This window comes from Amblyraja radiata, chromosome 11 (genome assembly GCF_010909765.2).
Source record: "Amblyraja radiata isolate CabotCenter1 chromosome 11, sAmbRad1.1.pri, whole genome shotgun sequence".
NCBI classification, from domain to species: domain Eukaryota; kingdom Metazoa; phylum Chordata; class Chondrichthyes; order Rajiformes; family Rajidae; genus Amblyraja; species Amblyraja radiata.
Window position 1 is genome coordinate 23,634,867 of NC_045966.1, and position 72,089 is coordinate 23,706,955.

At 42.5% G+C, this 72,089-nt stretch overlaps 1 protein-coding gene across 1 annotated transcript; it reads left to right on the forward strand.

The window, feature by feature from the left end:
* Nucleotides 1-19,695: 19,695 nt before the first annotated feature.
* Nucleotides 19,696-31,787, forward strand: thoc3 (THO complex 3). Its single transcript, XM_033029499.1, has 6 exons — nt 19,696-19,916; nt 20,891-21,047; nt 23,720-23,924; nt 27,942-28,103; nt 29,526-29,626; nt 31,370-31,787. Exons 1-6 carry the CDS (start codon nt 19,734-19,736, stop codon nt 31,531-31,533), a joined length of 972 nt encoding a protein of 323 aa, XP_032885390.1. The 5' UTR covers nt 19,696-19,733; the 3' UTR covers nt 31,534-31,787.
* The last annotated feature ends 40,302 nt before the right edge of the window (nt 31,788-72,089 follow it).

The following is a 72,089-nucleotide window of genomic DNA, read 5'->3' on the forward strand; positions in this document are numbered from 1 at the left end:
CAATAGTGCTACGATGTTTCGCCAGCTTACTCGCTGTTGTTCTGTGCTGCAAATGCACCAAGTTTTGTTCCGATCGGCGGTATATTTTAAAAATTATTAAGGTTTAAAAGCCTCTGCTGTCAGTCACCATCCGCAGCCCGCCTCCCTGCTGGTGTCCACCTTCCTGCCGGCGTTGCCCGCCCGCCAGCCGGTGCAGCGTTCCTGCCGGGGATCCCGAGGCCTGAGCCTGGCTTTGAGGGCACCGACGGCTGATCCTCCAGGGCACGCAAGAAGGGAGAGGAGCGGCAACCTCGAGATCCTGGGGAGGTGAGGAGGGAGATTGGGGGGATTGAGGGAGAGGAGGGGGTAGGGAGGGGAGAGGAGTTATGGAGGGAGTGGGTGACTGAGGGTAGGGGAAAGGAGAAGTGAGGGAGGGATTGGGAGAGGGTAGGAGGAGAGGGGAAAGAAGAGGGAGGAGGTGAGGAGGGAGAGTGGGGGAAGAGAGGGAATAGTGGGAGAGGAGGGGAAATGGAGGAAGTATGGAGTGGGATAGTGAGGGAGAGGAGGGCAGTTGGGGAGGTGAGGAGGGATAGAGGGATAGGAGGGGGGGGTAGGGAGGGGAGAGGTTATGGAGGGAGGGAGTGACTGAGGGTAGGGGAAAGGAGAGGGAGGGAGAGGTTGGGGAGGGATTGGGGGAGGGGAGGAGGAGAGGGGAAAGAAGAGAGAAGGTGAAGAGGAGGGGATGGAGTGCTGGGGGGTGAGGGGAAATGAGCCGCACCTGTGCAGTTGGGGGTATGGGTGAGTGATGGAATATTGCGTTACGGGAACGTATTGCGTTGGGGGACTAGGCCTCCCATGCAAATCCATCCAGCCAGTCTCCAATAAGCTCATTTGTCGTACTGTTTATTTCAGGCATTTATAAGCTGGAAAGAACCTGTATGCTATTGCATTAGCTTTGTACATTTGCTCAATCCTTTGTGTGGGAAGGATTCTGAAAAAGGGTCTCGGCCTGAAACGTCGCCCATTCCTTCTCTCCAGAGATGCTGCCTGTCCTGCTGAGTTACTACAGCTTTTCAAGTCTATGCTCAGTCCTTTAGTAACTCCTTACTCTCCAATAATTCGGTCTTCACTGCCTTTGGGATCCCAATAGTCATGTCCTACTTACAAAATTCTTAAGGGGTTGGACAGGCTAGATGCAGGAAGATTGTTCCCGATGTTGGGGAAGTCCAGAACAAGGGGTCACAGTTTAAGGATAAGGGGGAAATATTTTAGGACCGAGATGAGGAAAACATTTTTCACACAGAGAGTGGTGAATCTCTGGAATTCTCTGTCACAGAAGGTAGTTGAGGCCAGTTCATTGGCTATATTTAAGAGGGAGTTAGATGTGGCCCTTGTGGCTAAAGGGATCAGGGGGTATGGAGAGAAGGCAGGTACAGGATACTGAGTTGGATGATCAGCCATGATCATATTGAACGGTGCAGGCTCGAAGGGCCGAATGGCCTACTCCTGCACCTATTTTCTATGTTTCTATGTTTCTATTATTCTCTTGATCTATCCAAATAATCTGAACCAGCTATTAATTTCTCTTCAACTTTAATTCAGACTAGTATGCTGTTCGATCCGGTTAGATCCCTCGAATTTCATTTGGGACTATAAAACCCATAGAATACATAAAAGACATTTGTGTAAATCTAAAGAAAATGGAAGATTAGCACATCCTAATTTCCTTTTCTATTACTGGGTGACTAATATTAAAAGCATAATTTACTGGATGGATGATACATGTCAACAGGCAAATTGGTTAAAAATGGAGAGGGAAGATTGTTTGCCTTCTAATATAGCCGCAATCCTTCTTTCTCCAACACATCTGAATAAATCAACATATGAGCAGAATCCGATAATACACAGATTTGGAAACAGTTGAAATTAAGTCTCAAACTGAGAAATCTCTCTCTCCTTTTACCAATCGCTAACCATCCTTTGTTTAAACCATCTACTTTATATAAGGCGTTTGCACAATGGAAAAATTCAGGAATTAAAACAGTGGGAGATCTCTACGAGAAGGGGATTTTCAAGAACTACAGGAGAAATATCATTTGAAAGCAGGCAATCTTTTTAGATATCTTCAAATCCGAGATTATGTGAAAACATATACACAAGACTATCATTTTATGGGTCCAGATATACTAGACGAGTGTATGAATAGACATGCCGATACAAGCAAGTTAATATCCTACATTTATAATTCTCTTTTAATTGCACATACCCCATCTTCTGAGATGTATAGGCGAGAAGCCTACTATACATACATTACTGTTCTCTCAATGTCAGGCACTCCCTGATACAATTTAAAATACTGCATAGACTTTACTATTCAAAGACCAAATTGAATAAGATCTTCCCAACCGTCTCCCCTATTTGTGATAATGCCACCTCCAAGAAGCGACCATAACCCATTCTTTTGCTTCCTGTATAAAGTTACAAAACTTCTGGAGGGGTATATTTGATAACTTCTCTAAAATACTTAAAATTAAATTGGAACCAGATATAAAACTGATCACATTAGGTATGTCAGAGGCCTGTTCTAAGCTAATGATATTTCAAAGACGTTTCCTTGACTACGGCCTAATAACGCCGAAAAAAACAATACTCAAATTTTGGAAAAAGACAACAGTTCCCACAGTAAAGATGTGGATTACTGATATGTCCGAGACAGTACATTTAAAAAACATTAGGCTTGTCTTGGATGAAAAAGCAGATCAATTTCTTAAAACATGGTCGCCTTTCACTGAATTTCTGCAACAACAGAATGTTTAAACACAAATTTAAAACTGATGCCCGGGATGGGTGAGGGGTGAGGGGGGGGGGGGGGGGGGGGGGGGGGGGGGGAGGTATATCTCCATCTTCTCTTTTCTTATTTCTTTTTCTTTCCTCTTGCACTTCTTTGGTAGTTATGGGGTCTTTTCTTTTCTTTCCTTTATTTTACTTCTTTTTCTTCATTCTTTTCTTTTTCTCTCTTTATTTCCTTTTTTTTGATTTAGATTTCAATGGTAAAAATGAAGCTGTCCAATAATTGTATAACTGTTATGTCGAGTGCCTTATTGCTGTACAATTGCTTCTAATAAAAAAAATTTAAAAAAAAAAGATCCCTCGAATTGTCAGAGCCGAGATATCACAGGGCCGTTGTGAAGAAGGGTGCAATCGTGCAATGGGGGGTTCGGCGGCAGTCAGAATGGGACGACTGCCGTTATAATGTGAGGGGGGGAGGGGAGGGCGAGAGGGAAGCGTGACGAGGAGAGAAGGAGAGAAGAGAGGGGGAGATAGAAAGAGAATGAGGAGGATGGAGAGAGAGAGGAGGAGAGGCCGAAATCGGAGGAGACGACAGAGATAAGGACGGCAAGAGTCTATAGATCTCTATCTCTCTATCTCTCTCTCTCTCTCTCTCTCTCTCTCTCTCTCTCTCTCTCTCTCTCTCTCTCTCCCTTCTCTCTCCCTTCCCTCTCTCCCTCTGTCGCTGCCCTATCTGCCTCTCTCCCTCTCTCTCTGTCTTTGCCCTATTGATAAGGCCGAATGTTGTTAAAATATAAAGAATATTTATTATGGATTCTTTGGCTAGGTTACAATTTATACAAAGCAGGCTTTTCTCCAGTAGATTGATACGGTAAGACAAGCCCACTTGCCCCTGATTGCTGTATATTAAGACAATGACATGTGCTCAAATTACTCTGTGTTGAACTAGCCTAGGCTTGCCTCCGGTTAACGTATATTGAGATAATGACCGATGATGTTGAAATGCATCTACCAATTGATGAGAGAGGATTAATCCCAGTGAGGGGCATTGAGACAATGTCCGATGCCTTTGAGGTGTGCAGTGACAGGTTGCCTTTGATATGCAACTGCCTTGTGTCACATGACAGGAGGCCTTTGTTGCGACTGATGATTGACAAGAGACAAACTCAGACGTATCCTGTAGTAATGTGTATTTACTGTACCTCTGACCATGACTAATGTCTTTGGAATGTGCTTAGGTGACAAAAGAACAGTATAAAATACCATGTAATTCTGAGTTCAGAGAAGTGGAGTAAGAAGAGCCAAGTGTCCATGTTGCTCACTTGACTGGGATTATCCTTGCCACTTCCATCGGCCGATAATTAGTACCAGTTGGTACTGAGACTAACTACCCCTATTCAGTTAAATCCTATCCCTGACCAGCCTCAGATCAATACTGATCCCCAATCACCAGTTAGAGTGAACCAAATTATCAAACAATGTAAATAAACTTATTTGGAACATTGGGATAAAGAAACCAAAAGCCAAAGCAGATTAGAATGTTACCATGCCCTAAAAAGAGATTATAAATTGGCAGACTATCTCTCAACTGTTAGAGACATAAAGCAGAGACAGACCTTCACCACATACAGGTTAAGTGACCACTATTTGGCAGTTGAAAAAGGAAGACAGAAGAGATTCTGGCAACCAAGAGAAAATAGAATATGCGGCCACTGTTTGACAGAAGAGGTTGAAACAGAGGTGCACTTCCTCCTAAAATGCAAAGAATTTGACAAAACAAGGAAAACATATTTTGACAAACTCATTCTGGCAACACCCAATTTAAAAAAAAACTAGATGATATATCAAAACTAAGAATAATCCTTGGTGCAGGAAATACAGCACATCTTGGTGCACAATATGTAACAGCATGCCATAACCTGAGAGACAGTGGATAGTCAACATGCACATATGCACGCACACATCAACTGACACTAAGAAGTTAATATTGAATTGCTAAACTTGCTATTCTGTTATACTGCTTACAGCTGCAAGAACGTGTAGCAATCAATAAAGGGCTAAAGATCTATTGCGAGTATATCTACAGGGACATATCTATCCATGGACTGTATACTTGTATTTATATTTATGCATTTTAAATATGTGTTATGTTTTATACTTTGGCAATATAACAATGTATTTTATTATGCCAATAAAGTTTTTTAAATTGAAAATTGAAATTGAATAGTAAAGTTTTGAATTGGTCTACCAATTGTCTGTTTAATATGTATTTTTTTTTAAAGTCTGCAGAGTTGAGATATTCAGGGTTAGATTGAGAAGTAGCCGGGCTGATAAGCCTCGCGGCTAGATTAGGTAAAAGTAGCCAGGCTGAGAAACCTTGCAGCTAGATTAGGTAGAAGTAGCCGGGCTGAGAAACCTTGTGGCTAGGTTAGGTAGGGCTAGGGTAAGTAGAGGTAGCCGGGCTGAGAGACCTCGCAGTTAGGTTAGGTAGGTCTAGGTTAATTAGAAGTAGCCGGGCTGAGAAACCTCGCGGCTAGGTAGGTGGGGCTAGGTTAGGTAGAAGTAGCCAGGCTGAGAAACCTTGCGGTTAGGTTAGGTAGGGCTAGGTTAGGTAGAAGTTGCTGGGCAGAGAGAAAATCGCGGCTAGGTTAGGTAGGGCTAGGTTAAGTAGAAGTTGCCGGGCAGAGACAAAACGCACGGCTATGGCGAATAATTTGGATAAAAGTGACGAGGGAATGCCCGTACAACACATGTGTAATTTGAATCCTAGGACAATAAAATATCAAGTTATAAGTTGACCAAATGGTTGGGATATGAATATTGGCACATGGAGACAAAGGAAAGGAAATCGACAGTAGAAACTGTTAAAAAAGCAGAAAAGTGCAAAGGATTGGGTCAAAAATTAAGTGAAAAAAAAAGTAAAAAAACAAAAAGAGGGGGGAAAATTGTGCAAAACAAAATAACCCCGGGGGACCCCTTTATCTGACAAGCAACCCTGTTTACAGAAGATGGGGGATAAAGGAACATTTTGCAGGGAAATCAGGACAAAAGGGGATTTCCAGGCTGAAAAGGCATATGAAAAAAAGGAAGGGAGAAAGGGCTGAGGCGGAAGAGGAAGAAAAAAAACAGATATTAAATTCAAGACCGAGAAGAGTTAAACAATGCAGAGCTCCAAGAAGAAATGCAGCAGATAAAATAAAGACAAAAACGCATGTGAATCGAGGCTGTTATGGTAGTTAAACCACAGCCGGCAGTCTGTACTTTTGTTTAAAAGCAAACTTGCATTCGAGGTTTGAATAACTTTTGGCACAGAGCAGCAGAACAGCAACCTTGCCTGTGCTGAAGCGAGACAAAGAATGTGGGTCTTTGTCTGTGGAGATTGAAGAACTTAGTGGGTGTGGCCAGACTTTGAATAACAGAGGTACACAAAAAAGCTGGAGAAACTCAGCGGGTGCAGCAGCATCTATGGAGCGAAGGAAATAGGCAACGTTTCGGGCCGAAACCCTTCTTCAGACCGAAACGTTGCCTATTTCCTTCGCTCCATAGATGCTGCTGCACCCGCTGAGTTTCTCCAGCTTTTTTGTGTACCTTCGATTTTCCAGTATCTGCAGTTCCTTCTTGAACACTTTGAATAACAGAGAGTCTGTTATTCAAACTGTTCAGGCCTATTGCGAGTTTATGTACAGGGACATATCTATCCATGCACTGTATACTTGTATTTATACTTATGCATTTTAAATATGTATGTCATGTTTTATACCAGGGCTGCCAACATTGGGTGAGAGTTGGGAGTGAGAAATTGTGAGATACCAAGGGGGAGTGGGAGGTGGGTGTCCCCCTCCCATTGGAATTGTGCAATATGGTGCATATTGCAGCGAGTCTTTTAACTTTGCACCTGGGCTGGAATGGAACCAATGTCCTTGGGGGAGTGTTTGCTAGTGCTGTCGGGGAGGATTTAAACTAATGTGGCAGGGGGATGGGTGCAAGAGCAGAGAGGCAGAGGGGTGTAAAATGAGGGTAGAAGCAATAGGTAGCAAGGTGAAAAGTAAAAGTGGCAGGCAGACAAATCCAGGGCAAAAATCAAACAGGGCCACTTTTCAACATAATTGTATAAGGGGTAAGAGTGTTGTAAAGACAAGCCTGAAGGCTTTATATCTTAATGCAAGGAGCATTCGTAATAAGATGGATGAGTTGAATGTGCAGATAGTTATTAATGAATATGATATAGTTGGGATCACGGAGACATGGCTCCAGGGTGACCAAGGCTGGGAGCTGAACATCCAGGGATATTCAATATTCAGGAGGGATAGACAGAAAGGAAAAGGAGGTGGGGTAGTGTTGCTGGTTAGAGAGGAGATTAACGCAATAGAAAGGAAGGACATTAGCTTGGAGGATGTGGAATCCAGGTTAGCCGAGAAGTGGTGTTAGGTAAATTGAATGGATTAAAGGCCGATAAATCCCCAGGGCCAGATAAGTTGCATCCCAGGGTACTTAAGGAAGTAGCCGCAGAAATAGTGGATGCATTAGTGATAATTTTTCAAAACTCTTTAAATTCTGGAGTAGTTCCTGAGGACTGGAGGGTAGCTAATGTAACCCCACTTCTTAAAAAGGGAGGGAGAGAGAAAATGGGGAATTACAGAACAGTTAGTCTAACATCGGTGGTGGGGAAAATTCTGGAGTCAGTTAGTAAAGATGGGATAGCAGCGCATTTGGAAAGTGGTGAATTCATTGGACAAGGTCAGCATGGATTTATGAAAGGTAAATCATGTCTGACGAATCTTATAGAATTTTTCGAGGATGTAACTAGTAGAGTGGATAAGGGAGAACCAGTGGATGTGTTATGTCTGGACTTTCAGAAGGCTTTCGACAAGGTCCCACATAAGAGATTAGTATACAAACTTAAAGCACATGGTATTGGGGGTTCAGTATTGATGTGGATAGAGAACTGGCTGGCAGACCGGAAGCAAAGAGTGGGAGTAAACGGGTCCTTTTCACAATGGCAGGCAGTGACCAGTGGGGTACCGCAAGGCTCAGTGCTGGGGCCCCAGCTATTTACAATATATATTAATGATCTGGATGAGGGAATTGAATGCAACATCTCCAAGTTTGCGGATGACACGAAGCTGGGGGGCAGTGTTAGCTATGAGGAGGATGCTAGGAGGCTGCAAGGTGACTTGGATAGGTTGGGTGAGTGGGGAAATGCATGGCAGATGCAGTATAATGTGGATAAATGTGAGGTTATCCACATTGGTGGCAAAAACAGGAAAGTAGACTATTATCTGAATGGTGGCCGATTAGGAAAAGGGGAGATGCAACGAGACCTGGGTGTCATGGTACAGCAGTCATTGAAAGTAGGAATGCAGGTGCAGCAGGCAGTGAAGAAAGCAAATGGTATGTTAGCATTCATAGCAAAAGGATTTGAGTATAAGAGCAGGGAGGTTCTACTGCAGTTGTACAGGGTCTTGGTGAGACCACACCTGGAGTATTGCGTACAGTTTTGGTCTCCTAATCTGAGGAAAGACATTCTTGCCATAGAGGGAGTACAGAGAAGGTTCACCAGTCTGATTCCTGGGATGGCAGGACTTTCATATGAAGAAAGACTGGATAGACTCGGCTTGTACACGCTGGAATTCAGAAGATTGAGGGGGGATCTTATAGAAACTTACAAAATTCTTAAGGGGTTGGACAGACTAGATGCAGGAAGATTATTCCCGATGTTGGGGAAATCCAGAACTAGGGGTCACAGTTTAAGGATAAGAGGGAAGTCTTTTAGGTCCGAGATGAGAAAATCATTTTTTACACAGAGAGTGGTGAATCTGTGGAATTCTCTGCCAAGGAAGGTAGTTGAGGCCAGTTCATTGGCTATATTTAAGAGGGAGTTAGATGTGGCCCTTGTGGCTAAAGGGATCAGGGGGTATGGAGAGAAGGCAGGGATGGGATACTGAGTTGGATGATCAGCCATGATCATTTCGAATGGCGGTGCAGGCTAGAAGGGCCGAATGGCCTACTCCTTCACCTATTTTCTATGTTTCTATGTAACTTACACTTGAATACAATATATATGCTTTAAATTGGATTGGAGCGTTTTTGAAAGGGTGATTACTGTGCGATTACTGATCACTGGCCTTGGGGGTACCCGGTGAGGGAGTGGAGCAACCGAGTGGGGAGAGGGTGTGGAACTTTTTTAAATTTGATGTATTAAAATCATGTTTTAGTGCACTGTAGAAGTATGATTTCAATGTTTTTTGTATGAAGTATTTTTAAGAGGGAACTTTTTAAGGGGTAACTTTATCCACACAAAGGGTGATGGGTGTATGGAACAAGCTGCCAGAGGAGGTAGTTGAGGCAGGGACCATCCCAACATTTAAGAAAAAGTTAGACTGATACATTGATAGGACAGGTTTGGAGGTATGGACCAAAAGCAGGTAGCATAGCTGGGACATGTTGGCGGGTGTGAGCAAGTTGCGCTGAAGGGCCTGTTTTCACACTGTATCACTCTATGACTACATTATACCTCCACCATGCATGAATGCTTCAAAATCAAGTGATCGAGTTTTATTGCCATATACTCAAGCATAGAAACATAGAAAATAGGTGCAGGAATAGGCGTGAGAGTTTGCTTGAGGGCTCAATGCATGAGAGTTGGCAGCCCTGTTTATACTTTGGCAATATAACAATGTTTTTTTATCATGCCAATAAAGTTTTTAAATTGAAAAATTGAAAATTGAATTGAATTGAATTGAATCTGATTGGTCGCCACCTCAGTGGGTGTGGCCGGATTTTGAGTGACAGGGAGTCTGACTAATCACAATCTGAATGAATGTCCAATCACAGCGTACAGGATCCTGACTGACAGGGAATTGGACCATTCCACCGTGTTGCCCGCACATTCCTAACAGATTTATGGTAGGAAAAAAATGCTGGAGAAACTCAGCGTGGGAGTTTTTCAAATTAACTCTCTCACTTCAACAAAAAGACTTTCACAACTTAAAGACTTTATCCCCACACTGAAGACTCAGTCCTCCCACTGAAATTCCCATATGATAGCAATGTTACAACATTTTGAGATTTTAAAAATCAAGTCTGCAATTTATCCCATCAAATAATGTACAAAAATAAGTTTAATATGACACCTAATTCACTTTCATATCTTCAGTATTAAAAAAGTTATGGCCATTTTCATACTCAGAAATTAGCATCTTGTTCCCTATTGATTTTCCATTGACTTAACACAAAGGCTGTGATGAGGACAGTGAAATGGCCATAACTTTATTAAAAATTAAGAGAACTGAAAGAAATTTTCAGTTATTATAGATTGAAGCATTCTGAAACAAATATTAAACAATCTTACTTGGATGACCTGAAATTAAAGCATATAATTAGTTAGTTTCCTAATTGTAGCTAATTTCCAAACTTCAATTGCTAGATCTAAACATCTATCCATTTCTTAAGAAAAGATTAACATTTTTTAATAGCCTAAGTGTCCAAATAACATTCACAAAGAATTCACAATAAAACATGATTTTTAAATCTCATTTACATTAATTTATAGGCCAAATGGAAGGAATTTAGTGTTCAATTGCTGTAAATTAATGGCCATTTAAATCAGCTTTCGAGTGGGATCCTGTGGAACTCTGTGGAACGCGCTGGTTTGGAACGTTCCCATTGCAGTGGATTTGTACCCCATATGCCCAGAAAAATACTGCAGGATTTAATGGGCCCCCAAATTAGCTACTCGCAACATAACATTTTGTATAGAGGGATCTTAAGAAGCGCTTTTTAATGTAAAAAGAAACAACCTACCTTCCGTTGTCCCCTGCATGAGATCCATCCCGTTGTCGGCGGTTGCGGGTTTAGAGGATGATTTTTAACCTACTATAACAATTAAATTAACCAATATAGTTTAAAAATACCTGCAGCAAACGAACCTCACAGCGATTTTTCGTCAGCAACTAAGTAGGTTGAACAACCTCGATTTGAATAGCCTAGAGAAAATCGCGTTTTAAACCCTCCCCCCTTACGTTTTAAACCCGCCCCCCTCGCCAAAATCGCGCACACGGGCAGCGACAGATCTGCAGCGCCGCTGAAGGTAGGTTTTGCAACATACCTACATATGAGTGGTCCGACAGAGCAGTCTCCCTGGGGAATGCCTGAGCTAATAAAACACAGACACAGGCAGCTTGTAAATTCTTTGTAACCAAAGATCCTGGTGAACGGAACGGTCTTGCCAGAAAAAGGGAAGATTTTAGAAATTACAAAGAGACGTCTTTGAAGATGAAATATTATCTACTGCTCTTGTAAAAAAATGTTTTGTGTATGTTGGAAAAGGAATGTGGAATGTGTGAATTGTAGCTTACACTTTGAAGGTATGAGAAAATGTGTGTTTTGGATCGCGACTTAAATGAGAATGAGCAAATGTGTTATTTGTTTTATATCTTTGTAAGAGCGTCGTGTTTTAAGTGAGAGTCATGTGTGCCCCTTTAAGAAACTGCAATTGTTTGGGGGCGGAGCCATACACAGCTATTTTTTTCTATCTTTTGCTTCTGTATTCTTTGTCTATGAGAATTAAACTGTTCATCCTTATTTTCTATTGATTCTTACACAGAGAAGAAATGCAAAAATGCAGTTTGTTTTGTCTTATCAATGTTTCAAGTTCTTTTTTCAACAATTCCAATCTTTTGAGCCGAGTTCAAAAAGAGACTTGGATGCTTTTGGCATCCTGATTGAAGTGTTAATCAGGTGTTAATTTCGGATTGGAAATGCCAATATCACAGAGAAAAAGAAAATGTTGATTTGGGAAAATAGTGATTGGTAGGCAGTTATGCTAAGAATTTGAGGTTGTAAATTTGGAGAAAAAGATTGGAACAATTGGGAATGATTTTTAAATTGTTTTTTTCCCTAATAATCTATTATTTAAAGGGTTTAAGGATATTGGCCAAGTTATGGATTACTTATGTTGAGTTTGAGTTCTTTTGGGAAAGCTTGTTTTTGATGTGATAATAGTGGTTGTCTTTTAAAATGCAAATGAACAGCAGGTGGTTCCTGTCTCCAGAGTTTGTCTCTTAAAATGCAAATGAACAGCCAGGTTTGTGACTCCAGCCAAACAATTGTGTTGAAGCATGTGCTGTGTAAGGGACAAATGAATGTACATGCAATATTGTGTTAATTGATCACGTCAGACCGTGACTTACAAAAGGGGTTTGAGGGAACTCACAATGAGGGGTAAAAGGAAAGAGATAAAGTACCTGGGTAAAGCTCCCCAGACTCAGCGGTCCAGCTTGAAGGGTTCTCCATCCACCGTATGGACCGTACCCTGGCATCTGGGAAAGGGAGAGGAGGGGGCGTCTGCCTCATGGTCAACTCTGCGTGGCAGTCCTGTCCAACTCCTGCTCTCCACACCTCGAACATCTGGCGGTGAAGTGCCGTCCCTTCTACCTCCCAAGAGAATTCACCTCCATTATCCTGACCGCGGTCTACATCCCACCCCAGGCAGACGTCCGTCTGGCACTGGAGGAGCTGCACGCCGTGGTCAACAAACACCAGACGTCTTACCCCGAGGCATTTACCACCATTGCTGGGGACTTCAATAAGGCAAACTTAAAGAAATCACTCCCTAACTTCCACCAACATGTCTCCTGCTGCACCAGAGGACCTAACACCCTCGACCACTGCTACACCACCATCAAGAATGCCTATCGTTCTATCCCTCGCCCTCACTTCGGTAAATCCGACCATACCGCGGTGCTGCTTCTTCCTGCGTACAGGCAGCAATTGAAGGGGGGGGGGGGGGGCTGAGGAACAATTCCAGGACTGTTTGGAGTCTGTAGACTGGGCAATGTTCAAGGGCTCGGCAACGGACTTGAACGAATACACCACAGTCGTTACAGACTTCGTAAAGAAATGTGTGGAGGACTGCATCCCTACAAAAACCTTCCAAGTGTTTCCCAATCAGAAACCTTGGATGAACTTTGAGATCCACACTCTTCTGAAGTCCGGATACAGGGCATTCACTTCCGATGATACAGTGGCCTACATGAAGTCCAGATACGACCTTGGTAAGGCCATCAAAAAGGCCAAAAGGGACTTCTGCTCCAAACTGGAGGATGAGACAGATGTTCGGAAGCTGTGGCGGGGCCTGAATGCAATCACCAGGCGAAACCAGGAGGCAGCTCGAATGTCGGCGAAACATCACTCCCTGACGAGCTCAATGCGTTTTACGCACGCTTTGATAGGGAGAATACTGATGTGCCTTCCCGATCCCCCATTTGCTGTGATGGCATTTCAGTCTCAGACACAGAGGCCGACGTCAGGAAATCCTTCAGAGGGGTGAACCCCCGAAAAGCACCTGGACCTGATGGTATACCTGGTCATGTTCTAAAAACCTGTGCAGACCAACTGGCTGGAGTTTTTACGGACATTTTCAACCTCTCACTTCTGAGGTCTGAGGTCCCCACCTGCTTTAAAAGGGCATCAATTACACCAGTGCCCAAGAAGAGTAAGGTGACATGCCTCAATGACTATCGACCAGTGGCACTAACGCCGGTGGTGATGAAATGCTTTGAGAGGTTGATCATGGAGCAAATCAACTCCTACCTCGACAAAAATCTGGTCCGACTGCAGTTCGCTTACCGCCACAACAGATCAACGGTGGATGCGATCTCGCTGGCCCCCCACTCCGCTCTGGACCAATTGGACAACAAAAACTCATATGTCAGGCTGTTATTCATCGATTACAGCTCGGCATTTAACACAATCATCCCCTCCAAGCTGGTTACCAAACTTGCAGAACTGGGTCTCTGCGCATCCCTCTGCAATTGGATCCTCGACTTCCTCATTCACAGACCACAGTCTGTTCGTATTGGTGGAAATGTGTCAGCCTCGATAACAATCAGCACGGGAGCACCTCAAGGCTGCCTGCTCAGTCCCCTGCTGTACTCACGCTATACTCATGACTGCGTAGCCAGTCACAGTGCGAACTCCATCATCAAGTTCGCTGACGACACCACTGTTGTGGGGCGTATCACTGATGGGGATGAGTCAGAGTATAGAAGAGAGATCGAGCAACTGTCCATGTGGTGCCAGCACACTAACCTGGCCCTCAACATCAGCAAAACCAAGGAACTGATTGTGGACTTAGGAAGGAGTAGGAGGGGGACCCACAGCCCCATTTATATCAACGGGTCGATGGTTGAAAGGATCAAGGGCTTCAAATTCCTGGGCGTGCACATCTCTGAAGATCTTTCCTGGTCTGAGAACACTAATGCAATTATCAAGAAAGCTCATCAACGCCTCTACTTCCTGAGAACATTACGGAGAGTCGGTTTGTCAAGGAAGACTCTCTCTAACTTCTACAGGTGCACAGTAGAGAGCATGCTGAACGGTTGCATCGTGGCTTGGTTCGGCAATTTGAGCGCCCTGGAGAGGAAAAGATTACAAAAAGTAGTAAACACTGCCCAGTCCATCATCGGCTCTGACCTTCCTTCCATCGAGGGGATTTATCGCAGTCGCTGCCTCAAAAAGGCTGGCAGTATCATCAAAGACCCACACCATCCTGGCCACACACTCATCTCCCTGCTACCTTCAGGTAGAAGGTACAGGAGCCTGAAGACTGCAACAACCAGGTTCAGGAATAGCTACTTCCCCACAGCCATCAGGCTATTAAACCTGGCTTGGACAAAACTCTGATTATTATGAACCCATTTTCTGTTATTTGCACTTCATCAGTTTATTTATTCATGTGTGTATATATTTATATTATGGTATATGGACACACTTATCTGTTTTGTAGTAAATGTTCTGTGTGCTGAAGTAAAGCAAGAATTTCATTGTCCTATACAGGGACACATGACAATAAACTCACTTGAACTTGGACACTTGAACTTGAACTTGGATACATCTGATTGACTGTAAACAGTTAGGAGAACCAAGAAAGAACAATGGGGCTATTGACCCTCCTTTTATTCTGGGGTTGGCCCAGATGGACTGGACTTGGGGAAATAATTTGTTTCTATCAGTTTATGAATTTGCTCTTCATGATAAAATAAGTATATGCACATCCCATGTAATGATGGAGGAGGAACTGTTTCCGAAATAGGGCAGCAATTAATGGATGCCTTCAGAATGGCAAACTTGAGGACTAACCCATATTTAAAGGATGGTACACCCCTCCCTTTAAACAAAATTGGAAATTAAACATGACAAGCGCAGCAGATATACCCCGACTGCAGATAGTAAGAGATCGGCACAGGCCAGTTAATACTACCTGTTTTTGCCATAACCAAGGCACTAGTGTATTTTGTGGAAACAGTACGTGCATGACAACCCAATCAGCCACCATTATTGGCCCACCCCGACCGGTTAATGGCACATATTTTGTATGTGGATCCTGGGCCTACCCCATGGTTAACAGGAATGCCGCCGGCAGATGGGGCAGCTTGGGAATGACTAAAAGGACCCTATCACTGTACAGGGTGTTGTTATGTTGCATATGTAGTACCATACACAAGAAGCATGAACCAGTTACACCAGCACACGGGGAGTTCCAAGTGAAGCCTAATGAAGGCTGAGCAATTTTTTATGACCCTGTTCCCGTCCTATGGTAGTATGATAGTATCATGGGAACTAATTAAAATAGCCTCCGCTATAGAGACGCTTGCTAATGCCACGGCCGCCTCCTTGTGCCACTGCCGCCTCCTTGAGTGCAACCCAGGAGGAGATAGAAGGGGTACAGCTGAGATGGTAGCTATGAGAACTGTAGTATTAGTGTTTAAAAAATGTTGCAATTCTCTCTCCTGAAGGGCACGCCCCTTCCGGAGGGACTATAAAACCCGGAAGTGTTGAGTGCCTCAGTCAGTCTCTGCAAGATGGGGGAAGCGAGAGGGTCACGTCTCTCAGTCTGAGCTGTGAATAACACTGAACAAATGTCGACTAAACTGTGAGTGGTTTTACTGACCTGTCAGTGCCCTTAATGTGGTTTGAAAATATAGTTTGGAAATGCTAAAGCTGTGTTGCCTTTGGTTTGGAAATGCTAAAGCTGTGTTTGGTTAGGAAATGCGAAAGCTGTGTTGCCTTTGGTTTGGAAATGCTAAAGCTGTGTTGCCTTTGGTTTGGATTAAAGTTGCCTTGCCTAATTAAAGTTGCCTTGCATTCTATATAATTAAAAGTCTAATCTTGACCATTTCCTGTTTGCGCTTTATATTGGTTTTAGAAAAAACGCTACTACGTACGGCTGTGATTTTTGGCCATCTTACGCAGAGTACCCCATCAGCTCATCAGGTGCCAAGGATCTTTCCCATCGATATAATATATAAAAGAGTTATTAGTGTTTAAAAAATGTTGAGATTCTCTCTCCTGTCAATCCCGCCATGAAGGCCACGCCCTTTCTGGTGGGAGAGGTGGAGGGACTATAAATCCTAGAAGTGTGGGCGTGGCTCAGTCTCTGCAAGATGGAGGAGGGAGAGGTCATGACCCGCTGTCTTTAGTGGCCTTGTACCCTGCTTGAAATGGTATGAAACTGCACTTGAATTTGGTGGCCTTGCACCCTGCTTGAAGTGGTAAGAAACTGCACTTGAATTTGCTGGCCTTGCACTCTTCTTGAAATGGAATTTCAAGGAATAGCCCTGAGTGAACTGCCAGCCCACCAGCCGTGAGTGAGTGAGCTGCCAGCACAATAGGCTTGAGTGACTGAGCTGCCAGCCCAAGAATCCATTGGGCCCAGAATGTCCATAGTAGCCCTCTGGAAACCAGTCCCTTCAGCCCACTACACCCATACCAGTCCCTTCAGCCTACTACACCCATACTAACCCCCCCCCCCCACTGGCCACGAATATTGGAATTGGTGGAGAGGTGGAATATTGCGTTGGGGGACCTGCCCTACCGTGTGATGCTGGTCCCAACGGGTCCCACTTAGTCTAGTATCTATCTATCTATCTATCTATCTATCTATCTATCTATCTATCTATCTATCTATCTATCTATCTATCTATCTATCTATCTATCTATCTATCTTTGCTAAACAAATTAGAGGAAATCACAAGAAAGAAACTAGAGAAATATATATGTGTGTGTGTGTATATATACATCTATATCACATATTTTTTACATAAATTGGTCATCAATACTAAGAAACTGAGCCAATCTTCAATTTGGCAACACACTCTCATCGGCCATCTATATCACTCAGATCCATAAGGTAATGTGCCCTTTAGATCACATGCGATGTCCACTCAGATGAATGCAGTATTCTACTACATGACCAGGTGAATGAAGTGGAAATGTTGTTTGCAATTTTATTGTTCCATGTGGTATTCATCAACATAGAAAGGAATAAGAAATACGTGCACTTACTGTGCCAACCAGGTATCTGGTCGACACCACGCGACAACTGTTACACAAAATGTATTTGTGTATTCTGATACCATTTTCGGAAACTTGCCATCAATGTGCTATATTTTCTTATATTTGTTGTTGATACTATGTTAATCATGAACCCAAAAAAGTGCTTGTCAAGGAATTTGAAATTTCACCCCATATGTCATATTTCTGTGTGTAGTTTTATATATATACTAGACCAAGTGCACACCCGTTGGGTCTGCTCCCCCAACGCAGCCGTTCCCTACCCGTAGCCCCCACGGGAGACGTGGTCCTCCAACTCAAGCGGCTCAGGAATCAGTGTGGCTGATTTTAAATGGCGTCTTTGAGGTGAGATGCGGGCGCCAGCAGCCGTTATGGGGGGGGGGGGGGGTGTGGGGAGCAGTTGGATTTTATTAAAAATGTGTACATAAACACGACAAAATTTAATGAGGAGTGGATACTTGGAATGAAAAGTGAAATCTCTACCGAAATGGAAAAAAAAATCAGGGTGTTTGTGGGTCGGGTGTTGGCGTAGCAATGAATCAAAGGCTGGCAGCCACAAGTCAAAAACACACACAGCCACACAGCCAGACACACACAGAGTTTTAAATATAGATAGATGTATATAATTATAAATATAATTGCCTTTATGGTTTATGTACATCATCTGACAAATAAGATAAAGAGAGAAATGGAAAAACTATGGAATTACAAAAGTGGGACACCTTTATTGAAAGGGTATCCTTCTTTCATTCCAGGAGCTACAACAGAATGATGGACTACATCAAAATATTTTTTTTAGATACTTGCAACTCAGAGATTATATAAAATCACACACACAAGTGTATAGAACTAAGGACCCAGAAATCCTTGATGAATGTTTGAATAAACATCCTAACACAGACTACATTTATAATATCCTGTTAGATACTGAGGTCCCATCGACAGAACCACACAGACAAGCATGGGAAAATGAATTGGCTCAATCCATAACGAAAGATATATGGGATGAAAGCTTACAACATATACATTACTGTTCGTTAAACACCAGACATTCTTTAATACAATTTAAATTATTACATAGATTATATTACTCCAAAACAAAACTAAACAGAATTTTTCCAAATATCTCACCTATCTGTGATAAATGTCAATACCTAGAAGCCAACTTATTGGTAAATTGAATAAAAATTAAAAAATTTTGGATGGATATTTCTGAAGTTAATATTCAATTGGATTCCGATCCAAAATTAATACTATTGGGAATATCAGAACAAAGTATAAAACAAATCAAATAAATTCTCTTGATTACAGTATAATTACTGGGAAAAAATTAATACTAAGATTTTGGAAAAATCCAACAACCCCCACAATTAAAATGTGGATTACAGAAATGTCTGAGACCTTACACTTGGAAAAAATTAGATTTGTCTTAATTGACAAACTAGAATTATTTGTTAGAATATGGTCTCCATTTAATGATTTTTTAAAGAGGTAAATTGATTCAACACCGAAGCTGGACGGAAACCCGAGGTCAGGATTGGATGAATAACTACGCCTTATAATCTACGGACCTATCTCCAAAACTATAATTGGTAATTTTCTTATTTTGTTTTTCTTGTTTTTTCTTTCTTCCTTATTTTTCTCTTTATCTCTTCCTTTCTATTAGATTATAGATCTTTCTTTTCAGTTCTCTTTTTAAAAAAATCTATAAAAACAACAGAAGCTTTGTATGAATGTAATTGATAAACAAACCGTGTTGCTATTATGTGTTTACGCTTCTAATACAAATATATATTAAAAAAAATATGTGAAGTGATGGATGATCTAAATCACACACTGTTCCCCAACAACGCAGATTACACAAGATCTTATAGCGAGACAAAGATCTTATAGCGGAGCAAGATATACCACTCCTGCGAAATGCAATGGACGTGTAGTACGCAACGGAGCGGATCGTGGGCATTTTTTTCGTCCATTTCAGTAACCTGAACCTACCCGACCAGACCCGACTCGCAGTGTAATCAACGGTGCGGGGGAAGTTTGTGTGTGTGTGTGATGTAGGGCTAGATTCATAATTCTGTTAGTTCATAATTCTGTTAATTCTTGTCAAATAATAAAATTTGACTCTGGTAATTTTCTTTTTTTTAAATGTTTTTTAAATCATTTCTTTTTAAATGACTCCGCTATAAGATCTTTGCCTGCGAGAACCAGATAACGTTTTGCATTGAAAGATGGCGGCTGTGACGCTCCGTTACGTACAACACCTCAGTGCGTTGGATTACGTAGGAGTGGAGTATCTTGATCTTTGGTCGACATCGGGTTTTTGTTCTCTTCGCGTTATAAATAAAGTTTGTTTGGCGGAGTCCGGTTGTACCATCTCTTCTTTTAGGGGTCCATTGGATCGGATACTTTTATAAATAGAAAAAAAGATTCCGAGATAACCACAGATATCCATCTATGATAGATTAGTTGTGATGCAGTGTGAGCGAGAGCCCCCTCCCCCCTGTATCCCCGCAGCCCCGATGGATACCGTCGGTGGCGGCTGAGCCCCCCCCCCCGTCCCCGTCCCCGCCCCCGTCCCCCGTCCCCGCGGCCCGGAGCGCACGAGAATGGCGGCCGCCTCCGACCTGCTCGCGACGCAGGAACATTTCAAAACCAACGGCCGCACCAAGGAGTTCTCGGCGCACACGGCCAAGGTTCACTCGGTGGCCTGGAGCTGCGATGGCCGCAGGCTCGCGTCCGGCTCCTTCGACAAGACGGCCAGCGTCTTCGTGCTGGACAAAGACCGGCTGGTAGGAGCCCGGGGGCTGAGGTCAAGTGGGACCTGGGACTCGGCGCTACTTACCCACCATCACCTCCCGACAGTCACTTATCACCCCATTCCCCACCGCCTCACCGCCTCCTCACCCATCGCTCCCTCCCCCACCTCACAGCCACCCACCGTTCCCACCACCTCCTCCTCACCGTCTCCCCACCCACCCATCACTCCCTCACAGCCACCTACCGTCCCCTCCCCTCCTCAGTCACCCATCCCGGCTCCCCACCCACCCATCACCTCCTTCCTCTCACCCCCACCACCTCTCAATCACTCCTTACCCCCCTCCCCACCCATCCATCACCCCTTCTCGTCCGCCCACCAACACATCGCCTCCTTGCAGTCACCCGTCACCCCCTCCCCACCCACTTATCACCCCCTTCCTCTCCCCCCACCCACCATCTTCTCACAGCTACCCATTACCCTCTTCCCATCCACCCTCCACCTCCTGACAGTCACCCATCATATTTCCCCACCAACCCATCACCCCTTCCTCTCACCCCACCACCTCCTCCTCTTCCCAATCACTCCCTACCCCCACCCACCCATCACCTCCTTGCAGCCACCGTCACCTCACAGCCACCCAACCCCAATAATCATCCCACCCACCCAATTGTTCACAGAAAGTGCAATATGCTTGCAGTAAAACTGATAATTGCACATTCAGGACACTTGTGGCGCTGGATTGGCAGATTTTTTCAGATGTTACTCCTATTAATACTCCAAAATACTTATTTTACCTGTTTCATAGGATTATTATTTTATAGTGAACCCAATAAGATTAATGGCAGAACAGGAACTGGGGCTTGGAGGATGGAAAGGCAATACAGGAAACATCATCTGTTGAGCCAGCTACTGATTAATGGAGATATCCAATTAGTTGGACAGCAGACTATTGGAGAATTTAAAATTTCCCTATTCTCAAATTATTCTAAAATATTTTTTTTTCAGGTTAAGGAGAATAACTATCGTGGTCATGGTGATAGCGTAGACCAACTCTGCTGGCACCCTACCAACGCAGACGTTTTTGTGACTGCTTCTGGAGATAAAACTGTTCGAATCTGGGATGTCAGAACTACAAAATGTGTTGCTACCGTCAACACCAAAGGTACTGCCAAAAGAGGTTTTGTTGACACTGCAGTATATTATAAAGTAGTTCTTGTATTCAGGAATTGCAAATTATTGGATCAATTACATAAAGGAAATAGAAACATAGAAACATAGAAAATAGGTGCAGGAGTAGGCCATTCGGCCCTTCGAGCCATTCAGTATGATCATGGCTGATCATCCAACTCAGTATCCTGTACCTGCCTTCTCTCCATACCCCCTGATCCCTTTTGCCACAAGGGCCACATCTAACTCTTAAATATAGCCAATGAACTGGCCTCAACTACCTTCTGTGGCAGAGAATTCCAGAGATTCACCACTCTGTGTGAAAAATGTTTTCCTCATCTCGGTCCTAAAATATTTCCCCCTTATCCTTAAACTGTGACCCCTTGTTCTGGACTTCCCCAACATCGGGAACAATCTTCCTGCATCTAGCCTGTCCAACCCCTTAAGAATTTTGTAAGTTTCTATAAGATCCCTCCTCAATCTTCTAAATTCTAGCGAGTACAAGCCGAGTCTATCCAGTCTTTCTTCATATGAAAGTCCTGACATCCCAGGAATCACTGGTGAACCTTCTCTGTACTCCCTCTATGGCAAGAATGTCTTTCCTCAGATTAGGAGACCAAAACTGTACGCAATACTCCAGGTGTGGTCTCACCAAGATCCTGTACAACTGCAGTAGAACCTCCCTGCTCCTATACTCAAATCCTTTTGCTATGAATGCTAACATACCATTCGCTTTCTTCACTGCCTGCTGCACCTGCATGCCTACTTTCAATGACTAGTCTACCATGACACCCAGGTCTCGTTGCATCTCCCCCTTTCCTAATCGGCCACCATTCAGATAATAGTCTAATTTCCTGTTTTTGCCACCAAAGTGGATAACCTTACATTTATCTGCATTATACTGCATCTGCTATGCATTTGCCCACTCACCCAGCATATCCAAGTCACCTTGCAGCCTCCTAGCATCCTCCTCACAGCCAACACTGCCCCCCAGCTTTGTGTCATCCGCAAACTTGGAGCTGTTGCATTCAATTCCCTCGTCCAAATCATTAATATATATTGTAAATAGCTGGGGTCCCAGCACTGAGCCTTGCGGTACCCCACTAGTCACTGCCTGCCATTGTGAAAAGGACCCGTTTACTCCTACTCTTTGCCTCCTGTCTGCCAGCCAGTTCTCTATCCACATCAATACTGAACCCCCAATACCGTGTGCTTTAAGTTTGTATACTAATCTCTTATGTGGGACCTTGTCGAAAGCCTTCTGAAAGTCCAGATATAACACATCCACTGGTTCTCCCTTATCCACTCTACTAGTTACATCCTCGAAAAATTCTATAAGATTCGTCAGACATGATTTACCTTTCATAAATCCATGCTGACTTTGTCCAATGATTTCACCACTTTCCAAATGTGCTGCTATTCCATCTTAATAACTGATTCTAGCAGTTTCCCCACTACCGACATTACGCTAACTGGTCTGTAATTCCCCGTTTTCTCTCTCCCTCCCTTTTTAAAAAGTGGGGTTACATTAGCTACCCTCCAATCCTCAGGAACTACTCCAGAATCTAAAGAGTTTTGAAAAATTATCACTAATGCATCCACTATTTCTGGGGCTACTTCCTTAAGTACTCTGGGATGCAGCCTATCTGGCCCTGGGGATTTATCGGCCTTTAATCCATTCAATTTACCTAACCACTTCCCGGCTAACCTGGATTTCACTCTGTTCCTCCATCTCATTTGACCCACAGTCCCCTGCTATTTCCGGCAGATTATTTATGTCTTCCTTAGTGAAGACAGAACCAAAGTAATTATTCAATTGGTCTGCCATGTCCTTGTTCCCCATGATCAATTCTGTTCCCCATGATCAATCCTGATAGAAATGATGTCATTTACCACCAGTATAAATAATTGAAATATTGTATGCATTGAGTTGTTCTCACTGGACTTTTGAAAGCTTAATATCCCTCTGGAAGACTATCCTGATAGAAACAGACCTTTCAGCCCAAGTCTGTGCTGACTGTCAGGCCACACGTATTCACATTAATCCTATCCTAACCTATTTTATTTTCCACACATTCCCATCAACTGTTACATTGCACTGTTGGTATTTGTAGTTATGAGTGTCTGGCTCCCAGGTCCAGGAATTCTCTCTTTAAGCCCCTGTGCCGCCTTAATTTAGTTTAGAGATACAGCGTGAATATAGGCCCTTCGGTCTTCTGAGTCGACGCCGACCAGAAACCACCCATACTAAGGACAATTTACAGAAGCCAATTAACCTAAAAACCTGCACTTCTTTGGACTGTGGGAGCACACGGAAAAAACTCATGTGGTCAGAAGGAGAACGTACAAACTCCGTACAGACAGCACCCGTAGTCAGGCTCGAACCTGGGTCTCTGGCACTGAGCTGTGCCACGGTGCCGCCCACTCTCCTCCTTTAAGTTCCACGTTAATCAAGCTTTTGGTCAGCTATCCTAAATTCATTAGGTTGTTTGATAATTCTAGGATAATCCACTAATGCTAGTGGATAAATTATATATTGTTATATTTAATCGTAGAGAATTGTACCCTGTCTCTTAAATTACAAAATTTAAGTACAAAATTTGTCACCTTGACATTTGATTAGAGTAAAGGGAATGTGCGCAATGTTTTATGGTCCAATGTTTTTAGGTGAGAATATTAACATTTGTTGGAGTCCCGATGGACAAACGATCGCTGTAGGAAATAAGGACGATGTGGTGACTTTTATTGATGCAAAATCACACCGGTCGAGGGCTGAGGAACAGTTTAAGTTTGAAGTGAATGAAATATCTTGGAACAATGACAATGACATGTTTTTCCTAACCAATGGCAATGGTTGCATCAACTTACTCAGGTAGTTAACATTTTTAAATTTTTCAAGGTGGGCTTACAACGATGGGTGTAATTGAATTTATAATACAGTAACAATCTGAGATATTAGCTCTGAAATCGTATATAATTTTACCTTTGTATGTATGAGTAATCCACTTTCAAGCTTTATGTTAAATTACTAGTTCAGAACTTGTTCTCTAACAAATTAATCATACGTCCTCTATGTCAATTCGTGATGCATCAATTCAGCATTGTCTGTTGATGTGAATACTTATACTGGTAAGCATCTATTCATGCTGCGCTTCTCTAGCCTTGTGGTTGATTTTTCAAAATGGTGTCTTTTAGACTTCATTAATATCTATCTATATTACTAAAAGTCTGATCTTGACCACTTTCTGTTCTGTATATTGATTTTAGAAAAAACGCTGCCACTTACGGCTGTGATTTTTGGCCATCTTACTCAGTCCCCCTCCGTTGTGCAAGAGGATTTTTCCCCTTGATTAAAAATAAAAGAGTTATTAGTGTTTAAAAAATGTTGAGATTCTCTCTTGAAGGCCAAGAGGCCCCTTCCGAACGGACTATAAAACCCAGAAGTGTTGAGTGCCTCAGTCAGTCTCTGCAAGATGGGGGAGCGAGAGTGTCACGTCTCTTAGTCTGAGCTGTGAATAACACTGAACACACGTCTACTAAACTGTGAGTGGTTTTACTGACCTGTCACTGCCCTTAATGTGGTTTGAGAATATAGTTTGGAAATGCTAAAGCTGTGTTGCCTTTGGTTTGGGAATTGCCAAAGCTGTGTTGCCTTAGGTTTGGGAATTGCTAAAGCTGTGTTGCCTTTGGTTTGGAAATGCTAAAGCTGTGTTGCCATTGGTTTGGAAATGCTAAAGCTGTGATGAAAAATAAAAGACTTATTAGTGTTTAAAAAATGTTGAGATTCTCTCTCCTGTCTATCACGCAATGAAGACCACGCCCCTTCTGGTGGGAAGGGGGAGGGACTATAAAACCCAGAAGTGTGGGCTTGGCTCAGTCTCTGCAAGATGGAGGAGGGATAGGTCACGACTCACTATTTAGTGGCCTTGCACCCTGCTTGAAGTGGTAAGAACTGCACTTGAATTTGGTGGCCTTGCACCCTGCTTGAAATGGAATTTCAAGGAATAGCCGTGTCAACTGCCAGCCCATCAGCCACGAGTGAGTGAGCTGCCAGCACAACAGGCTTGAGTGACTGAGCCGCCAGCCCAAGAATCCATTTGGCCCACAATGTCCATACTAGCCCTCTGGAAACCAGTCCCTTCAGCCCACAACACCCATACCAGCGCTCCAGAAAGCCCACCATCTGGCCACCAAAATTGGAATTGGTGGAGAGGTGGAATATTGCGTTGGGGGAACAGCCCTTCCGTGTGATGCTGGGACCCAACGGGTCCCACTTAGTCTAGTGTGTAATATTTCTGTTTTGTGGCACAATTGTTGCTGTCAGCTTGAGAATGAAGCTGGTTACTATCATTATTTTTCCTTCGACGAGGTAGATGAGTCTGATATGGCAATTTGATTTGCTCCTCTTAAAATATTGCCCAGAGATTCCAATATTGGGAACTATCCATATTGAAAATTGCAGGGTTAAAAGTGTATCTCACTAACTTGACAGGTTAGGTAAAAACGAATAATAAAAAAAATTAGAGCAAAAAAACATGCATTCATAGAACACAGGAATAAAGTTGAGGCAAATCTTCCACTGAGGTTAGAGATGGATTTGTCGGCAGTAGGTTATGACAGGGCTGTTCCTAAGAGGAAGCTGCAGAGCATTAGGATACTTTGCAGAACACTGTCTGTGGGATTGCTGTGCTGACCAGTTGAATTTTCCATTGCTGGTGTAGTACACATTTCCCCAGACCACTAGTACACCAGAACAGAGACCCACTGAGCTCCCAGTTTTTTTTTTTTTGCTCAAATACTATGTCAGTTGAAATTGGCAGAGAAATCGGTTGCTAGGAAATAGAAGCAAAGCTATTTTGATTTTAACTGTTTCAATGTTTTTAAACACTTAGAACATGCTGCCAGGGGATATGGTGGAAGGAGATGCAATAACAATGTTTAGGATGCATTTAGACAAGCATATTAATAGGTAGGGAATAGAGGGGGCAGACCATGTGCAGGCAAATGGGATTAGGTTGGACTGACATCGTGATTGACACAAACATTGTGGGCTGAAGGGTCTGTTCTTGTGCTGTACTGCTGTGTGTTCTATGTATGCATGTTATTTTACTCTTTAATTTTAACTTTAAAATAACTTCAGTTTTTTGATTGGTGCAAGTAACATTCACAGCCTTTAAATCTTTCAATAGGTTTGAGAGCAAGTGCATGAGCTTCAGTGCTGTTCTTGTGACTATAGCTGCCCACATGTAAAGGGAGGCACAGTGCCTCATAGATGTGCTATCAGCCAGTCTCCCATGGGAAAACTATACCCTGGAACCATGCTGGAATGGAACAACAAGGTCCAGGATGCAGTTGACTGGCAAACATGGGGTTGGGGAAGATCTGCACCAAGAGTTTTAATTAATTCCAAGAGAAAACAGTGAGATAAACATCAGCATCTGATCAATTGTTCACCCAGGGTATGGGAATAGAGAGCAAGTGTTGAAATAGCTTCTGTGACCATAGAATAGTCACTTGATATTAAATTCCGCAGATTTGGCTTGGCAAAGAAAATAAAATTATTTCTATAGGTTCAATTTGTTTATACATTTTCTTAGCCCTTCAACAAATAAGTTTACCTTAGACTTCCAGAATGCACTTTTGTGTACAAAACTGTTATTTGAGTATTTATTACTACAGGTGCACAACCTTTTATCCGGAGTTCCGGAAACCGAAAAGCTCCGAAAACCGGACATTTTTTCCAGGATGTCGTCTGTACACCAAAGCTCGCGTTTGGCGCCAAACTTGACCCGAAACGACCCACGGTCAACCCAGGTCTGTACTACTGTAGCGGCTGCCTCCTCCCCGGAGACCGGGGAGACACTTAAACATCTGTAAATCATTGCTTAAATGTTAGTCAGTTAGTTTGGAGGGCTTTTATGTGAAGGGGGGGGGGGGGGGGACACTTTAATTCTTAGTCCCCTACCTGGTCGGAGAGGCGGGGAGCCGGCAATGCCTTACCGGGTCGCCGTGCAGTAAGCTCCGGAGCGCTGTGGCCGCCGACTCCCAACATCGTGGGGCTGCGGGCGTCCGGCCGCGGGCAGCGCCGGTTGGAGCTCCGACCCCGGCAACTCTACCCCTGGCTGCGCGGCGCTCCAAATCCAGCGCCGCCTGCGGCCGGACGCCCGCAGCCCCAGCTCCGCGATGTTGGGAGTCGGCGGCCATAGCGCTCCGGAGCTTACCGCACGGCGACCCGGTAAGGCATTGCCCGCTCCCCGCTGGCATCCCAGCGCTGTGGCCGCCGACTCCCAACATCGCGGAGCTGGGGCTGCGGGCGTCCGGCCGCGGGCGGCGCTGGATTTGGAGCGGCGCGCAGCCAGGGGTAGAGTTGCCGGGGTCGGAGCTCCAACCGGCGCCACCCGCGGCCGGACGCCCGCAGCCCCAGCTCCGCGATGTTGGGAGTCGGCGGCCACAGCACTCCGGAGCTTACTGCACGTAGACCCGGTAAGGCATTGCCCGCTCCCCGCCTCTCCGACCAGGTAGGGGACTAAGAATTAAAGTTTCCCCCTTCACCCCCCCAACACATAAAATCCCTCCAGACTAACTGACTAACATTTAAGCAATGATTTACAATGATTCCCCGGTCTCCGGGGAGGAGGCAGCAGCTCCGGACTTTTCAAGCCGCCCGCGCTACCTACCTAATCTACGTTAAAAATCTTCCATTTCGAAATCCGAAAAATTCCGAAATCCGAGAAGTGTCTGGTCCCAAGGCTTTCGGATAAAAGGTTGTGCACCTGTACCTAATTCTGATCTTATGTTTTACTACATTAAGGTTGGGTTGTTTTTAATAGTTTAATGAAATAATCTGACATGGAAAATTCTACATTTTTAACTTTTAATTATGTTTCAGTTATCCAGAATTGAAACCTATTCAGTCAATCAATGCACATCCTTCGAACTGCATTTGCATTAAATTTGATCCAACTGGCAAATATTTTGCAACGGGGAGTGCAGATGCACTGGTCAGCCTTTGGAGTGTGGATGAACTTGTGTGTGTAAGGTGCTTTTCCAGGTGAGTCAGGGTTGGAATGTGCTCAAAATATTGATAATCAGCTTGGGACTGATCATGAAAAGTAGAGAAGCTATTGCATCTGACCTGTTTTTACATTGACTGTCTTTCAAATCCATATAACAGTGATGGGAAGCTGCTTATTTTTATTTATTGATAACATGTGTTCATTTGTATTTGAACGTGACAAGGAGAATTGTTAATTTAGAGAGTTTAGAATAAGGCCTGATAATGTCTCTTTTTCAGACCCAGTTTTATATACTGAGATCATATATTTTATAAACTGCTATTTCTTTCCACTCTGATTCCAGATATGCAAGTAAAATTTTAATTGCTGCAGTTGCTTCCATATAAATGTCACATTTATTGAAACTATTCATTGTAAGAAACATTGTGGACATTTTGGGGGGAAAGACTTGCCATTTTAGCTATTTTTTAAGATCGAGTCGTCCTAGCTGTATGCTGACTCATCACCCTGTACCTCTTCACATTGCTCACCCTCAGCCGTTTATTGTTGTAGATTCTTAGTTTGCAGTTGCTTTGCTCTGTTCAGTTTGCTCATGATTCACCTACATGGTCTGACCTACTGCTCCCTTGCGGGTCCCAAACATTTAACATATAGAATAAAGGCAATGGTCATCAACTAACGTCATGTTGATTTGAAATTTCATAACAATTTTCACGTCTCAAATCCTCTTATTATAAAGGCCCCCCATGTGGCTGCATTTTAACTTGCAGTGATTCATACAGAAGGATGCCATGGTGTTCAAACCTCCCTATAAATTCCTTGCATCTAGGTCCATATTGTCACCTGCTTTGTCTCGTCAACATTTCTTGTATTTTTCATAGCCTGGACGGGGTTATTTGGCCCATAAAGTCTAAGCCAGCTCCTGCAGTGGTCCCACTCCTGCATTTATTTCACTGTAACCTAGTTTCTCTCAAGAGGCCATTAATTTCTGATTAGCTGACCTCTACTTCTCCAAGATGGCACCGGATCTTGGCAACTCTTTGCAAGCTGGTCCCAGAAGGGGATCTGCTGTCATCCATCGCAATAATTCCACTCTTTTTAATCTTTATTTCAACAACAGCATTCTTACACTAACAATCTTTTTAATCTGCTTTTAATCTCCTAAAAACATGGTGTTTTTTTTTGACTGGGTAGAACACAAACGAAAACAGTTTACTGTATCTTGGTACACGTGACAATAATAATAAATCAAACAAAACTTCCTACTGACCAGCATCTCTTTGGAATGAGAGAGTATCAGAAGTCAGGATTGAAGGCACGAGCCAGATTGAAGGCAACTTTATCTGCTGTGCTGCAGAAGCAGAATGACAACCTATTGATAAGTTTTGCTTTTGCCAATATTTAAAATTTTATACAGAAGTTTTCTATTCACAGTTTTGGTCCTTTGCTTTCTTCAGACTTGACTGGCCTGTAAGAACGTTAAGCTTCAGCCATGATGGGAAAATGCTGGCATCAGCTTCTGAGGATCACTTCATCGACATTGCAGAAGTAGAGACTGGTATGAATTTGCAAATCAATGTAGTGTTAAATGGTGACCAATGCCATTATTCTTGTAGTTAAATGTCTTTTAAAGTAAACTTGTGTTTCTCTTTAAATAACCATATAACCATATAACAATTACAGCACGGAAACAGGCCATCTCGGCCCTACAAGTCCGCGCCGAACAATATTTTTCCCTTAGTCCCACCTGCCTGCACTCATACCATAACCCTCCATTCCCTTCTCATCCATATGCCTATCCAATTTATTCTTAAATGATACCAACGAACCTGCCGCCACCACTTCCACTGGAAGCTCATTCCACACCGCTACCACTCTCTGAGTAAAGAAGTTCCCCCTCATGTTACCCCTAAACTTCTGTCCCTTAATTCTGAAGTCATGTCCTCTTGTTTGAATCTTCCCTATTCTCAAAGGGAAAAGCTTGATCACATCAACTCTGTCTATCCCTCTCATCATTTTAAAGACCTCTATCAAGTCCCCCCTTAACCTTCTGCGCTCCAGAGAATAAAGACCTAACTTATTCAACCTATCTCTGTAACTTGCCAGCCAGCTATTTTACAAACTTGACTTGATTCTATATTTGAGATGTAAAGCATTTAAGTGTAACTTGCTTGTGTTTGAGTGACCAATTTGAAAGTTTGCTTAGAAACAAGAAACTGCAGAAAAGGGTTTATTAAAAAAAAAATAGACGCAAAATGCTGGGGTAACTGGGCTGGTCAGTCTGAGGAAGGGTCCTGACCCAAAATGTCACCTATCCATGTTCTCCAGAGATGCTGCCTGACTTCTTGAATGTTTGCTTCTCTCTGTTAAGGGCCTGTCCCACTTGGTGATTTTTTTCAGCAACTGTCGGTGTCATATCAGTGATGCCAAAAGATTTTGAACATTTCAAAATTCAGCAGCGACAAAAAAAAATGTTGCGTCACGCCGCAAATTTTTTGGTGACTTGATATGTCAGTAAATGATGCTGGCAGTCGCTGAAAAAATCGCCGTGGGACAGGCCCTTTAGTTAGGCTTTTGCAAAAAACTATCTTTTGGCATATGCATAAGTGGCATATGAAGACCATTTTAATGTAATTCATGTCCTTGGGCCATACTCCATCAGAACTTGATTGTGGCAACTGCACACATTTTACTCGGATCTTCGGGCAATTGAAGAGACTTGGTTGTCAGTTTGAATATTTATTTAAACGGGGGATAGATCATGCCTAATCTGCTGGGCCTGAACATTCTTACAAAAGGATAGAACTAATATTTGTAAGAATACAAAGAAAAATAACAACTGAGAACTGGGCAATTTTAGGAAAATAATAGCACTGATAAAGAATTGGTAGAAATGGAAAATATAATTGAGAGTGAAGTGCAAGGCATTTTTTCCCCCACAGTATACTGAGTGCCTGGAACATGATTCTAGGGGTGGTGGTTGAAACAGATGTGTTAGTGACATTTAAAAGACTTTTGGACAGGTATATGGATATGCAGGAACTGAAAGGATAGGTGACGGTCTGGGCATCATGTTCAGCATGGACATTGTGGGCTGAATGGCCTGTTCTTATCCTATGTTGTATGTAAAGTAGCATGAATTACAATTAGGAATAGAGAAAACAAATCTGTGTCCTGTGGCTGAATATATTTCTGTGCAATAATTATCCTGACTGGCTTCGTAGGTAAAACTGTTATGAAAAGTGGATTAGTAATTGCCTTTCAATACAACGTTAATAAAAAAAATCATATTTTTCGATAGGCGAGAAGCTATGGGAGGTGCAGTGTGACTCGCCTACTTTCACTGTTGCATGGCATCCAAAGCGACCACTCTTGGCTTTTGCTTGTGATGACAAAGACGGCAAGTATGATAACAGTCGGGAAGCTGGAACTGTTAAACTCTTTGGACTCCCTAATGATTCGTAATACAATACTCCTGAGCTTCAGTGCAGCTGCTGAACAGTGTACAGAGTGAAGCATGCAAATACTACATTTGCTTTGGACTTCATATGCTTCACTTTTGAATGAAACTTTATGGAAAAACTTTTTTTAAACTTTGATATGAGTGTATTTTGAATTTGAATACTGATAACATAGTTCACCACTTAATGTGGAAATGTACTGTTCATGAATTTCCCTGGATAAATTTGGTATTAATAAAGCCTTTTGTAATTAATATGCAAATGTGTTGCTGATTAATATCCAAGTAAACTTCTCATTTCACTAAAATTGTATAAGAGTTGAAATTAACTGTTAGTGGAATATTTCATACACATGAAAAACCACATAGAAGATATCTATGGCACAGTTGATTCATTTGTTGTGAATTCAAATCCCTATTTATATGAGCTGCAGAAGGTAATTTCACAGGACTACAAGTGCAAAAGAAGGTGGTCATGTGGTGACCAATCTACTGAATGTTAAAGTTGCCATTATTTCTTAACACATTGTTGAACTGACTGTTTCATGAATTAAGAATTTTATTACTTTTAAATAGTTATTCAAAGTCTTCTTGAAATGATTTAAATTAATAGATCTATTGGACGATTCAACATTCTAGAAAACATTCTTGTCCCAAACTGACCTTTTAACACATTAGTTCAAAGTCAATTGTTTTATAGTTACCGTGTTCATCAGGTATCTACTTTATTTCATGGGTGCAGTTTTTTGGGGAAGATTCTACATTGTAGGCCAGTCTCAATATGAGTCTCTTTTTGGCTTTGGTCTCGATACGAGTCATAATTTCTCTGTCCAATAATATTGTAAGAAAGAGACTTGATTGATGGATATAAATCTTGGTACCCGTGATGAAGCACTGATACACTAATTTATTGTGTCTCATTAACATGTAGTATTTCAGTACATCCATTGTAATACAAATTATGCACATTTCTTCATAGAGGTGATACTTGGGTTTATTTTTATTTGCAAACTTCTGAGTTTTAATTAGAATTTACAAGTTAAATGTTCAAAAATACTTTCAGCAGCACACACATTTCTGGAAAATTTCAGCCAATATCATTTTTTTGATCCTTTTAAAATAAAGTATCTGACCTCCATACAATTCTCTGCAGCTCTGTTAAATCAGGTGTTCCAAGCTTAGCAGCAATTTTTACAGTTCTTAAGGAATTCGGCCTGCTTTTTATCCAGCATACACCTCCGCAGGGATCTGCTAGTTATAATTAGCTGACTTTCCTTTGAAGCATTAAAAAAAAAAAAAAGCTTCAACTTTCGTCTTTATTTGATGTGAAAATGAATGTGCCTTAGGAGAATTCCAAGACTGTAAGAATCGAGTTGTGTAGCCATCATCTAAGTTCCTGGTGGTTTCTTTTAATTGGTGAAATGTTTCAAAGTCAAAGACAATTTTATTCGTCACATACACCCGAAGGTGAATTTGCCAGCAGCGATACACTTAAAAAGAACACGCAATACACAATAAGATTTAACACAAACATCCACCACAGCATTCTTCACTGTGGTAGAAGGCAACAAAGTTCAGCTAGTCCTCCTCCTTTGTTCACCTATGGTCGGGGCCATAAACCCTCTGTAGTCGCCGCTACGGACGGCCTGATGTACTCTGAAGTCGGGACAGTCAAACACACTCCACGACTTGGAGTGCCTGAATCGGCCACTTTCTTACCGGAGACCGCGGCTTCAGGATGTTATAGGCTGCAGGCCGGTGGTCGGAGCTCTTCTCTGGTGATCCCCGGCAAGGGATCACAGACTCCGGGTGGTAAGTCCACGCCACGCCTGCGGCTAGAAGCTCCGCAGACCACAGCCCCATGATGCCAAAGTCACCAGGCCATCGATCGGAGCACTCCTCTCTGGTCACCCCCGGCAAGGTTTCGCCTGCTTCATGATGTAAAAGTCCATGCTGCGCCCGCTGCTGAAGCTCTGGTCCCGACCCGGGAAAGGCTGTTCTAAATCCATGCTGTTAGGCCACGAGGGAGGCGACATCTCGCCTCCCTCACCTCTCCGTCGAGGAGGCGACCAAAACCGGTTCCCCCCCCCCCTTTTCCCCCCCCCCACCACCCCTTACACAAGACACACCAAGAGACACCTAAACTACATTAGACACACCAAAAGGTCGACATAACGAACACGCTGCAGCCGACTCGCAGCGCCCCCGCCAACTGATTATGCTCAAGCATCTCAGTCCCACGGTCCATCAAGTCCTTTCTGAAATCACTTATGTATTCATCATTATGTTCATTCTGATATATAAAGAATGCAAGCTAATATTACATAATCATTTTTACTAATTCAAACAATGAGTAATTGAGCTGGAGAGAACTGGATGATTTTAAAATTTTACTGATTAATTGATACCAATTAAGTTAACAGCAAATATTTTGAAAATGAAAGGTTTCAAGCTACAGTATCAGATTAATAAATTGATGTATTAGACATTAATAGTAGCTATTTCCGTTACCAAATGGTTCAGTGGTTTCTTTATTAACACGTACGAAGGTACAGTTAATTATTTTTTTGCATTCAAATTTTGCAAGACTATCACCTTAAGCACAATCTCCCGGTTAGTACAGAATGTACAGCACAGCCCTCTAATGGTATACGCAAAAGGCATCTTATTGGTGCCATTTTATTGTCCTAGCTGCAGCTGGGCACAAAGGCCTTATGTAGTCGTTGCCTCCGAACCGTGACGCCTTTTGTAGCCGTCGTCCTGCGAACCGTCAACCCTCCTCGTGCACGGCCCTCTTCAGCCCTTGTTTCCTGGGGAAGGCTCCCACAGCCGACCTCGAGGATATGGAAGGTCAGACCCCCTGGTTCTTCTTGGTGGGTCTTTTTGTACAGCGTCTTTTTTCGACTCCCTCCATCCTTCTCTCTGATTCCCGGTCGTCAGGGTTTTGCAGGGGCTGGGCTCGCTATTCTTCCATCTCCAGACGGGTTCCTGGTTCCACAGCGTATGAGTCGGCCTGGTATTTGGGTACGGCTGACCAAATTTGACAGACTAAAGATGTTGCAGGAATACGAGGACAGACCTTTATGCAGTAAGTGGTTATGATCTTCAAGTCAATACCTATACATGTGAAAAAGATCAGAGCTATTAATATGTAAAGAGATTGCTTTTTGAAGGAAAATAATTTGTAGGGCTACAGAGGAAAAGCAGGCAAATGAGATTAAACCAAACTGTTCTCCAAAAAGCAGACACAGAATGGATGGGTGGAATGACTTTGTCGGCCTCCAATGGGTTTGATTCTGCACAAGGTGATTGTACACAGTTTTATTTTTCTTTGGGAAATCAAAAACTAGAAAGCAGAGATTTAAGGTGAAAGATTTAAAAAATAAAACTGAGTGTCAACTTTATGCAGGGGTTGGTGTGTAATGGAACACGCTGTGAGAGAATGTGGTTGAGGCAGGTACACAAATAGCATTTAGAAGGCATGGATGGAAAAGGTTTAGAGGGAATGCGCCAAATATGGGCAAATGGAACTAACTGATGGGCGTTTTGGTTGGCATGAACATGTTGGGCCAAAGGGCCTGTTTCCATGCTTTTTGAGAAACAACCAGATTGTGCAATTACACTTGTGGCTTCTTATTCTATTGCACTGGATCTCATGTAATTCCTCTTCAAAAAGAGGATCAGTCGAAATTCCTCTTCAAAAAGAGGATCACTGATCAGCCGATCAGTCTGAAGAAGGGTTTCGGCCCGGAACGTTGCCTACTTCCTTCACTCCATAGATGCTGCCGCACCCGCTGAGTTTCTCCAGCAATTTTGTCTACCTTCCTCTTCAAAAAACAATAGTAGTGGCAAATGCCTTTGGTGAAATGAGTGGTTTAGCCAGAAAGCCACAGGCCAATGTGATCAATGCCAGCATACTACAAGCCTATCTTTTGAAAAAGCATTGTTATTACTTGCATAATGCAGTGGAAATAGTGCCACCTTGAAAATACCGGAAAAACAACAGGTCTTAGGAGAACATGGAGCTGAAAGCAAAAAGCATTGGCAAAAAGAAAAAAAGCATTGACAAAAATAAAACATCAGAGAAATGAAAGGAACTGAAAATCAATAATACTCCCAGGTGGTAATTGCCCGCATTGCAAAGTTTTGAAGGAGGTTTGTACTTGAACATGATGAGTGTATTGCTGCCATTGTCTTCAGTAAAAATGTTTCCAGAACTGTTTCCATAAATTGGAAGATGGAATTGTAAATCCATCATTTAAGAGAGATGAAAACAGAAACTACAGACACAAGGAACTACAGATACTGGAATCTTGAGCAAAACATCAAGATCTGACCCAAAACATCACCTATCTGTTCCCTCCACAGATGCTACCTGACCTTCTGCATGACTCCAATATTGTTTTGCTCAAACTACAGCGTAGTCAGCCTGATATCAAACATAGGGAATTTGCTCAAGTCTATATTGAAAGTGGAGACAGATATTTAGAAAGGTATGGCACGATTGGGCAGCATCGAAATGGATTAAAAAATGGGACTCAACACAGTTCGATACATTTTATTTTTCACATTGTAATTAGCAGAATAGGTAATGGACAACCCGTGAATCTGGTGTATTTAAGGGCCTGTCCCACTTTCCCGAATTATTCACGAATTTTCCCGAGTTATTCACGAATTCTCTCGAGTTTTCCCCTTGATTCAAACTGGCAGAATGTTCGTAACGGGTCCGTAGGAGGCCGTAGATATATCGTAGCGGCTCGTTATGCCAGCCATAGGTACTCGGGGCATCCTCCCGACTTTTTTTACTCGTGGACATTTTTTATCAGGCTGGAAAAAACGTCCCGACTTACCTGATGCCCCGAGTACCTATGGCTGGCTGCCTGCAGTCCGTCCTTTCACCCTTTTTTATTTTTATTTTTAGTCCTGTTAAAACAAAATGTTTGTTGGGGGTCTTCTTTTATGTGGTGGGTGGGGGAAGGGGGAAACTTTATTTCTTAGTCCCTACCTGGTCGGAGAGGCGGCTTCCCTCCGAGCTGCTTCTTCGACCCTTCCTCGCGGCCTACCATCGGACTGGAGCGGCGTTTCCTGTCGGGACCGGCCGGAACCCCAGCTTCGGCGGTGGCACAGCGCTGGGATACCATCACGGAGCGGGCCATGCCTTACCGGGTCGCCGTGCGGTAAGCTCTGGAGTGCTGTGACCGCCGACTCCAACATCCGAGGAGCTGTGGCTGCGGGCTGGGTGCTGGATTTAAAACACCGCGGAGCCTGGGATCCGAGATCGCCAGAGTCGGAGCTCCAAACAGCGCGGCCTGAGGACTTCGGGTGCCGCGGTCTCCGGGGAGGAAGCGGCCGCTCCAGTCATTTCCAAGCCGCTGAGGAGTGTTTACCCGATGCCGGAGTTCCATCTTCCCGGCAAGAGGGCCTGAAAACATCGGACTGGCTGCAGAGGCCACAAATAGGCCCCGACCTCGGGTGATCACAGAGGAAGAGGACTGAACTTTCTGATGCCTTTCCCCACAGTGGAACATTTTGATTCTGTTGTGGGGGGACGTTCATGTTGAATTCTATAATGTGTTGTGTCATTTTCCTTTTTATTAATTTTTCTATGGGTGTACGGAAACTTAATTATTTCTTCTATGTAAAGCACTTTGGTTTCAACGCGAGTTGATTTAAACGTGCTATATAAATAAAATTTACTTACTTACAATAAGGTGACCAAAAAAACTGTTTTTAAATGAACATTTTGAGTCCCAAATCAGTGTTCCCATCTTAAATAAAGCCTATTATAATCTATAAAGAAGAATTGTCCAGAGTTGACTGGAAAAATTAGCTAAAGGAAAAGTCAGCTGATGAATAGTGGTAAATATTTAAGCAGATGTATCATAGTCCTCAGCAGTAATGTAACTACCAAGATTTAGAAAGAGGAAATCATTGAGAAAAACAAACTGTCGCCAGTTAGCAACTGAAGTTAAAACAAACTAGAACGTACAAAGTGGCAAAATCTAGTGGGAGAATAAGTTCATAGGTTCTAGGAGCAGAATTAGGCCATTCAGCCCATCAAGTCTACTCTGCCGAAGATAGACACAAAAAGCTGGAGTAACTCATTGGGACAGGCAGCATCTCTGGAGAGAAGGAATGGGCGACTTTTCAGGTCGAGACCCTCTTCAGACTGGTTAGGAATAAGGGAAATGAGAGATATAGCCAGTGATGTGGAGAGATAAAGAACAATGAATGAAAGATATGCAAAAAAGTAACGACGATAAAGGAGAAACCATTGTAAGCTGTTTGTAGGATGAAAATGAGAAAGTGTGACTTAGATGGGAGGGGGGGAAGTTTAGCCTCACTCTGACAATGGAGGAGACTGAGGACAGATAGGTCTGTGTTGGAATGTGAAGGAGAATTAAAGTGTCCAGCAACCAGTAGTTCAGGTTGGTTCACGTGGGCTGAGCAAAGGTGTTCGGCGAAACGATTGCCCAGCCTGCGTTTGGTCTCGCCGATGTATAAGCGTCCACATCTTGAACAACGGATACAGTAGATGAGGTTGGAGGAGGTGCAAGTGAACCTCTGCCTAACCTGAAAGGACTGTCAGGGTTCCTGGACAGAGTTAAGGGAGGAGGTGAGCAACAGCTGTTGCATCTTCTGCGGTTGCAGGGGAAGGTACCTGGGAAGGGGGTGGTTTAGGTGGGAAGGGATGAATTAACCCGTTGCGGAGGGAACGGTCTCTGCAGAAGGCGGAAAGGAGTGGAGATGGGAAAATGTGGCTAGTAGTGAGATCCCGTTGGAGGTGACGAAAATCTTGGAGAATTATGTGTTGCAACTAGGGTGAGGGGGAGCAAGGGCAGAGCTGCTGGGTACCAAGGAGACACGAGTGAGGGCCTCATTTATGATGGGAGAGGGGAACCCCCTTCCATAAAGAATTAGGTCATCTCGGATGTTCTAGTATGGAACACCATATTGGGCACAGATGCGGCGTAGATGGAGGAATTGGGAGTAGGGGATAGAGTCATTGCAGGAAGCAGGGTGGGAAGAAGTGTAGTCGAGATAGTTGTGGGAGTCAGTGGGTTTGTAATAGACATCAGTCAATAGTCTATTTCCTGTGACGGAGACTGTAAGATCAAGAAAGGGGAGGGAGGTGTTGGAGATGGTCCAAGTAAATTTGATTGCAGGATAAAAATTGGTGGTGACGTTAATGAAGTCCATGAGTTCTCCATGGGTGCAGGAGGTAGCACCGATGCAATCATCAACGTAATGGAGATAGAGTTCAGGGATAGGGCCAGTGTACACCTGGTACAGGGATTGTTTAACGTACCCTACAAAGAGGCAGGCATAGCTGGGGCCCATGCTGGTGTCCATAGCTACACCTTGGACTTGGAGGAAGTGGGAGGAGTCAAAGGAGAAGTTGTTGAGGGTGAGGACCATCTCCGCTAGGCAGTGTTTGTAGAGGGAAATTGGATGGTTCTACGGTTGAGGAAGAAACCGGGCATTAAGGCCTACCTGGTTGGGGATGGAGGTGTAGAGTAACTGAACGTCCATAGTAAAGATGAGGGAGTGGGGGCTCGGAAAACGGAAGTTATTAAAGAGACGAAGGGCATGTGAGGTATCTTGGACATAGGTCGGGAGAGATTGGACTGGGGGGATAGGATGGAGTCGAGGTACGTGGAAATCATTTCCGTGGGACAGCAGCAGAAACAATGGGTCTGCCAGGGCAGTTGTGTTTGTGGATTTTGGGGAGAAGGTAAAAATGGGCTTGGATAAGGTTGGAGGCTGTGGAAGGCAGACAGCCAGAAGTGATTAAATCAGTAATGGTGTTTGAGATTAAGGCCTTGTGCTCATCTGTGGGATCATGATCCAACGATAAGCAGGTGGAGAGTACCAACAGCCTACAATGGCCTGTTTTCTTTATCATCGTTACTTTTTTGCATATCTTTCATTCATTGTTCTTTATCTCTCCACATCACCATCTATATCTCTTGTTTCCCTAATCCCTAACCAGTCTGAAGAAGGGTCTCGACTCGAAACGTCGCCCATTCCTTCTCTCCAGAGATGCTGCCTATCCCGCTGAGTTACTCCAGCTTTATGTGTTTATCTTCAGTTTAAACCTGCACCTGCAGTTCCTTCTTACACATTAAGTCTACTCTGCCATTCAATCATGGCTGATCTATCTTTCCCTCTCAGCCCCATTCTCTTGCCTTCGCCCCATAACCCCTGACACTCTTACTAATCAAGAATCTGTCAATCTCTGCCTTAAAAATATCCGTTGACTTGACTTCCACAGCCATCTGTGGCAAAGAATTCCACAGATTCACCACCCTAGATGCTAATTTTCAGGAATGCAAAACAATCAGCGAGAGGATCCCAGGAAAGGGTAGCACAGTCTGAGAGAGCAACCAGGATGATGAAAAATAGTTCTAGGCAGCTACAAAAAAAGAAACAGGGTTTGAATGGAAAGCCATTTAAAATGCATTATTGAAATAACAAGAAGTAAGGTAGCTCAGAAGACTGTTATTTAACATACAAGTTCACGGAGAAAAGCATATTACAATTTTTGAGTCACTCAGAGTGACAAAGCTCAACCAGGTGCAAGAGAATTTGCAGTCAACCAAACTCGGCATGTGGAAAAGAGACTTTGCTGCTATCACACAGAAGAGTCTTTGTGGTTTTGAGGGGCAGATTGCAGCGATCTTCTTAAAAAAAGTATTGCTGTTTTGAGCTGTGTGCAATTATTTAATCTGTGCTTACAACTGATATAACGATGCAGAGCCAGTTTTATGCCATTCCCCCTTCTAGTTCCACTTTATAAATGTATTCTTTTCTCAGAGATTTTGTGCTATAATCATATTTCATTTTGTTCTGCTAGTGAATAAGACTTCTCAACTTAGTTTAAATCAAATGTTGAATGTTAAACAAAACAGTAAATTGGTAAATTTTAAACTGGGAATCAGAGGTCACAGTTTCAAAATATAAGGTCAGCCATTCTGGTTAGAGTGGAGAGGAATTATTTTCATTAGGAGGGTAATGAATTTTTGAAATGTTCAAGACCATGGAGGCTTGGCAGCTGATTATATTTAACGCAGAGGTTGTTAGATGTTGTTATCAATTGATTAAGGGGTTTATGGAAGAAAGTGCTGTGAGGGCAAAAGATCAATCACAGTTGTATTGTGTGATGGAGCAGACTCAATGGATTGTAGTCTATCCCTGCTTCTATTTCTGTGATGTTTCGGAGTAAACAAAAACAGAAACATTACTGAGGGGAAAAAAGGCGTGATAATAAAAATTTCATTATTGGAATTTATCTTTGTTAAACAAGATCAGCAACCCAATTTAAAAACCAAAGGAAACTCTGACTGCATACCTAGCTTTAGGGTTTAATATAGTGGTATTTGTGAAGCATTGATGGGAATGAATTCACAATTATTTTCTCATATCCTGCAGGTCGAACAATGGAAAAATCTAGTGAGCAAAACACTACATTGCAATATCTTGTCAGTATAACTTTTCGCAAACAACTAAATAATCTAGAGGATAGAAGGAACACATAAATACATAAAGTACACATAAATCTCATGCACAGCTCACCAAACCCATCCTGTTATTACATTAGCTTTCATTACCTTCTCTGACTGAGATGGGGGCTGAATTTATAGATTCCCTTTTCAGATTTAAGGCCAATTGAAGCTCTTTATATGGATGGATTTCGATCAGTAGTTTGCTTTTCAGTTCAAAATGATTTTGGTAAAACACTTTTCCAATTTTCCACAAAATGTGATTTGTTGCTTTAAAGTTCAGAAAATGTACAAGGAATTAAGTACACATGTATAATTCTTGTGCCCATGTTGTGATACTTCACTAATTTGTCAGTAGATGGCAGCATTTACTTTATAATCAAGGGCGAAGTGGCTACGCTTTTAAAAAAATGGAATACCTCATTCTTGTCATTCATTTATGGCTATGCCTAGTTTAATTACATCATATTTTATTCTCCGGTGGCGAGTTATCTTAGTTGACCTCTCATTATTGTTAATACTATTGAAATTTAAGGGTAATTGCTGGCAAGTTAAAACAATAAAACTCCTTGGCAATGTACTAAGTACTGAATTATAATTCCAAATCCTGCAGGAGTACATTATCACTTCACAAGTGACAATTTAGGACCAGTTTACCAACCAATGCTTTGTTAGCAAATAATTTGAGTTTTAGAACAATCTTTTTCTCGCTGCTAATGTTCCACATAAATATTACACAACCAGTGAATCGGGATAGCATGAATTATGAATATTCTGTAGCTCACTGTGATGCTCAATGGGTGCTATGGCCTATCCCTTTAAACTAATTGCTCTTGTAAAGCAAACATATGTAACTGGCACAAAAGACTGCCGATACTGGAATCTGGAGCAAAAATCAAACTGCTGGAGGGACTGAGTGGTTCAGGCAACATCCATGGATTGGGACAGATAATTGTATCTATTACTTGCATCTGGTCAACCAAAAGATATAGATATGTTATCGACTTCGCTAATTCCCTTTAGCCCTCAATTCCCTGATCTTTTAAGAATTTACCCATGTCCTTTTTAGTTTGTGTAATGGCCTGCACAATTTCCTGGGATAGAGAATTGCAGAGATTCACTACATTCAATGTTGAATGATTGCTCCTTTAGCTTGGATCTATATCATCAAATGAGACCCTTCCAACAGTGGAAACATCAGCCCTGTCATGTCTGATTTCATTCCCATCAATGTTGCACAGATACAGTTATTTTAAATCCAAAACTTCATTACACAGACAGCAAACTCCGTAACAATCTTGTATGCTTCTGCAAGATTACCCTCATTCGTCTAAACTTCAAAGAGTACATATACAACTTATTTCGCCTTCAAGAGAGATAACCCTCTCTGCCCAGCAATTAGTCCAGTGAATCTCTTTTGGACTACTTCCAGTCAGAAAGTAAATACTTTCTTAAATAAGGTGATCAAAACACTACACAGTTATCCAAGTCTGGAATCACTCCAACACAGATGAATTGCTGTTTCACCCCAAAGGGAATTATCGAAATGGTGATAGTCAGAGCTAATGCGGGCATTCTATTTTCTGTGCATTTTTATGATTTCAAATGCAAAAGATACTACTGAGTTTAAAATTGTCCAATATTGTAACAGTAGAATGACTGCTAATTTATGAGTGATGAGGTTAGACATAGTCATCACTGTTTCGCCTCTATTGCTAATTGTTACCGAGATATTAAAGAGGATGCAGTGGAGGTGAATATGTTTGTGCTCCGGCACTCATGGCAACTTTATTTGCATCCATATTATTATCTTGGTGTTCGTGCAAGTTTTCTTGTAAATTGTGGGAGATTCTGAGTCAATAGCTTTAACACAAGAGAGCGTCTTTCTCGTGCCATTAACTTCAGACTTGTAAGCAAGTTGCTTTGGTTGCAATTTTCATTGGTTTTGTCAATATGAGCTTGTTTTTGATTTAATTTTAAACCATCAACATTTCACAGGTAAGTTGCTGTATTGGCTAATATTGTCTGTGTCATTATTTTTACACCTATCTGATTTAGCAAGAAATTTGCTCCATGCTATTTTGGGTCACCTGGATGATACTGATACCGTTTACTTTTTAAGTTTAGAGAAGCAGGCCCTTCGGCCCACCGAGTCCGTGTTGACCAGTGGTCCCTGCATATTAACATTACTCTACACACACTAGGAACAATTTACACTAATACCAAGCCAATTAATTAGCAAACCTGTAGGCCTTTGGAATGTGGAAGGAAACCAAAGATCTCTGAGAAAACCCACACGGTCATGGGGAGAATGTACAAATTCCGTACAAACACCACCCATAGTCTGGATCGGACCCGGGTCTCTGGTGCTGTAAGTGCTGTTAGGCAGCAACTCTACCGCTGCGCCACCATGTCGCCCATTGCTGAGTCTAAGTACAGGAAATCCATAATATATACTTAAAATTACATTCTAGTCTCAAATCTTTCTATTGGCACATTTCTTATTATATTTCCTGCCTAATTAAAAATTGTAGCTGTAATTAAATGGTATTGTTTCGGTTTTATATCTCCCAACTCTCCATTTTGTGCGTCAGCCAACCCTGATTTTGATTAAGCCAGCAGCAATTTCAGTTATTCTGTAGGTGGTTGCCATGAAAAGGGTCCCGTGTGACCAACTGGAAGGCGAGAGGTACTTTGGCAATAATCCTGCTGATTTATAGCCATGTTGCCAGTTAATTGCTGAAAGTAAATGAAGGTTGAAATTTTTAATGGATTGAAATCTATATTACTAAAAGTCTGTTCTTGACTGGTTTTGGCCATCTGTGCTGCGATTTCCGAGAGAACGCCACCACCTACGGCCGTCATTTTTGGCCACCTTGCTCAGAGCCCCACTCCGCCATATGTGTGCCGAAGATTTTTCCCGTCGATGAAAAATGACAGAGATATTAATGATTTTACAAAATTCCCCATTCTCTCTGCTGCCCCTGCTGGTGGCAGGGGGGAAGGACTATAAAACCAGGAAGTGGTGTGCCTCAATCAGTGTCTGCAAGCTGGAGGAAGGCAGAGGGTCACGTTTCTCTGAGCTGTGAATAACACTGAACACATGTCTACTCAAATGTAAGTGTCCTTAGTGGTTCTAAAACGCTTGCAGAATGTGTCTATTGGTTCTAAAATGTTTGCAAAAAGTGTTTATTGGTTCTAAAATGTTTGCAAAAAGTGTTTATTGGTTCTAAAATGTTTGCAAAAAGTGTCTCTTTTGGTTCTACAATGCTTGCAGAATGTGTCTTTTTTGGTTCTAAAATGTTTTTTAGGTTCTCACCCCCCCTTTCCTCTCCCCCCCTTTCCTCTCCCCCCCCTCTCCTCTCCCCCCTCTCCTCTCCTCCCCACTCCTCGCTTCCCATCTCCTCTCCCCCCTCGCCTCTTCCCCCTCTCCTCATCCCCCTTCTCGTCTCCCCCCCTCTCCACTCCCCCCTCTCCTCTCCCCCCTCTCCTCTCCCCCTCTCCTCTCCCCCCCTCTCCTCTCCCCCTCTCCTCCTCTTCCCCCCCTTTCCTCTCCCTCGCCCTCCCCCCCTCCTACCCCCACTCTCGGCTCCCTGCCTCGTCCCTCCCTCTCCCTCCTCTCCCACCCCTCGTCCTCTCCTCTCCTCTCCTCTCCTCATCCTCTCTCTCACCCACTCTGCCTCCTCCCCCCCTCTCCTCTCCTCCTCTCCTCCTCTCCTCCCCACTCCTCCCCCTCTACCCCTGCTCCTCTCTCCTCTCTCTCCCCCCTCTCCTCTCCCCCTTCGTCTCTCTCCCTCCCTCACCTCTCTCCCTCCCCTCTCCCTCTCCCTCCCTCTTCCTCTCCTCTCCTCTCCTCTCTCTCCTCTCCTCTCCTCTCCTCTCCTCTCCTCTCCTCTCCTCTCTCCCTCTCCTCCTCCCTCTCCTCCTCTCCTCTCCCTCCTCTCCTCTCCTCTCCTCTCCTCTCCCTCTCCTCTCCTCTCCCCCTCCCTCCTCTCCCCCCCTCCCCCCTCTCTCTCCCCTCTCTTTCCCCCCCTCCCCTCCCTCTCCTCTCCTCTCCACTCCTCCCCTTCCCTCCTCTCCTCCCCTCCCCTCCCCTCCTCCCCTCCTCCCTCCCTCCCTCCCCCCTCCCTCCCCTCCCTCTCCTCTCCCTCTCTCCCCCTCCCCCTCCTCCCCCCCCTCTTTCTCCCTCTCCCCTCTCCTCCCCCCCTCCCCTCCCCTCTCCCCCTCTCCCTCCCCCCTCTCTTCCCCCTCTCCCTCCCCTCTCCCTCTCCCCCTCCTCTCCCCCTCCTCTCCCCTCCCCCCCCCTCCCTCCTCCCCCCTTCTCTCTCCCCCTTCTCTCTCCCCCTTCTCTCCCCCCTCTCCCCCCTCGCCCCTCTCTCCCCTCCTCCCCCCCTCTCTCCCCTCCTCCCCTCCCTCCCCTCCCCCACCCTCCCTCCCTCCCCTAAACCCCCTCCCCTCCACAGCCCTACACTCTTCCCTCCACCCTCCCCCCTCCCTGCTCCCCACCTCACCCCCTCTCAGCACCCCCTCTCTCTCCCCCTCACTCTCACCCTCTCTCTCTCCTCCCCTCCTCCCCCACCTTTCCCCCCTCACCCACCCTCCCTCTTATCCTCCTCTTCACCCCCCTATCCCTCTTGCCCCTCTCTCTGTGTCTCTGTCTCTCTCTCTGCCTCTGCCCCCTCTCTCTCTGCCCTCACTCTCTACCCCCGCCCCCCCCCCCCCCATCCCCCTAGATGTGACTGCAAGTTGGGGGCTATGCGTCAGTAGATAGGGTGGTTATGGGGTAAAAGGAGCAAATTAATAATATTAATATAATATCAAGGGGGTGAGTGCGGGGGGGGGGATAGTTAGTGTGTGTGACGCTGCATGCTTCCCCCCCCCTCCCCCCCCCCTCCCCCCCCTCCCCCCCCTCCCCCCCCCCCACAACCGTACGTTGGGGGAACAGACCCAACGGGTCTGCACTTGGTCTAGTAATAAATAAAATTAACGATAGATTTCATTTCTGACATTAAATAACTCCATGGAATTTAACTTTTAGGATTTATATATTCATATTTAAGCAAGAAACTACATTATTTGAATTATTTCCAAATATTAAAATCAGCACATCCAACATTTTGCAGATTCTGGAAAAGTTATGATTCAGAAACATGTAAAAAAAACTCTCTGCATGTTGGGCAGCTATTAATGATGAACCTGTTAATACCCGACTTACTAAATGCCCCAAATTGCTTCTATAATTGGGAAGGGCATCGGCATATCAATTAGATTTAATAACAAGATTAAATGATTGTTTTATTTAGATTTTTCTCACTAATATAGGAACACTAATATGAATTATACCATCTCCATCCATAGTTTATTGCTTGTTGAGCTAAAAAGCAAACGGTTTGACCTCTGGTTCTACGTTAGTTGAGGCACAGACTTACTTGGTTTACGAGTTGCAACCTATCTTGCATGTGATAAATTGGTTTTCTATGGCTCCTGTTCCTGGGTAGAAATAAAACTGTTTGCTCAAGTGAATGTTTATGTTACAACTTCCACCTTGTTGCACTTTCTCCATACTATTTTTTCAATAATTCTGTGCAGAACTGAATTTAAAATCGTGGGAACTAAGTTTTTACTTCACCAATAGGTCTTTCTCTTAGATTGTGTGAAATGTGTAGAATATTTCAATATTTGGCTTCAAGCCTTTTTCCTATCTGGCTACAGCTCTTGGTTCTTGGTTTCTTGGTCCTCCAAAATTGGAATTTAAACTGGAGGTGGTGGAGGGAGGACATAAGCCAGAAAGGGTTTTTGGGAAGAAAGAGCTACCTTAAATTTAGTTGCATCTGGTTGGGTAACTATGGTAGGGTGAAGATTATTCCATGCTTTAATTGTGCGGGGGAAGAACGAATTGCTGTACACATCTGTCTTGGTAGCTGGAATCTCAAATTTGATCGAATGCCCTCGTCTGCTCCTAATTGGTTTGGGTTTGGTGTAGGTCTTGTAATCTATGTCGAGCTGACCATTTAACACTTTGTAAAAACAGGTGAGCTTCATGTCTGTCTTGGAGAGGGTTCCACCCCAGTGAATTCAGAAGTTTGGTAACACTCGCTTCTCTCTCATAGGTGTTAGTAACAAATCGAGCTGCCTGTCTTTGGACACGCTCGATGGAAGAAATGTTTTTATTTGTGTATGGGTCCCATGCTGCAACTGCGTAGACCAAATGAGGTATAACGAGGGTGAAGTATAGCTTCTCCTTGACAGAAGTTGAACAATGATGAAAGTTGCGCCTCAGAAAATTTAGGACACCTGTTGCTTTCACCGTTGCATGATGAGTCTGACCATTCCAACGCAGATCATTCTGCAATTTGATGCCAAGATACTTGATTTGTTTGGATTCTTCAAGGGTGGTAACAAGTATATTGTAAGATGTTTCGCCTGGATTCCTCTTTCTGGTGACACGCATGGTTTCACATTTGGAAGGGTTGAAATGCATGCCCCATTGTTGTGACCACTCAACCATTGTATCGAGATCATTTTGGAGAGCATCTTCATCATCACCTGACTTAATTGGACGGTACAGCAAACAATCATCAGCGAATAGTCTGGTCGTACTTGCGACTTTTTCATGGATGTCATTTATGTAAAGCAAAAACAGATGTGGGCCAAGTACTGTGCCCTGAGGTGTACTACTCAACACTGGACGCCAATTGGAGCTCTTTCCGTTCACACACACGCGCTGAAGGCGTTTTGTCAGGAAACTGGAAATCCATAGTTTCGTGTTGGAACGAATACCATAGAAGTCAAGCTTCCGAAGCAGTCTCTGGTATGGGATGACATCAAATGTTTTAGAAAAGTCCAGCACAACTAAATCCGTGATGACGTTACCATCAAGGTGCTTGGCCAGGTCATTTGTCGTCAGGATCAGCTGAGACTCACATGATCTATGCCTCCTAAATGCATGTTGGTTGTCAGCAAGAATGTTATGTTTGCTCACGTGTTGCATCAGATTACTATCAATTAAATGCTCAATCATTTAAAGCAAGAGCGGAACTCGCTATCAAAAATTGGAGGGGACGGGGGACACAACTTTTTGGGGGCCTCGCTGCATGCGCACTCTCACACACGCACGAGGCTTCGGAGGCTCAATCCAGCGCTAAATGCAGCTTAACTCTGCCTGTCTCACCGGGTTAACTACAGCCCTATCTGGACTGTCGGGACACCAGCGCTGCTTCTCCGCGCTGGCCATATTTCCCGCAAGCCCAGGAAGGGTTGTAAGCTCACCTGGCGGGACAGGCAGAGTTAGCTGGGTTTAGCGCTGTTTCCCTGCGCTGGCCCATCTGATTCCTGACCAAAGATCCTATAGCGGAGGATCTTTGCTCCCGACCTCTCAGGCCACCCTTGGGGGGGGGGGGGGCACTCGGGTGGGGACGGGACAGCGCCGGAGACCCAGCCGGGATCGATCCTGGCTGCGGATGAAGCGCAGGTCTGTGCCACGTCTCCCTCCTCCAATCACCGGGCTCTATCCTCAGTCCCACCCCCTCCCCCCCCACTCCTCCCTCCTCCAATCATCAAGCTGAATCATGTCCCGCCCCATTGCTTGCTGACTGACGTCTCTCTCCTCCAATCGGCGCCCTCGATCATCAGTCCCACCCCCACTGTCTCACGGAAAGCGAAAATTTCACCGGACTTAAAAATCCAGATCACAAAAACTTGGGGGGGGGGGGGGATGTCCCCCACCTCCCAAAACATGGAGGGGACGTGTCCCCTCTGGCCCCCCCCCGGGTTTTCTGCCCCTGATTTAAAGCTAACAATCATCGTAGGGAAATTAATTTAAAAACAAAGTGAAATAATGCATTATCCAAATGGTATAATAAAGCACTACATGCAACAGATTACCTCTGCAAAGTGCACTGCATCAGAACGAGGCTCTCCACTAAGTGCTCAGTTTGGAGCGATACAATCAAGCTGCTATTAAGTTGCAGCCCATAACATTAAACCATCGAGAACTTTAGCACAAATTGTCTTTTGCTTAAAGAGCTCACGCAGAAAGCATTGTCAAAACAGTAATATTTATGCTTTTTCAGTAAGGAAATAATTTCCAAAATTCAGATATAAACACATTTCTGAGTCCGAGGGGATAAAATCTGTCATCAACAAGTCTCAAGCTGGGAACATTAGGTTTGATTCAGAGTGCAAAATGTCTTCCATTCTCCATTTTGACTTTGCATACACATCCTTATATGATCCCTTTGCAAGGTGAATTAAGGGGGAAAAGGTTATAATTAAAATTCTAAAGCTCATGAAAGTACCACTGCAGTATATTAAAATTTAACAGCCTTTTATTAGGCTACTTGATGAAGCAGTTTTTTTTTTGGAACTAATTCAAAGGGAAAAGATTGATTCTTTGCCTTGCAGAATCATGTGTTTTTCCAACACAGTTTGTATAGATTTTTTCAAATTCTATACCTATTGAATGCCTATAGGCACCCAAACATAAAAGAAACATAGAGCCATAGAGAATGGAAACAGGCCCTTCGGCCCAACTTGGTTTTTAGAATTGGGCTAGTCCCATTTGCCCATATCTCTCTAAACCTTCAGTACCTGTCTAAATTATTTTTAACTGACACCAATGTTCCTGTCTCTGCAATTTCTCCTGGCAACTCATTCCCTATATGCACTACGTTCTCCGTGAAGAAATTACACTTAGTTTTTTTTTATAATGTTTCCCCTCTAACCTGAAACCTAAGTTCTTTAGTTCTGGATTCCACTACTCTAGAGAAAAGACGATGACTATTCACTTTATCTTGGTACTGAACTATATACTTTGAGTTTTGTGCTGGAGTAGAACTTGAATCTTTGACCTGCTGACCCAGAGGTAAAAGTGTGGTCAATTGAGCTACATCATAGCTAGCTCTGGGAGACCAGAAGGTCTTGGTTACACTGTTATGAGTTTTCATTGATTAACACAGAGATAATGGAAATTGTGTCAAATTAGGATAATTACCCTTAATTCTCATCATAGACAATTGAAAAAAATTGCTCTTTGTACAATTAGGAGTAATTGAGTTTTTAATAGCATAGTAAAGAATAATTACTGCCGAGTAAACTACTTGGTTCTGAATAATTAATTTGATAAGTTTGGTCCTTATTTTACAAAGACATTTCATGTTGCAATTTAAAAAAAGAAAAATTAAGTTATTAAAAAAAAATGATGACTCTTCTTCCCTTACTCCACAAGTGTGCTTCAAGATTCAATTCACTTCCTGCACAATAGTTTTAAAACAATTAAATTTTACGGTGTCATTTAGTTTCCATTTTGCGAGACTGAGTGGGAGTTTTTCAATTGTGCATCACTGCTGTTTGCATGGTCGCAGATGACACACATCTCCTGTAGAGGGTGCCCCATCCTAACAGGCAACAGTTGAGAGGAAGTCTCTTGTACCAAGTATGCCCACAATTGTTCACAAGATGATTGAGAAAGCAATCCTTCACTGCTCACCACAGAATCTATGAGAATTTACTCTGTGAAATATCCTGGCAAGTCAAACAGCACTGCACTTATGTTGTCAGTTATTTTCAGAGCTGCTTCGTGGTGTTGTGAGAAATACATCTTTTCTCACAATTTAGCTGCTCTGAGGGAGAAAGGCAAGCTGTCGGTTTATAGGAACAGGCCAATAAAATGTTGAAGCATTGTATAATATGACTGATTGTGCTTTAGATGTATTAATTTGCTTTGAAACCTTTTTGTGAAGGGTTTTATTTTATAGATAAGAAGCTGATATTATTACCAGATGGAAAGTTCTGCATTTACAGCCCAGAGAGAAGGAGTAGTCTCCGCTGCTGCCCCTTTCTCTCTCTTGAGATGTATTCAAGAGAGAGTTAGTTATAGCTCTTAGGGCTAACAGAATCAAGGGAGATGGAGAGAAAGCAGGAACGGGGATGATTTCGGATGATCAGCCATGATCATATTGGAGGTGGTGCTGGCTCGAGGGACTGAATGGCCTCCGCCTGCACCTTTTTTCTATGTTTCTCTTCCTCTTCATTTTTCTCCCGCTCCTTTAACATCTGGGTCAGCTTTGCAGGCCCTGTCCTTATTCAAACAATCACACTTTGATCTAAGAGAAAGTTTTATTGGATCCCCCTCTGTCTGGGTGAATTGGTTATTGAGCAAGTCTTGCAATCAGCAAGAGGTTTGTCAGTACATGTCAGCACCAACATCCCCAGGTGACTTTTTAAATAGGAACAACTGGAGAATCAGCCAGAAGTATTTAGGATTGTAGAAACAACCAGTAGAAATTAACCAACAACTATCCTATAAGCAGTGGATGATCACTTTAAATAGCAATGAATTGGTATAATTCATACTAGTTAGTATTGTATTCAGCTATCTGAATTTAGGAGTGGAGCATGAAATTCAAAGATGTCAAGCCCACTATGTGCATAGATGCTGGTTCACAAAAGAAAAGACATAACGTGCTTGAGTAACTCAGCAGGTCAGGCAGCATCTCTGGAGAACACAGTGGGCCTGTCCCACTTGGCGATTTTTGCTGGCATCAGTGACTGACATATCAAGTCACCGAAAAATTTGCGGCGTGACGCGGCGTGATGACGTATGACGCAACATTTTTTTTTGTCGCCGCTGGATTTTGAATTGTTCAAAATCTTTTGGCGACACTGATATGATGTCGGCAGTGGCCGAAATAATCGCCAAGTGGGACTGGGACATTTCGACTCAGGACCCTTCTTCAGACTGATTATAGGGAGGAGGATGAAACCTGGAAGAAAGGAGGGGCAGGACAAAGCCTGGCAGGTAATGGATTACTACAGGTGTGGGGGGGTTTCATAGGCAAAGGTGAGAGATGAAAACACAGAAGGAGTGAGGCATAAGGATTGGGTATTAATATCATTCTCTGAAAGCTCTGCATACAGCTGATGGCAATTAAATGCAGATGTGCTATCCTCTTAATGAAAATGTTGCTGACTTGAAATGTCACCTAACCGTGTTCTCCAGAGATGCTGCCATACAATCCTCTCATGATCTTATACATCTTTATAAGATCTCTCCTCAGAGTACATTTTGTTTGGAACCTGAAGGGCACAAGTGGCGAGCAAACAAAATGACACACACAGTGGCAAATTTGATCCGGTTGTTTATTTGAGGCACAGTTGAGGTTCTATTACCTACATCTGGTCTTGTCCACTCCTTTTTAAAGATTATAAATTGAAGTGGTTTATCTGACTACTGTTTTGTACAGAGGGCGGCATAGTGGCACTGTCGATGAAGCAGCTGCCTCACAGCACCAGAGACCCTGGATTGATCCTGACCTCGGGTGCTGTATGTGTACAGTTTACATGTTCTCCCCGTTATGGCAAGTTTTTCCTCTGGTTTCCTCCCATATCCCGATGACGTGTAGGTTTGTAGGTTAATTGGCTTCTGTAAGATTGCCCCTGATATGCAGGGAGTGGATGAGAAAGTGATATAATACAGAACCAGTGTGAACAGGTGCTTGATGGTTGTCCTGAATTCGGTGTGCCGAATGGTATGTTTCCAAACTAAACTAAATGATTTGTGACTGAGGTAATGAAGACAACAGTTGTAGCTAAAATGACTGAATTCTACCTTCTGTCTGGGCTAAAAATGTAGAACATATTACTCAAGAACCTTCCCTCTGGCAATCATATATCACCTTAGCTATACGTAAAATCCTTCACAAAGATCTTTAAAAGCAAATTAATGCTGTACGGCATCTAAAGTTTAATCAATCATACCATTTATTTCTATGGTTCATTGATTAACCTTCATTTTGAGAAGATTAGAATATTTTCCTCTCTTGATTTGCTCACCTTGTTCCTTAACAAAGGGGCTACTATTTCCCTAAAGTATTCTAAAATGTTTCTACCCACAGTGGGTTAAGTCATAGTCATACAACGTGGAAACAGGCCCTTCCATTCAACTGCCCATGCCGACTAACATGTCACATCTGTGTCACATGTCCCATGTCCAACCTGTCTGAAGTTGGCCCATATCCTTCGAAACCTATCCTATCCATGAACCTGCCCAAATGTCTTTTAAATGTTAAGATAGTACCTGCCTCAACTACCTCCTCTGGCTTCATGTTCCATATTCCCACCATCCTTTGTGTATAAAAGGTGCCCCTCAGGTTCTTATTAAATATTTCCCCCATCACCTTAAACCTATATCCTTGGATCTAGATTCCTCAAATCTGTGTAAATGACTCTGTGCGTTTACCTTATGATCCTCTCATGAACTTACACATCTCTATAAGATCACTCCTCACCCTCCTGCGTGCCAAGGAATAAAGTCCTAGCCTGCTTGGGATGGCGAATCTCTGGAATTCTCTGCTTCAGAGGGTTGTGGAGGCTAAATCATTAGGGGGTATCTAAAGAGAAGGTAGAAACACTTTTGAAATGTTAAGGAAATGAAAGCTCTGGTGAACTGGCACAGGAGAGGAGATGCCTACTCATATTTCTGCTATCTTCCATTTAATGATGATTATTATTTTTGGTGTTGACAAGATTAAAACATTCTGGCCGGGACTTGTGCATTACTGTGGTAAAGATTGATGCTAAATTAAAGTCACTAAGACATTAGCAACAGTAACAATTGGTGCTAAAATAGAGCCTTTAATAGAGTGTGATACCCCAAGGAATTTCACAGGAATATTGTGTGAAATGTCTGTGAAACATATATGGCTGCCAAATACACCACTGGTCAGACTGCATTTGAAGTATTGTGAGCACCACATCTGAGGAAGGATGTGCTGGCATTGGAGAAAGTCCAGAGGAGATTTACGAAAATTGGGTTGGTTGGGTTAGAATACGATGAGCGTTTGAGGCCACTGGGCCAGTATTCACTGGAGTTCAGAAGGATGAGGGGGTACCTCATTTATACTTACTGCATAGTGAAAGGTCTGGATAGTGTGTATATGGAGAGGACGTTTCCACTAGTGGGAGAGTCTAGGACCAGAGGAAATATCCTCAGAATAAAAGGACGTATATTTAGAAAGGATATGAGGAGGGATTTCTTTAATTAGAGTGTAGTGAATCTGTGGAATACATTGCCACATATGGCTGTGGAAGTCATTGTTAGGTTTTTTTAAGGTGGGGATTGAAAGATTTGTGATTAGTCAGGGTGCCAAGGGTTATGGTGAGAAGACAGGAGAATGGGGTTGAGAAGGAAAGATAGATTAGCCATAATTGAATGGTGGAGTAGATTCAATGGGCCAAATGGCCTATTTCTGCTCCTACAACTTATGAACTTACAAATTCTTGGTCAGTTTAAAGTTGCATCTCAAAGCAGGAGAGAGAGCAAGAATCATAGAGAAGCGAAGTAAGAGAATTCCAGGACTGAGAGGCATGTTGCACACAGCAATTAAGGGATTTCTTGATTAGTACACGTGTCAGAGGTTATGGGGAGGAGAATGGGGTTAGGAGGGAGAGATAGATCCGCCATGATTGAATGTCAGAGTAGACTTGATGGGCCGAATGGCCTAATTCTACTCCTATTCTTATGACCTTATGAACATGATAATTGATATTAACAATTGGAGTGAAAGTCAGAGGTAGGTTAGGGAAACGCATAATGGTGTTGAAAGACAAAGGCATTAAACGCGGATGTGCTGTGCTGCTGGACTCGGTCAGTGAGCATATGGTGAATGGTGAAGAGAATATCATTAAAACACTGCACCATTCTCAATCATCAAGGTGATCTAAAAAATAACAATTCATGACATTTGTTAGAATTCGTGTATTGTAACTGCAGATCTTCTCATGAGAGATGTGGATTAAAAAAAAAGCAGCAGAGAAATCAAAGTAAACATAATAAAGCATATAGAAAGACATCAAGGCAGGAACACACAACGCAGGCATTATTTTCATTGTGAATTGAAATTCTTGTGATCTTTTATACTTGTTGCTTTATCTTTGGCTCGGTTTCCACTTAAATACCTTGCCTGAAATATTATGCGCTTCTTGGTCTAGATCAGCAGCTACCTTTTAATGCAGATGCCGGATTTATACAGTTTTTTTTTTTTTGCGTTGATATAAACTGAATTTTAAAATGTTTCCAGATCTTAACAGAATTAAACATGTGTGCCAAGGTAGAAGAAGCAGCCAATTTCATCCCTTGCTCCTTTTTTTGTGACTTAAATGTATTTTATTTCTTGTTTCTCACATCAGCTTTCATCTGGAGGGGTGAGGTACTAAACATGATTTAGTGTGAACAGATCAAGATGGAAATTAGGAGCAGGACTATATTTCTCTGGCCCTTTGTGCCTGTTTCACCATTTAATTTCATGGTTGATCTGACGGTAACCTCTCCTCCGCTGTCTATCTAGGCACAATAACTGTTCAGCCCTTACTTATAAATAACCCATTTACTTCTGTCTTAAAAGATTCTGCTTATTTTACACTATGATAAAGAGAGTACTGAAGATGGCCATGAATCTTTGGAACTACACTAAAAATCATCTATCTTTGTTTTAAATGATGATTCCCTGGTACTAAGTTCTTCCGCAAGAGGAATAATCCACTCACATACATCATGTCAAGATTATTCAAGATTTTATATATGTGTATAGTGGAAGAGAACTTAATGTATGTGTGTGTGAGTGTGTGTGTGAGTGTGTGTGTGAGTGTGTGTATGTGTGTGAGTGTGTGTGTGAGTGTATGTGTGTGTGTGTGAGTGTATGTGTGTGCGCATGAGTGTGTGTGAGTGTGTGTGTGTGAGTGGTATGTGTGTGTGTGAGTGTGAGTGTATGTGTGTGAGTGTGTGCAAGTGTATGTTAGTGTGTGTGTGTGTGTGTGTATGTGAGTGTGTGTATGTTTGAGTGCGTGAGAGTGTATGTGTGTGTGTGAGTGTGTGTGAGGGAGTTTCTGTGTGTGTGAGGGAGTTTGTGTGTGTGAGTATGTGTGCGTGCGTGAGTGTATGTGTGAGTGTATGTGTGTGAGGTAATGTGTGTGTGTGTGAGTGTATGTGTGTGAGTGTGTGAGTGTGTGTGAGTGTGTGAGTGTGTGTGTGAGTGTGTGAGTGAGTGTGTGTATGTGTGAGTGAGTGTATGTGTGTGTGAGTTTATGTGTGTGTGAGTGTATGTGTGTATGTGAGTGAGTGTATGTGTGTGAGTGCATGTGTGTGTGTGAGGTGGAGGGTGTGTGTGCGAGTGTGTGTGTGTGAGTGTGAGTGTGAGTGTGTGTGTGTATTGGAATTGGTGGAGAGGTGGAATATACCATTGGGGGACCAGCCCTCCTGTGTGAACCTGGGACCCAACGGGTCCCACTTAGTCTAGTATGTTTATATACATATGTAGATTATTTTGTGTGCATATATACAGTATATACACACACACTCACATACATATACATTTATATATATATATATCTATATATATAGATATATATGACTTAATTGATATATGTATACTTTTATATTATTTTGTGTGTGTATATATATATATATACACACACAAAATAATATAAAAGTATACATATATCAATTAAGTTCCTTCCCACTCTTTTAAACTCCAGTGAATGGAAGTTAAACCTGTCCAGTCTTTCCTCGTATGACAATCCACATGTTTAATTTCATTCCAAATGTTAGACCAGTAAATTTCCTGAGAACTACTTCACATTAACAAACCGTCTTAAATGAGCAGACCAATAATGTGTACAGTTCTCCAGATGTGATCCTGGACCACAACATGAAAGATAAATAATCTCTTTACCATTTTCTACGTATAAAATTGCTGCCATGTATTGCATCACCGCAACAGGGCTTCAGTGGTTTGTGAAGACCCAACATCACAAGAAGTGCCATATAAATACAAGTTCTTGATTTCATCAAATTTCACATGATTTTTTCAAGAGAATGTCATGTGTGAGGTGGTAGCTTCACATGCCAGGGCTGTGATAACACTGCAGCTTCCTGACAAACACATCTCTTGAGGCTGGCTGCAAGCAGAATGTAAATCTGCCAAATACACGAAGACTGACTGCTATCTCAACGCAGTTGATAGAAGGGACTTTCTGAATTTGCCAGGGTTAGGATTTGGACTATAGCCAAAATATGAATACCTTTTGTGAGAAATGAGTATACTAATGCAGGACTTCCAGAGTGAGAGTCTAGCTTCAAAGTATGACTTGGAAAAGGGTGAGTTATTTGATTATGTTCCATTTAAAATGACACTTCAAATCCACTTGTTCAATCATATTAGTCTAACTAACAATGGTGTGTACACTATGTGTACACAGTGGGGCAACTGATAGAGCTGCTACCTTATAGCATCAGAGACCCGGGTTCAATCCTGACCTTGGGTGCTGTCTGTGTACAGTTTACACGTTCTCCCTGTGATTGCATGCATCGTATTCCTCCCACATGCCAATGATGTGCTGGGTTGTAAGTTAATTGGTCTCTGTAAGTTGCCCTGTTGCAGGGAGTGGATGTGAAAGTGAGATATCATAGAACAAATGTGAACGGGTGATCGATGGTCGGTGTGGACCTGGTACGCTATAGGATCTGTTTCCATGCTGTATCTTCTAATTCAATTTGACAAATGTTGTCAAATTTATATTGGTGGATGATTAAAAAAATTTTTAAATACTTAACACAACTCAACAAGTGAATGAATGAATGAATGAATGAATGAATGAATGAATGAATGAATGAATGAATGGGGCGGCACAGTGGCGCAGTGGTAGAGTTGCTGCCTTACAGGGCTTCCTGCGTCAGAGACCCGGGTTCGATCCCGTCCACAGGTGCTGTCTGTACGGAGTTTGTACGTTCTCCCCGTGACCACATGGGTTTTCTCCGAGATCTTCAGTTTCCTCCTAAACTCCAAAGACGTACAGGTTTGTAGGTTAATTGGCTTGGTATGAGTTTAAATTGTCCCTAGTGGGTGTTGGATACTTCCAGTATAGTCCCTGGTGCACTCTTCGGGAGTGATGACCACAAGACAAGACAAGACAGTTGCATCAAGGCAGCAGTTGCTATCGTGTTGGTGGATAATTGGTGTGAAATTGTTGCATTGCAAGTGAACGTGTTTCCCATTGCCCCCAGCATAGCCCAGTGTGATTTTGAATCATGTCATCAAGCAAGGTCATGTGTTTAATTCTTGATCATTGCTGCTTTGATTGATCACATCTGACATAGTGTGAAGAGTTCTACAAGAGTGTTTGCAACTAATTGTGCAAGAAATACATTTTTCAACCTCTGGCTTCAAATTATATTTTACACGTTATATTCTTAAATAATTCATTTGCTGATGGCTTGCTCATGCAATCACTACCTTGGCAATAAATCTAAACATCTGATTCAATAGAGCTCATGATTTTTTTAATTTTCATTCTGATAAAGTTTTTTTCCCTGACCTGTAAAAAAGGTAAGCCCCAAATAATTCTGCTACATTCCCTCTTTCCATTCTTTTAAGCCCCTGTCCCACTTAGGAGACCTAAACAGCAACCTCTGGTGACCTTGCCCGCCACCCCAAAAAAAATCAAGTTCGAGGTGACCTGCAACCTCCTACCACCTCCCACGCATATATTGAAAACCTTCCTCGACTATGAAGAAAACCGGCTTCGACTAGACCTGCAACAAAAAAATTATTGATTTTTAAAACGGCAACCTATTTTTAGTCGAGGCCGGTTTTGATCATGATGAAAAAATAGCAGCAACCTAGATGAAGCCTCGACCAAGCGGAAACCACTTTCGACCATTAGGGGGAGTGACCAAAACCTCCGGTGACCTCATGGAAACCTTGGGTGGCGGGCAAGGTCACCAGAGGTTGCTGTTTAGGTCCCCTAAGTGGGATAGAGGCTACTCTTCCCTTCAATGGATTCCTTCCATTCTGTGTGTCTTCTGCCATATTCCAGTTTGTATGACTCCCTTTTCTTTCATCTTGGTTCTTTCATTTCTCATGCACCTCACTCCTCCCCATCTTTTAATTTGGTGTCTCTCATCCTATTTTCATCTCATGTCATTTTGAGAGGCAATGGTTAAAGGAGGCAAATTAAACAGTAAGGTTTTTGATTGTTCTTCCAGTGTATGAATAGTTGGATTTGTTGTGTTTCATCTTTATAATCAAAATGTCTGCCATGCAAAAACTGGGAGAAACATGTTGAAAATAATTCACCCGCAAGCATTTGGATTTAATTTTTCTTTTCTAAAGTATTAGACATCCGGGTTGTCAACTCATTCCCATTATAGTCGTTACATGGCAAGTAACAAAAAATGACACAATCAACACTGTTTTGATCATTATCACACAGAACGTTGTGAACCTGTGGAATTCTCTGCCAAAGAAGGCAGTGGAGGCCAATTCACTGGATGTTTTCAGGAGAGAGATAGATTTAGCTCTTCGGGCTAAAGGAATCAAGGGATATGGGGATAAAGCAGGAACGGGGTACTGATTTGGGATGATCAGCCATGATCATATTGAACGGCGGTGCTGGCTCAAAGGGCCGAATGGCCTGCTCCTGCATCTATTTTCTATGTTTCTATCTCACAATTTTAATACCTCATGGTCCTCAGGAACAGACGTTAAAAATAGTCTGCTGCACATCAGTTGAATGATTCAGATATGTATTAGGGATATAATGTGAATAATCATAAAATGTGACAAATTTTGCTGCCAGTTCTATGGTCATTCTCAAGCTGATGTCGAACAGAGTTGAGTTAAACTCCCACCAGAGGCATAGCTATGCCTAGTGTTTCCTTTTCACCCGATGATCCCGTGACCTGGATAAATGTACAGCAAATAATGGATCTGTCAGCTGAGCACATCACAAATGTTTGACTGAGAACGGTCAATACTGTATAACATCAGTCTTAACCATAGGGAATTTTCCAGTTAGCAGTTTGCACTTGGTAGTGTTAAATAACCAGTATTATTTTTTGGTATTCATCAGATCTGGGCGATTTTTGCAGTTTTGGCTTAGTTATTCTTCAAAATTATTTCAAGGAAATCCAGATGGCAGTTTTTATTTTAAGATAAGTTATATGGATATGGGAAAGGAATGGAGGGTTATGGTCTGAGCGCAGGTATATGGGACTAGGGGAGATTATGTGTTCGGCACGGACTAGAGGGGTCGAGATGGCCTGTTTCCGTGCTGTAATTGTTATATGGTTATATGGTTATAAGTCTTGAGATTTTAATCTTGAGTCTAGATCTCTGCATACTTAGATAAAATGGAGAGAAACATAGCAAAATTATTGCAGGGATCTGGTGTGGACATGATGGGTTAAAGAGACTCTTTAATTTCTATAATGTTTCTATGATTCCATGGTATTAATTATGAACATTGTATTAAGAAATTGAAAATGTTGCCCTTTATCTTGATTTGTTTTTTCAATATAATATGCCTGCGGGTCAGGCAGCATCTCTGGAGAAAGGGAATAGGTGACGTTTCGGGTCTGCAGAAGTGTTCCGACTCGAAACGTCACCTATTATTTTTCTCTAGAGATGCTGCCTAACCCACTGAGTTACTCCAGCATTTAGTATCTCTCTTCAGAGATCTACTATGTTCAAGGGTGATACAATCAGATCTTAGGACCTACAAGTGCTAGCTTTCCCAATACAAATCCCAGGACACTATCAGTAAACACAGTCTGCCATACTTCAGCTTGTATTTATTTCGCCCTCCGAGAAATATCTTGCCATGTTGGTGTCATTATGACATTATTCTATCCCCCTTTGAATGGTAAAAATGCCAGCCTTCTTTGCCCATTTCTCACTATTCCCTATAATCTATACTAAACCAACATTGACCACTCCCAGTCTCCACGTCCAAATGAACTTTGTCATATATATTGTTTCTGCGTAAGAAAGCCACACTAAACAGGTTAATCTTTTTTTGTAGAAGTCACTAGGTTAATGGATGAAGGTTGATATTGTCAACCTGAATTTTTGAGGTAAAACCCCCCAAATATTTCACAATGGGTAATTCCAAAACTTAAATTGTTGGAAATTGGGTTGTGTACCAATTTTATGCACTATGCCATTCAGTTTCAAAAGACCTTGAAACACAATGGAAAATAGAGGACTAGCTTTGAACTGCATGAAGTCTGCAGCTTTCCTTCCAGATCTTCCATATATCTGAAATGGAAAATGTGAAATGAATTTGGACACTGATCTATTCAGACTTGCATTTCCTGTATCGCTAAGTAAAGGGGCTGTCCCACTGTGGCGACCTAATTCGCGAGTTTAGAAGAGTTTATGAGAGTTTGAAAAAATGTCATGTTGAAGACCTTCTTCGAGCTCCTTCGACTATGTTGAAGACTAGCTTCGGGAAAATTGGACTTCGAATAGTGGAGAGTGAAGATGACCTCCTTCGATCTCCTTCGACCTCCCTTCGACCTCCCTTCGACTATGTTGAAGACTATCTACCTTCGACTACCTTTGATTACCTTCGACTACCCTCAATTACCTACAAATAACATGCCGACCTACTACGACCTACTTTGACTAAACCTACGGGTAAAAAAAGTATCGATTTCTCATGCTAGGCCTCTATCCTTTATGAACCCCCAGACTTACATGATCTCATTCTCTACTGCAGACAATTCAGTGGAAAGGCTTTTGGATATGCAGCTTCTTGGATTAGATGTAATCTACCTCACTACAGCCCTGAAACATTTTTCTCTGCAATTTCTCAATAGATGGAATACTAAATTCTGCACTGTTATTTTCTTTTTTGCGCTACCTGATGTACTCATGTATGGTATGATTTGTCTGAATAGCACACAAAGTTTTTCACTGCATCTTGGTGCAAGTGACAATAATAAACCAATATTTGTTAACCTGGTGGAAACAGAATGACTAATGCAACATCTTTGAGAAATTTTCGTTAACTGTCTGGTTTCACATTTGCAACTCTCTTATCCATTTATCTCACACCTTGTGTGTTCATCTCTGTCCAACTATCTGCCTATTAAAAACCTCCTTTGCCTATGTTCACCTATGACCAGCCATGCTTTGTCCTGTCCTACACTCTTCTTGTTTTCTTTCCTCCCACACCTACAGGTCTGAGGAAAGGTGCCTACGAAAAACATCAGCTGTTCATGTTCTCCAGGGATGCTGCCTGACCCACTGAGTTACTCCAGCACTTTGTGTCTTATCTTTGAGGAATTGAATGAAGACTGCCTTTATCAAACTAAGAATGAGCATCATGATGGTAGGTGGAATATTAACATGAATGAAGAACTCGAAAAGAAAGCCACTTATTTATAATGGCAGAATATGTGAAGTTTAGTTTAGTATATATTGTCACACTCAGGTACAGTGAAAGGTTTTTGTCGTGTTCTATCCAGTCAAAGAAAAGACTATACATAATTACAATCAAACTCTCCACAGTGTACAGCTAAAGGATAAAGGGTACATCATTTAGTGTAAGATAAAGTCAGATTAAAGATAGATCAAAGGTCTCCAATGAGGCAGAGGGATGTCAGGACCACACTCTAGCTGGTAAGAGGACTGATAACAGCTGGGAAGAAACTGTTCCTGAATCTGGAGATATGCATTTTCAATCTTCTGTAGCTTTTGACTGATGAGAGGGGGCAGAGGGGGAGTGTCCGGGGTGAGACGGGTCTTCTTTATTCTGGTGGCCGTGCTGAGGCAGTGTGGTGTAGATCAAGTCAATGGAAGAGAGGTTGGTTTGTGCAATAGTCTGGGTTACATCCACAATTCTCTGCAATTGCTTGTGGTCTTGAGTGGAGCTATTCCCAAACCATGCTGTGATGCATCCGGATTAAACATTTTCTAGACATTGGTGAGGGTTGTTGGGGACATGCTGAACTTCCTAAGCCTTTTAAGAAAGCAGAGGTGTTGGTGTGCTTTCTTGGCCATAGTTTTGATGTGGCTGATTCAGGACAAATTGCTAGTGACATTTATTCCTAAGAATTTGAAGCTTTGGATGATCTCTACTTCGGCATGGTCAATGGATACTGAGGTGTGTAGACTGCTTCGCTTCTGGAAGTTAATCACAATTAACATTGAGGGGAAGGTTGTTATCCAGGTACCAAGCTATGAGGTTCTCAATCTCCTTCCTGTACTCAGTCTCATCATTATTTGATATCTGGCCCACTGCAATTATGTCATTTGCAAACGTGTAAATTGAGTTGGATTGATATTTGGCTGCACAGTCATGAGTGTACGAGGAATATAGTAGGGGGCTGGGAACGCATAAGGAGTATGGTAAGGGGTTGAGGGCACCAAAGGAATAGTCAAGAAATGTGTTGGGATGAATGCTTCACCTAAGTGCTCAAAGTCTGGAATAGCTTAAACAATAACAACATTATCTGAGATGGCTGTATAGCTTTGAATACAGAGGATAGCACTCATCATTAAGAAAATAAATATAAAATATTACCCAGACATATTTTGTCAAACTGAGCCCATTAATGTATATGTGTTAACGTGTATGTGTTAATATGAACAACTTTAACGTAACAATAACATTTTATCACTAGGGGCCACTGTTTTCTTCCGAATGGATCCACAGCACCAAAAGTCAATGGTTTAGTTTTCTGTAACCTTCACATATATTCGACAGTATCCACATTTAAATGCTGCAGATGAGCTGGATTTGTACATAATCATCTTCTTGCCATCTGTTACTTTTGAACCTTCTTTAGGCGTAATTTGCTTTTATGTATATAGAACAAATTGCATAGCAATGAATCTGTGAAACAAATAAACATATGCACCACATCTAATGTGAGATGTGACTTGAATTTCTTGACGAAAAGAAGTGCTCATGGATCCTTAAAAACAACAGAAAGATTGTGAAATGCTGCTGAGAATTTTTTGTTATGCTCATTGGAAATGGATCAATGTATCACAAGCGACAATAAAAACAAATGCTGATTTAAAGGTTACTGGAAACATGCTACTGACAAGCATGACGTATTTAAAAAAACAGCGGCCAAATACTGCTATAAGTAATGCCATAAATTAATTTAGAACTGCTGAAGTTCTCTCTTTTAATTGCATGTTCTAATTTGTCCTCACTATAGGTCTGGAATGAAATATTCACATCAGTTCTAAAGGTGACAGATATATTTTACTATTTTGTTCTTCCAATGGAGATTGCTAATAATGAATATCAATCTCACTTGGGAGCCAATTGACAAAAGTAGTAATCGAGATATGGAGACATGAATTCCATCCTCAGCTGGGGAATTTAAACTCAAGCAACTAAATTGAAACTGCATCAGTAAAAGGTACCAGGAAAATTAAAAAAAAAAAAGCATATGCTGGAAATATGAAGCAGAACACAGCAGGTCATGCAGTATCTGTGGAAAGAGAGATACAAGAGGCTGCAGATGCAGGCATTTGGAGCATAACACAAACTGCTGGAGGAATTCAGGGGTTAAGCAGCATCTGAAGGAGAAAAAGAACTCTCGACGTTTCAGGTCAAGACCCTGCATCAGACTGAGAGTAGGAAGGAGACGTAGCCAATTTAGGAGAGAGGCTCAGTGGACTAGGGGACCAGCCGGTGATAGGTGGTCTGTGGAGTCAAGTGGTGGAAGGGAAAAGGTGGAGTTGGGAGAAGGAGGCACAAGAGTGATAGATGGAGGCAGATAAAGGAAAACAAGGACAGATGGAGCCAGGTGGAGGGTGGGGAGAAAGTGGGAGGGTGAAGTTAGAGACAGCTAAGGAGGGAGATAAACAGAAGGAAGTGTTACATCTGGAATCCCTGGATGCAGAATGCATTAATAAACTAACTTGAATGTCTTTGTTAGACAGAGGCATTTAAAATAGATTCAAATACATTTCAATTGTTATAAATACAAAAGTACTTAAAAATGTTAAAGTTAACAAAACATTAGGAAATAATTCTAACTTTTAAACAAAAGAAAGGAGGTGCAGCAATTACTTGTAGTTGTGTTTTTCTCGAGTCCACAAATTAATGAAATTCTTAGCCATCCATGGCATGAAGTTGGGGCATGGATACAAATACATCTGCATGAGAGGTCGAAGGTAATGGGAAAGTATGCAATTAATAGCAGGACTCTTGACAGCATTGATGTACAGAGGGATCGGAGTGGAACTTGATAGTTACCTGAAAGTGGCCACACAAGCAGATAAAGTGGTAAAGAAAGCTTATGGTATGGTTGCGTTCATCATTCGGAGCATTGTGTAAGAGTCAGGAAGACATATTGCAGCTTTATAATGCTTTGGTTAGGTCACATTTGGAATATTGTGAGCAGTTCTAGTCACCTCATTACAGGAAGGATATGGGTCAAGAGAGAGTCAAGAGTGTTTTATTGTCATATGTTCCGAAATGGAATAATGAAATTCTTACGGAACAATGAAACTCTGGAGAGGGTGCAGAAGACATTTACCAGGATGCTGCTTGGATTAAAGGTATTAGCTATAAAAAGGGGTTGGATAGACTTGGATTGTTTTTTTCTGGACCATCAGATGCAGAGGGGAAAACTGATAAGAAGATTATAAAATTATGAGAGGCATAGATGGAATAGACAGTCAGACTGTTTTTTCCAAGGTGGAAATGTCAGATGCTAGTGGGCAAAGCTTTAAGGTGAAAGCGAAAATGTTTAAAGGAGATGTGTAGGGCAAGTTTTTATATGTAGTGGCGAATACCTGGGAACACACTGCATGTAGCGGTGTTGTGATATCACGCATGATAGTGGTGTTTAAGAGGCTTTTAGATAGGTTCACACATATGCAGGGAATATGGATCACATGCAGGCAGAAGAGATTAGTTTAATTTGGCACCATGATCAGCACAGATATTTTGGGTCAAAGGGCCTGTTCCTGTGCTGTACTGTTCTATGTTCCATGTCATTGCACCTCAGCAGAGTCCAGCGGTGAAGCAGACAGTCAGATTGCTGGCATCTGATCACCATGATTAATCCTTATGCATCCTCCAGCTGTCTGTCAGCATGTTTTCATACATTTATAAAGGGAAATGTGTATACATTTCTCAGGTGCTAATTACACAACTGAGTCATTGCTTCCCTCAGTTCTTCAACTTGTACTGTCCAAACATTCAACAACGCCACTTTTTTGGTTTTCAAGTCTTTGCTATTTAAATATATCAATAAATATAAAGTTGTTGTGTTATGCAAAATGAAAACCGAACATGCAATTTAAAATGGGGATCAACTTGCATCTGCCTGGCTCAATTAATTTTTGCCCTCTTTCACCTGAGGGCAGAAGAGAGAGATGATGGTTCACAGTTTGAGCCGGCCGTGGGCGACGGAGGGGAGCGGGAGCTGCTCCTGTAGAACGAGCATGCGGAAACCGGACTTTGAACTCAATGACACACTGGTCAACCTGAGGAGTACGTACAGTAACAGACTGGTTCCATCAAGATGCAAGAGAGAATGCCACAGGAGATCCTTCTTCCCTGTGGCTATCAAACTGTACAACTCCTCCCCCTTCTGTCATGGGGTAAACTGAGACTAAGACTGACTCACCCCCCCCCCCCCCCCCCCCACCCCAATCTTTGAACATCCCCAATCCTTACCACTCGTCACTTTAATTTCATGTTTCATGTATTTTGTGTTTTTATGACTGTTGGCAGATCAATTTCCCTCCTGGGATAAATAAAGTTATATTGTATCGTATCGTATAATATCATGTCATATCGTATGAAATGGTACTAAACATGGCGGCACCGGCATAATACGCAAAATGAATTTCATTTTGTAATGTTTAATTGCATATGTGACAATAAATATCCATTGAAGACTAATCTTCCTCTTGACTCACACATCAATGGGAGATGGACTGGTGTCATATAATTACTTAAGACATGCATAATACTCTCTTGATTAATAGGGATTTAGTGTACTTCACTTTCCTGTGAAGACTATCATTTATAATTTAGTACATGATATTAGAGTATACAACTGGGGTCTGGGGCTGAAAAATGGAGCAAGATCACAATTTTTATTTGTGCTGGATGCTGAGAGAAATAGTTGTCTTTAGAGCATTTCTGTACTGATCTATATCCTGCTGTATCCTTTGACAGTCTTCTTCACAGTCCACAACCCCAGCAAACATACTAACCAACACCTGTCTATGTTTTCTTCTAAGTCCTTTATATACATTACGTCCCAGTGGTCCCAGCACAGATCACCATGTAGTTCCGCTGGTTACAGACTTCCAGCCTGAATATTATCATTGTCCTTCCACAACTAACCTCTGTCTTCTATCAGTAAGCCAGTACTGAATCTACATGACCAAATCACTGTTAATCCCATGCATTTTACTCTTATGAATCAGCCTACCATGAGCACTTTATCAGATGCCTTGCTGAAATTCATGTAGACAACATCCACTACCCTACCTTCATCAATCACCTTGGTCATCTCTTCAAAAAACTTGAGCAAGTTGAGCAAGATGAGAAAAATCTTTTTCAGCCAGAGAGTAATTATGCCCCTGTCCCACTTAGGAAACCTGAACGGAAACCTCTGGAGACTTTGCGCCCCACCCAAGTTTTCCGTGAGGTTCCCGGAGGTTGCAGGTGGTTGCAGGAGGTTGCAGGTAGTGGAAGCAGGTAGGGAGACTGACAAAAACCTCCGGGAACCGCACAGAAATCTTGGGTAGGGCGCAAAGTCTCCAGAGGTTTCCGTTCAGGTTTCCTAAGTGGGACAGGGGCTTAAATGAGGAAAAACATTTTCACCCAGAGAGTTGTGAATCTGTGGAATTCTCTGCCACAGGCAGTGGAGGCGAATTCACTGCATGTTTTCAAGATGGAGTTAGATTTAGCTCTTGGGGCTAAAGGAATCAAGGAATGTGGGGAAAATGCAGGAACGGGGTACTGATTTGATGATCAACCATGATCATATTGAATGGTGGTGCTGGCTCGAAGAGCCCAATGGCCTACTCCTACACCTATTTTTTAATGTATCTATGTTTCTATGCAAGACGATGACCTGCCATGTACAAAGTCATACTATCCCTAATGAACCCATTCTTATCCCATCCATAGCCCATAATAATCCATAACCCTAGCCTAAGATATTTGGATTATTTTAACTATACTTTCTGGGCTCCAAATATGCATCGTTGTAGAATCTAGGGTGTTGATGAGGATGTGCAGAGAGTAAAAAAATGGGATAATGTAGGATTAATGTAAATGAGTAGTTGATGACTGGATTGAAATAATTGTGATGAAGGACCTATTTATGTGCTGTAAGTCTCTGTGATTCCATGATTCCATCTGAACCTGATCTGCGATTTTAACCCGAGACCTGATCAGTGGACTAGCGATGGATTCCCTTCACAAAAAGCTTACTGGGAAACTGGGACCAGAAATATCAAAGATATGATATGATTTTTCATGTTAGCCTTTGCCTTTGACGGGCTACAGAAGAGTAAAGCTTGAAGCTTCCACCCTGGGATTTATTCACTGGGATTTCCCTTCTAGAAGTCTCTATGAATTCTAACTACCCTGCAACTGTTTTCAGCCAACTTCCTGACAGATCTGGTCTGAAATGACATGCTAATTGGACCTGGCTGCTAAAATTGGCCGATCCTGCCTTTAGCTGCCTCTGATCTGGCAAGCCAATTGGTTTATTACCCTACTTCCAGCCAAGAATTACAAATTGAGACTTACATCTCTGAAGCTAAATGCAAACTAAACTCATCCAAAGTTCATAACGATCGTCCATCATCAAAATAAAACCACCCTAATAGTTTGTTATTACTTGCCAGGCTGGGGCCAAGGAAAGAGCGTTCACGTCGCGGCCCTGTTTCAACCAATCTTTCCACCACCACGCACAAGAAGCACAAGAAGCGCAAGACAGACACCATTGTGCAGATGCCGAGAAGTGTGTTCAGCTCTGGCTGAACAACTTCTAATCTTGTGTGTGGACTCGATAAGAAGAAGACTTGCCAGGCTTTGTCCTGCCCCTCCTCTTGGTTTCCTTTCCCTTCACCACCACAATCAGTCTGAAGAAAGGTCCTGACCCAAAATGTTACCTATCCATATTCTCTAGAAATGCTGCATGACCTGCTGAGTTACTCCAGCTCTTTTTGTAAACAAGCATCTGCTGTTCCGTGTTTCTACTTTCTGATAGTTTGCGATCCTTATTCAAAATTGGTTGGAGGTAGTGAAGAGTTAACATATTTTAAGGGGATATGAAATACATTGCCCCTTTAAATGTCATTGCCTTCCAAGCAGTTGTATATCATTCTCAATCTGTCAAACTAGGCAGCTGTTTTGAGATTAATTTGATGCTGACATGCATCCAAACAAGCCAGGATAAAATTGAAGCTCTCAGAATATTGCAAGATATATATTTTTTAATTTAATACAATACTCATTTTTAAAAGGTCAATATTATAGTTAAAGATGAATGATGTTTGCCATAGAGACATAAAATCAACTTTTGTTTTACAATATTTGTAATCACCTTGGTCAGTATGGTTACATTTCTATAAGTATGAACATGTAGGAAAAGGATCACTAGGAAAAAAAGTAATGAATCAGTGAGGTTTGGGGGTGATTGGGGGAAATAAATGTACAGATTTGTAGGCTTGGTATAATTGTAAATTGTCCCTAGTGTGTGCAGGATAGTGCTAGTGTGCGGGGGTCGCTGGTCGGCGCGGATTTGGTGGGCCGAAGGGCCTGTTTACGTGCTGTATTTCTTCTTCTTATCGAGTCCACGTCACAAGATTAGAAATTGATCAGCCAGAGCTCAACACACTTCTCAGCATCTGCAGACAATAGCGTCTTGTGCTTCTTGTGCTTCTTGTGCGTAGTGATGGAAAGATTGGTGGAAACAGGTCCGCTTCATGAACGCTCTTTCCTTGACCCCGCTGTATCTCTAAAACTGAAAAACGGAAAAAAAAATGTTTTAAAAATCAAACTATTAAACTGACTAGGGTATATCTTTTCAAACAGGTATAAGACTGTATGAAAGGATAATTCAATTTGATTATCCTATTAATTAAACATAGAAAATAGATGCGGGAGGGGCCATTTAGCCCTTCGAGTCAGCACCGCCATTCATTGTGATCATGGCTGATCATCCGCAATCAGTAACCCGTGCCTGCCTTCTCCCCATATCCCTTCTAGCCCCTAGAACTCTATCTAACTCTATTTTAAATTCATCCAATGAATTGGCCTCTACTGCCTCCTGTGGCAGAGAATTCCACAAATTCACAACTCTCTGGGTGATAACGTTTTTTCTCATCTCAGTTTTAAATGGGCTCCCCTTTATCCTTAGACTGTGGCCCCTGATATTGGACTCCCCCAACAATGGGAAAATGTTTCCTGCATTTAGCTTGTCCAGTCCTTTTATAATTTTAAATGTTTCTATAAGATATCCTCTCATCTTTCTAAATTCCAATTGAGCGATAACGATCTAAACGGGTGGTCATGGCTTCTTTCTGTTGATTCATTGTTTTGTTGTAGGCAGGTTAACAGAATCTCATCCCCTCCAGTAAAACACTGGTTCATGTGGTAAATCCTGTTACTGTCAGTATAGCTAACCTTACTCATCTGATTGTGGTGATAATCAGAAAATAGCACTGCACTGGATTAGAAAGAACTGTAAATACTGTATGACCTGCAGCACACGGGGATAAGAAACCTCCAGAGCTGAGGATGCAGCATGTTTAAAGTAATCTACTGGCAGTTCACCGCAGTACTAGCATTGATAAAATAAAAAATAAATTTATTTCAAATGATTCATGCACATTTACCCAAATGAGCAGAATTAATGAACATTCCATTAGAAACCATCAATTTTCAGCAAGCCTCTTGATTTCATTTTGTCAGTTTAGAAAAATACGTTAACACATTTGACAGGATGCAAATCATTTTGTCGCTATTCCTGCAGACAGCTTTGATATTAGTTGGTTAAGGACTTGTGTTTGTTATTTCAAGCAGAAACTGGCAATCCATCATTTCTGAGGAAGAAGATTTGCCGTTGATAATCAGTTTGAATTTGATGCCTGTTGTGGTTCATAATGAATACAAAGGCAGTTTCCAGGCAAAATTTATTAAGAGGCATGTTGTGATTTCCTTCACACCACCACCCCCTCCACCCCCACCAGCTCCCACATCAGGTTTCTCCACTTAACCTGAAGATCAGTCACTGTCATATACAGATATTAAGGTTATTTTCACATATTGTGGCTGTTTTAGAGTTGTTACCATTCTGATATGCTTCTGTGCAAGGAACAATTTTTATTCACATTGTCAATGAAGATTCAAGTAATCCCTGTTCTCTGTTTGTGCCACAGTCGCAGTACAAATCACAAAGCCAAATAAGTCACAGGTAATGCAGAGTCTTAAAGGTCATTCTCGCATAACCAACTTCCCCAGAAAGGGACCAATGTAAACCAAATGTAAAAATGAAGGTAATAAGGTTACTATTATCCTGTTCCCAGTGGACCAAAGTTTGCAGTAGCTCCAGACTTAACCCAACCTTTCCGATGACAATTCACCTGAGGCTGGGGTGATTGTTGTAAACTGTTCAACTGATGTCAACCATGGACAAGGAAACCTTCTCCTGCTTACCATCCGCTGTCCTTCATCACGGTTGAATTGGTGTTGCATTAGGAATTTGTGTTCTTGCATTGTATCTGGAGGAGCACAGTGTATTTTGTGACCATCACCAAAAATAGAACTGGCCAAGTTTTGAAGGACATAGCTACCAGCTTCGGTCAGCAGCAGATGGTAAATGGATAAACGTGAGGAATAAACCTGCTTGGCCCCCCCCTCAAGTTAATCTGCTTGTGACAGTCCTTATGATGACAAAGTCGCAACTTCATATCGAGGGAACTCTCCTTGCTTGCCCTAGAACCCCAATTATTCTAGATGGGGTAATGTCTGAACGGACCTAGCAGCTCAAAGCTAGGCATCCGTGTGGCACTGTGGACTATCAGCAATAGCAGAACTACACGCAATCATAATGTGGTAGCATTTGAGTCCTGCAGATCCAACGTTGCATAAAAGCAAAGGGAACAAATCTGGTTCAATGCGTATTTCACAAGGATGTGCTGGAATTAGCACCAGGTATTTATGAAAGTTAAGCACCACCCTGGTGAAGCTACAATGAAGAATGATATGTGCTC

What these genes read in the sequence shown, in the direction of transcription:
- thoc3 (XM_033029499.1), top strand. Translation starts at nt 19,734, where the DNA reads ATGGCGGCCGCCTCCGACCTGCTCGCGACGCAGGAACATTTCAAAACC. An exon ending in TGCTGGACAAAGACCGGCTG is followed by an intron (nt 19,917 to 20,890) that starts GTAGGAGCCCGG and finishes TTTTTTTTTCAG; the next exon opens with GTTAAGGAGAATAACTATCG. An exon ending in GGTTGCATCAACTTACTCAG is followed by an intron (nt 23,925 to 27,941) that starts GTAGTTAACATT and finishes ATTATGTTTCAG; the next exon opens with TTATCCAGAATTGAAACCTA.